Source organism: Oncorhynchus mykiss, chromosome 2 (genome assembly GCF_057628025.1).
Source record: "Oncorhynchus mykiss isolate SJ-2025 chromosome 2, ASM5762802v1, whole genome shotgun sequence".
Lineage (NCBI taxonomy): Eukaryota > Metazoa > Chordata > Actinopteri > Salmoniformes > Salmonidae > Oncorhynchus > Oncorhynchus mykiss.
Window position 1 is genome coordinate 91,676,868 of NC_143023.1, and position 72,089 is coordinate 91,748,956.

Below are 72,089 nucleotides of genomic sequence, written 5' to 3' on the forward strand. Positions count from 1 at the left end.
AAAATTAAAAATAAGTTATCTTGCAAATTCAGCAGGCTATGGTGAGAAACGGTCTTTATTTTATTATTGTTAATGCCGACTTTATCAAAGCACTTTCTCCCCCACTCCTATCAATAAAATAATTGTATTATGGTCATACAAAAGTGTTACGTCTGTGAAGTTTAAAATACATTATGTTATTTATATATGTGTAATTTAATATACACTGCTCAAAAAAATAAAGGGAACACTGAAATAACACATCCTAGATCTGAATGAATGAAATATTCTTATTAAATACTTTTTTCTTTAAATAGTTGAATGTGCTGAAAACAAAATCACACAAAAATTATGAATGGAAATCAAATGTATCAACCCATGGAGGTCTGGATTTGGAGTCACACTCAAAATCAAAGTGGAAAACCACACTACAGTCTGATCCAACTTTGATGTAATGTCCTTGAAACACGTCAAAATGAGGCTCAGTAGTGTGTGTGGCCTCCACATGCCTGTATGACCTCCCTACAACGCCTGGGCATGCTCCTGATGAGGTGGCGGATGGTCTCCTGAGGGATCTCCTCCCAGACCTGGACTAAAGCATCCGCCAACTCCTGGACAGTCTGTGGTGCAACAGATGGTTGGATGGAATGAGACATGATGTCCCAGATGTGCTCAATTGGATTCAGGTCTGGGGAACGGGCGGGCCAGTCCATAGCATCAATGCCTTCGTCTTGCAGGAACTGCTGACACACTCCCAGCCACATGAGGTCTAGCATTGTCTTGCAGTAGGAGGAACCCAGGGCCAACCACACCAGCATATGGTCTCACAAGGGGTCTGAGGATCTCCTCTCGGTACCTAATGGCAGTCAGGCAACCTCTGGCGAGCACATGGAGGGCTGTGCGGCCCCCCAAAGAAATCCCACCCCACACCATGACTGACCCACCGCCAAACCGGTCATGCTGGAGGATGTTGCAGGCAGCAGAACGTTCTCCATGGCATCTCCAGACTGTCACGTCTGTCACATGTGCTCAGTGTGAACCTGCTTTCATCTGTAAAGAGCACAGGGCGCCAGTGGCGAATTTGCCAATCCTGGTGTTCTCTGGCAAATGCCAAACGTCCTGCACGGTGTTGGGCTGTAAGCACAACCCCCACCTGTGGACATCGGACCCTCATACCACCCTCATGGAGTCTGTTTCTGACCGTTTGAGCAGACACATGCACATTTGTGGCCTGCTGGAGGTCATTTTGCAGGGCTCTGGCAGTGCTCCTCCTTGCACAAAGGCGGAGGTAGCGGTCCTGCTGCTGGGTTGTTGCCCTCCTACGGCCTCCTCCACGTCTCCTGATGTACTGGCCTGTCTCCTGGTAGCGCCTCCATGCTCTGGACACGCTGACAGACACAGCAAACCTTCTTGACACATCTCGCATTGATGTCCCATCCTGGATGAGCTGCACTACCTGAGCCACTTGTGTGGGTTGTAGACTCCGTCTCATGCTACCACTAGAGTGAAAGCACCGCCAGCATTTAAAAGTGACCAAAACATCAGCCAGGAAGCATAGGAACTGAGAAGTGGTCTGTGGTCCCCACCTGCAGAACCACTCCTTTATTGGGGGTGTCTTGCTAAATGCCTATAATTTCCACCTGTTGTCTATTCCATTTGCACAACAGCATGTGAAATCAGTGTTGCTTCCTAAGTGGACAGTTTGATTTCACAGAAGTGTGATTGACTTGGAGTTACATTGTGTTGTTTAAGTGTTCCCTTTATTTTTTTGAGCAGTGTATATTAACATTACTCTTTTTTAACACAAAAACATTTGTATTTATTATGGATCCCCATTAGCTGCTGCCTACTCTTCCTGGGGTCTGGCAGAATTAAGGCAGTTATACAATTTTAAATACATTACAATGCATTCATTATATAATTCACAACACACTAAGTGTGTGCCCTCAGGCCCATACTCCACTACCGCATATCTACAACACAAAATCCATGTGTAAGTGTGCGTATGTTACCATCTTTATTTATTTATTTTTATTTCACCTTTATTTAACCAGGTAGGCCAGTCGAGAACAAGTTCTCATTTACAACTGCAACCTGGACAAGATAAAGCAAAGCAGTGCAAATACAAACAATTTAGCAATTAAACACTGGAGTGATAGATGTGCAGAAGATGAATGTGCAAGTAGAGATACTGGGGTGCAAAGGATTTTTTTTTTTAACAATATGGGGATGAGGTAGTTGGATGGGCCATTTACAGATGGGCTATGTACAGGTGTGAGATGCTCTGACAGCTGATGCTTAAAGTTAGTGATGGAGATATGAGTCTCCAGCTTCAGTGATTTTTGCAATTCGTTCCAGTCATTGGCAGCAGAGAACTGGAAGGAAAGGCGGCCAAAGGAGGAATTGACTTTGGGGGTGACCAGTGAAATATACCTGCTGGAGCGCATGCTACGGGTGGGTGCTACTATGGTGACCAGTGAGCTGAGATAAGGCAGAGCTTTACCTAGCAAAGACTAATGACCCGGAGCCAGTGGGTTTGGTGACAAATATGAAGCGAGGGCCAGCCAACGAGAGCATACAGGTTGCAGTGGTGGGTAGTATATGGGGCTTTGGTGACAAAACGGATGGCACTGTGATAGACTGCATCCAATTTGCTGAGTAGAGTGTTGGAGGCTATTTTGTAAATGACATCGCCGAAGTCGAGGATCAGTCAGATAGTCAGTTTTACGGGGGTATGTTTGGCAGCATGAGTGAAGGATGCTTTGTTGTGAAATAGGAAGCCGATTCTAGATTTAATTTTGGATTGGAGATGCTTAATGTGAGTCTGGAAGGATAGTTTACAGTCTAGCCAGACACCTAGGTATTTGTAATTGTCCACATATTCTAAGTCAGAACCGTCCAGAGTAGTGATGCTGGATGGGCGGGCGGGTGTGGGCAGCGATCGGTGAAGAGCATGCATTTAGTTTTACTTGCATTTAAGAGCAGTTGGAGGCCACGGAAGGAGAGAAGTATGGAATTGAAGCTAGTCTGGAGGTTATTTAACACGGTGTCCAAAGAAGGGCCAGAAGAATACAGAATGTTGTCGTTTGCGTAGAGGTGGATCAGAGAATCACCAGCAGCAAGAGCGATCATTGATGTAAACAGAGAAAAGAGTCGGCCAGAGAATTGAACCCTGTGGCACCCCCATAGAGATTGCCAGAGGTCCGGACAACAGGCCCTCGATTTGACACGCTGAACTCTATCTGAGAAGTAGTTGGTGAACCAGGCGAGGCAGTCATTTGAGAAACCAAGACTGTTGAGTCTGCCGATAAGAATACGGTGATTGACAGAGTCGAAAGCCTTGGCCAGGTCGATGAATACGGCTGCACAGTATTGTCTTTTATCGATGGCAGTTATGATATCGTTTAGGACCTTGAGCATGGCTGAGGTGCACCCATGACCAGCTCGGAAACCAGATTGCATAGCGGAGAAGGTACGGTGGGATTCGAAATGGTCGGTGATTTGTTTGTTAACTTGGCGATCGAAGACCTTAGAAAGGCAGGGTAGGATAGATATAGGTCTGTAACAGTTTGGGTCTAGAGTGTCTCCACCTTTGAAGAGGGGGATGACTGTGGCAGCTTTCCAACCTTTGGGGGTCTTAGACAATATGAGAGAGGTTGAACAGGCTAGTAATAGGGGTTGCAACAACCTTTTAGAAAGAGAGGGTCCAGATTGTCTATCCCAGCTGATTTGTAGGGGTCCAGATTTTGCAGCTCTTTCAGAACATCAGCTATCTGTATTTGGGTGAAGGAGAGATGGGGAGGTTTGGGCAAGTTTCTGTGGGGGGTGCAGGGCTGTTGACCCGGGTAGGGGAAGCATGGCCAGCCGTAGAAAAATACATTTCGCGGGGGCTATTCGATGCTAATGCAGTACGCCACAGGATGTTTTTGTGCTGGTCAAGGGCAGTCAGGTCTGGAGTGAACCAAGGGCTATATCTGTTCCTAGTTCCTTTTTTTTTAATGGGGCATGCTTATTTAAGATGGTGATGAAAGCACTTTTAAAGAATAACCAGGCATCCTCTACTGACAGAATGAGGTCAATATCCTTCCAGGATACCCGGGCCAGGTCGATTAGAAAGGCCTGCTCGCTGAAGTAATTTAGGGAGCGTTTGACAGTGATGAAAGGTGGTAGTTTGACCGCAGACCCATTACGGACGCAGACAATGAGGCAGTGATCGCTGAAATCCTGGTTGAAGACAGCAGAGGTGTATTTAGAGGGCAGGTTGGTCAGGATGATATCTATGAGGGTGCCTGTGTTTACAGATTTGGGGTTGTACCTGGTAGGTTAATTGATCATTTGTGTGAGATTGAGGGCATCTAACTTAGATTGTAGGATGCCCGGGGTGTTAAGCATGTCCCAGTTTAGGTCACCTAACAGTACGAGCCCTGAAGATAGATGGGGGGCAATCATGTGTGTGTATGCATGTGTCTGTGCCTATGTTTGTGTTACTTCACAGTCCCCGCTGTTCCATAAGGTGTATTTTTACCTGCTTTTTAAATCTGATTCTACTGCTTGCATCATTTACCTGATGTGGAATAGAGTTCCATGTAGTCATAGCTCTATGTAGTACTGTACGCCTCCCATAATCTGTTCTGGACTTAGGGCCTGTGAAGAGACCTCTGGTGGCATGTCTTGTGGGGTATGCATGGGTGTCTGAGCTGTGTGCTATTATTTTAAACAGACATCTCAGTACCTTCAGCTTGTCAACACCTCTTATGAAAACAAGTAATGATGATGTCAATCTCTTTTCCACTTTGAGCCATGAGAGATTGACATGCATATTATTAATGTCAGCTCTCCGTGTACTTTTAAGGGCCAGCCTTGCTGCCCTGTTCTGAGCCAACTGCAATTTTCCCAAGTCCCTCTTTGCGGCACCTGACCACACTACTGAACGGTAGTCCAGATGCGGACAAAGCCAGGGCCTGTAGGACCTGCCTTGTTGATAGTGTTGTTAAGAATGCAGAACAATGCTTTATTATGGACAGACTTCTCCCCATTTTAGCTAGTTGTATCAATATTTTTTGACCATGACAGTTTACAATCCAGGATAACTCCAAGCAGTTTAGTCACCTCTACTTGCTCAATTTCCACATTATTCTTTACAAGATGTAGTTGAGGTTTAGGGTTTAGTGAATGATTTGTCCCAAATACAAGGCTTTTAGTTTAGGAAATATTTAAGACTAACTTATTCCTTGCTACCCATTCTGAAATCAAATAAAATACTTAATCAGTTATCTTCCTCAAATCAAGGGGATGCTGATGCAATCTTTGCAAGAGGGAGGGAATGTGGAGTTAACCGTGACATAGCATGCCCAGGAGCAGGATTCGTTTCCATAGAAATTTAACTGGCTAAAAGGTGGAGCCACTTTTGTATGACCTGTCATCCCGAGTTGAACTCAGAGTTGACCAAACTTACCTCACTAACTCCTCAAACCTGCTTTTCATCATGTCCCAGAATCTGTTCCAAAGTACAATTTCAACTGTCCCAAACTGAAGATGAACCATCCCAAATTAAATACTTAGTTTTGATATGCCAACATGGGTCTACTCTAGGACAGGTCAATCACAATTATTTAAAAGGCTAATAGGAGTACAACTGAAACTGAACAATGGGGCTGTCAACTGAGCCAGAAATTCACATTCAAACATGTGCCCCTAAAAAGGCCAACTGTTACACCCTGACCTTAGATTCTGTTTTTCTATATATTTTGGTTAGGTCAGGGTGTGACTAGGGTGGGTACTCTAGTTGTTGTATGTCTAGGGTTTTTGTCATCTAGGGTTTTAGTATGTCTATGTGTAGTTGCCTGTCAGCACTAATTTGTATAGCTTCATGTGTCGTTTTGTTATTTTGGTTAGTTTGTTCAGTGTTCATTCTTAATATAATAAAGAATGTATGCATACCATGCTCCGATTCATACGACGAACGTGACACCAACATTAGAATAATATTCTAATCTATTTAGCATAAATATACATGTAACTGAATAAAGGAAACACTTGAGTAAATGAGTGATATTAAGTATATTGAAAGGTGATGCATTCACACAGGTGTGGTTCCTGAGTTAATTAAGCAATTAACATCCCATCATGCTTAGGGTCATGCATAAAAATGCCCAGTTGCCCCTTATTTAGATTACCACAGCTAGAAGTGATTTAGATAGAGGGGAAGGATCTCACAGGATCATAGGGTGTGTGTGTGTGTCTTAGTCACCAGATCTCAACTCAATTGAACACATATGGGAGACTCTGGAGTGGAGCCTGAGACAGCATTTTCCACTACCATCAACAAAACATCTAATGGTGTTACATCCCTCCAATAGAGTTCCAGACACTTGTAGAATCTATGTGCATTGAAGCTGTTCTGGCTCTGGTGCCCAACACCCTATTAAGACACTTTATGTTGGTGTTTCCTTTATTGTGGCAGTTAACTGTAATAAATAATTAGCCTGCATCTCAAAGTGTAGCCTAGGTGATATGTGTTTACAGCCTCTCATGTCCACACTGATGCTGACATCAGGGAGGCGCCAGAAAATGTAGCTACACTTTTAATTACATAAATATATGCTAAACGCCAGTTATGTTTGACAATTATAATGTAGGATAATTAACATTAAAGTCTAAAGGCTTGATTCTGTTGACATACTCGAGGCACGGTTCGTTCAGACCAAATGGTCACAAGTGCAGAGAGCAAGGCCAGTTGCCTGGGGATTTTATGTCATTTTATGAGGGATGTCTTACCTTGTTTCAAAGTAGCCTAGCCAAAATCAGACCATAGACATGTTGAGGGAATTATTTTATAAACAATTCTTTATGCCATTGAAACCAGCATTCTCACATGTTCTATAAGTGCGCATTGCTGCACTTATAATGTGAAGAAATAATAGTTTAATCAATATTTTAGGCTAAACGTTCTGATATGTTGTATCAGCCTCATTGCTTTAGAATTTTGGGGGGGATGTACAATGGTTTTATGAATTTTGTATCTATCGTCCCAGAGTCTGTTTTGAACCGTCATTGTGGTGCAAAGCCACATAAAGCCAGAAGCTGCTTGGCGCTTTACAGTGGGGAATTTTTTCCCCCTCAATCAAATTCATCATAACCTTCATCCTCCCCGCAAGTTGCGCTACTGCAACACAACCCTGCCCATGCAGAGGCCAGTTATTTGGCTTCTATCTACTCTGCCTAGATCAGAGGAGAACGACTGCCCCTTCTCATTGACACCACGGGAGTTCATGACCGAAGACAATCATTGTACCAGTGCGCTATTGAGTCTTCATATAGGAATGAATGGTGTCACGTGAACAATGGTTTTGTCCACTCATACAGTCATTGGCATAGATAGACTAGAGAACAAGATAACAACAGTTTGATACCGGGCTCTTCTTCAGGCCTCCTCCTTTATCTGTTATACAAGCGTTTTTCATCATGAATCTTGTTCTGGAGGCTGCCCTGCAGAGTGCTCACTAGCTAGCACAGCCACAAAGTCTAAAATCTGATTTTAAACATAACCCTAACCTTAACCACACTGCTAACTCTATTGCCTAACCTAAACCTTAAATTAAGACCAAAAAGCCAATTTTTGATTTTATTCATTTTTACAATATAGCCAATTTCGACTTTGCAGCTGGCCTGATTAAGGGGAAATCTCTCAGTTCTGCCTCCAGGATAAAACTCATAACAATAAACATTAACCTACATATCTGGAACAGACAGACTCACATCATGATATCTTCTCTCTCTCAACCCTCTAATGTTCTTGTCTAAATGACTAATATATGACACACTTATTTTACCACAAATGTGAGCTTGGGGTGATTACGTATAATGAAATCTATTAGGCAAATAAACGGATACAGGACCTGAAGACATTGTGTGCAGCCAGGCGTTGAGGAGTGAATTCCTCCACTACTTTATAATGAAAGACAGCATACAGTCAGAATTGAACAACGTCCTGTTAAAGATAATAATGGGAGATAAACCAACTGGGACAGACACACCCAATCCTAGCAACACACGTAAGGGTATTTAGGTGAGTACATCCTGAGCATTATGAAAAGTCCTTCAAATGAGTGGCCTGAAAATGTATTGACGTATTAGTCGATGTTAATGTTAATTTAAGCAAAACAACAACTAACTTATGGGAAGACAGTGTTTGGTGGACAGTGTAAACAATAGAATCCTCACCATTCCAAATATTTGCTGATAACACCATGCTATGTGCCAAAAGAGAAAATAATCTCCAGGTAAAAGCCCCAGGCTTCTCCCGAGGGGGACAGGAGTTCAATCTCCCCCTGAAGGAGAACAGTGCTCTTGGGTTTCAAACCATAACAGTCCTAATGGGCTGGGCAGGACCACCACCAGCACAACTGGTACTAGTCATGATACAGCACTGGTCCTGTCTGTAGACTAAATTCCTGATGGGCTGAAGACAATCAAAACCCCACCAGAGACCAGAGAGAGAACTATGAAAGTGAAGGGAAGATAAAATAAATAGAGGGACAAGCATTTCCTGCCAGGGAGCCACTCTCCTCTCCAGCTCCATCTATTTGTTTTCACATTCATTAACAGATCATTTACAGCCAACAGACAAGCGATGAACCTTCAACCCCACAGGGTTAGCCGCTTTGGTAAGGCGATGTTTGTGGTTGGATGGAATCTGAAATCCAAATTCAAATACACAGAACAAGAACCATTGGTAATAAAAAATAAAAAACACAATTGTAACACCAATGTTTGCGCTTTACTCAAAGCTGCGGCTGCTCTGACACGCTGTCTGGCAACATCTCTGGATATCTGCAACTCCAGATTTAGTTCAAATCGGCAGACTCTACTGTGCACTGTATTTACACTGAGTGTACGGAATATTAGGAACACCTTCCCTTTTGCCCTCAGAACAGCCTCAATTTGTCAGGGCATGGACTCTACAAGGTGTCGAAAGCGTTCCACAGGGATGCTGGCCCATGTTGACTTCAATGCTTCCCACAGTTGTGTCAAGTTGGCTGGATGTCCTTTGGGTGATGGACCATTCATGATACACACGGGAAACTGTTGAGTGTGAAAAACCCAGCATCGTTGTAGTTCTTGACACACTCAAACCGGTGCGCATGGCACCTACTACCACCCCCCCCCCCCGTTCAAAGGTACTTCAATCTTTTGTCCTGCCCATTCACCCTCTGAATGTCACACATGCAAAATCCATGTCTCAATTGTCTCAAGGCTTAAAAAAGTATTCTCCTCCCTTTCATATATACTGATTGAAGTGGATTTAACAAGTGACATCAATAAGGGATCAAAGCCTTCACCTGTATTCACCTATGTCAGTTGTTCCTAATGTTTTGAACACTCAGTGTATATGATAGTAAAATCAAAAAAGAAACTTGAATTTAATCATTATTTTAGAATCTCAAATGTATTTACCTTGATTATTAACAGCTGAGTAAAAGGGCCACTTCATCAACTTCAGCAAGAAATAAGTAGCATTAAAAAATCATATTTTTTCTTAGACATGCAACATCTAAGATAAGACACCTTCTACACGTACATTTTAGTAGCTGCTCTTATCCAGAGCGACTTTATACATTTTCATACTTTCTTTTCATATTGGTCCTCCATGGGAATCAAACCCACAACCCTGGTGTTGCAAGTGCCATGCTCTACCAACTCAGACACACGGGACCCAATTCTAAATTCTATATTTTCATTTACCAAAGGCTACTATACCACAGTAGCAGAGACTGGTCTGGAAATCTTGTAAAATAAATCTAAATGAAATCAAAATACAAACATCCTAACAATTAGAATAGAAATGTTCTGTTTCTTATTTCGAACCATTGTCTGCATATTAAGCGTGTGATTTGTTGAGCGTTTGGGACTTTGCTCCATGCGTTCCGGTGTTGGCTGAGGTCGCATTAAGGCAGCGATATCCATGCATAATGACCAGCATGAAAACGCCTGCAGATATTTGGGCTGGGCTTCTCCCATTGCTTTTAATTAATTTTCAGAAGACCCACGGAGGCCAAGCCAGATCTGAGAGCGAAAAGGCAGCTGCAAGACATTTTAGTATAGGAGATTAATGACAATCAAAACTTTTGAGGGGAGAAAAGTTAAACGTTGCAGAATGAATGAAATGTCAACATAATGCACATACTGTATGGGGCTGTCAAAACGTTACTGTGAACAGAATAATGGTTGTCATGCTTACTGTTTTGGACATACGGTGAATAAAGCTAAACCAGTTTCTTGGTAATTAACAAATGTCTTGTTACTTGTGCAGTTTGTCCCTTTTTTTGCCCCCTCCCCAGCCACCACTCATCTGGACAGGGTTATCCCGGAAAGACATGCGCTCCTTTTTAGATGAGGCAGAGGTCACTCTTTGGGGAGAAGGTGCTTCTTTGTCTGCAGAAAAAGAGAAAGACACAAAAGAAACATCTAACAAAATTGCATGATATATTAGCATATCACATATCAACATTTCTCAGGATAAAGTATTTATGCCCTGATGCTCTTTGCCTGAAGAAAAATATATTGAAACATACCATTTACTGTAGTTTTATACAACGGGTAGGTCTAATACTGAATGCTGATTGGCTAAAACCGCATTCCAGTCGGTGGCTATTCCACAAGTTACCACCGGCTAAATCTATGACGTTAAAATGCCCATTTACTCTGTTCTATCTGACTGCCAAATCCACTATCTCATCAGCCCAGCCAAGCAATTAATAAACTTGATCTCCACTATAAAAATCATCTTGACATTATCTCACATTTCTTTTAGACTAACATTTAGTTTTCAACAGCGGAAATTTGTATAAACCTTGCTGTCTGTCTCTCCGACATTTACAACATGTCCAATAGTAATGAATGTGTCGGGAGTCGGATGAGACAGACAGACAGACAGGCAGCTTTTCTCAGGCAGTCGAAATCATTAATCAGCATAATTTTTTATGGATATATACAAAGAACTACCAATAGAAAACAGGTGAAATTAAATTAAGTGCAGCTATTTGGAAATCTTTCCAGCTTCAGTTTGAAGTGTATGTGGTAGCTGCGTTGTTGGTTAGCTGTCGAACAACAGTATCCTGACGAGAGCACATTTTCTATGCCAGGTCAAGTCGCTCATCATTAGCTTATTGTTATGGATGTAAAACAGTTTAAACAAATGCAAATGCGGCTACCTCATTGTTATTCTGGCTGCACTGTTTGACGTGACTGTAAATTAGCCATAGTTGGCCAGCTAGCAAGCAAGGGATAATAACGTTGGCTGCCAGTATGGCAATGGAACATTTAGAACGAACGATTGGATACAAAACAAAAAGGCTTAATGACTGGGTCACGTCTCTGGCAACGGAACCGATAGAACGAACTACCAGCCGGCTTGGGTAGCAACTCAAGATTTGCGTCGGGAATATATCTTGTGGAAAGATGAAATAGTATGAAGAAATTAATAAAAATAATGTTTTTAATGAAAATAATGTCAATCATTATTTGAATGTGTTGGTAACCTGTTGTATAAAAGTGATAATGCCCTCGGAGCTGGTGTTTGGAGGATATAATGGCATAGTTTGCCGGCCCTCGACGAAACAACACCTGTGCCAATATATCCTCCAAACACCAGCTTCTCGGGCATTATCACTTAAATATATTACACTAAAAAGTATGTGGACAGCTGCTTGTTCCAAAATCATTGGGGTTAATATGGAGTTGGTCCCCCCTTTGCTGCTATAACAGCCTCCACTCTTCTGGGAAGGCTTTCCACTAGATGTTGGAACATTGCTGCGGGGACTTCCGTTCATCCACAAGAGCATTATTGAGGTAGGGCACTGATGTTGGGCGATTAGGCCTGGTTCGCATTTGGCGTTCCGGTCAGGGCTTTGTGAAGGCCAGTCAAGTTCTTCCACACCAATCTCAACAAACATTATTTTTTTTTTTTTACCCCTTTTTTCTCCCCAATTTCATGATATCCAATTACAATCTTGTCTCATCGCTGCAACGGGCTCGGGAGAGGCGAAGGTCGAGTCATGACCAGCCAAACCACACTTCTTAACACCCGCCCGCTTAGCCGCACCAATGTGTTGGAGGCTACCGAAGTCAGCCTGCAGGCATCTGGCCACAAGAAATTGCTAGAGCGCAATGAGCCAAGTAAAGCCCCCCGGCCAAACCCTCCCCTAACCCGGACAATGCTGGGCCAGGATGTCCATGTCCCATCACTCTCTAGCAACTCCTTGTGGCAGGCATGCACACTGACTTCGGTCGCCAGTTGTACGGTGTTTCCTCTGACACATTGGTGCGACTGGCTTCCGGGTTAAGCGAGCAGTGTGTCAAGAGGCAGTGCGGCTTGGCAGGGTTGTGTTTCGGGGTACTCATGGCTCTCGACCTTCGCCTCTCCCGAGTCCGTACGGGAGTTGCAGCGATGGGTCAAGACTGGAACTACCAATTGGACATCACGAAATTGGGGAGAAAAAGCGGTAAAAAGTACAAAAATAAAATATTATAATAATAATATTTCCCTTCATTTGAACTAAGAGGCCTAGCCCGAACCATGAAACAGCCCCAGACCATTATTACTCCTCCACCAAACTTTACAGTTGGCACTATGCATTCGGGCAGGTAGCATTCTCCTGGTATCTGTCAGATTCATCCGTCAGAATGCAAGATGGTGAGGCGTGATTCTTCACTCCAGAAAATGCGTTTCCACTGCTCAGGAGTCCAATGATGGCGAGCTCTACACCACTCAAGCCGAGCTTGTGTGACCTACCACTTCACGGCCGAGCCGTTGTTGCTCCTAGATGTTTCCACTTCACAATAACATCAATTACAGTTGACCAGGGCAGCTAAAGCAGGGCAGAAATTTTACAAACAGACAGCCTATGATGGTGCCACAATAAAGTCACTGAGCTCTTCAGTAAGGCCATTCTATTGCCAATGTTTGTCTATGGAGATTGCATGGCAGGGTGCTGGATTTTATACACATGTCAGCAACAGGTGTGGCAGAAATAGCCGAATCCACTGATTTGATGGAGTGTCCACATACCTTTGTATATATAGTGTACATATAGCGTACATTATAGCAACTACTTTGTATAGCCTAGGCTACCACACTGAAATGCATGGACAGCTCCTCATGCAAAGTGTATTGTACTAAACTCTGTTAACGGGAGGCTGTAGGGGAGGCTGTTCCATTTCACCTGAGGATCAAAACTAAGCTCTTCAAACACAAGAACAAAGGGAGCGTGTCTGTGGGCATGATGTGTTCCACGTGTACTGGTCACAGTGAGCCAGACGAGCCCCACACAGGGAGCTCAGCAGTGGGGAGGATCACGAGGAGGTGGTGGGGGGCTGGAGCACAGCACACATTATAGGTACTGACCAGCTCCCAATATCTGCATGGCTGGTGTCCCATATAGTGTATCATAATCTGTATGTCTATTTTTTTATGATTCATTGTAGGGAAAATATAACTCCCTCACACACAATTTTATCTCTACACATTTATTGTCAGTCAAATACCTTTTTGAAGGTACCCTAGCGGATAAGAGCATTGGAACAGTAACCGATATATCGCTACTTCAAATCCCAGAGCCGACTAGGTGAAAAAAATCTGTCAATATACCCATGAGCAAGGCACTTAACCATCATTTCTCCAGTAAGTCGCTTTGGATAAGAGCTAAACTACTAAAATGTAAATGTTTTAAGACTCCCTTTTTATCATTAAACCATGCTAAATATAATATTGAGTATCTGTGGCCACAGCTTATTTCCATCTGAATGGTTTGATCCTTCAACGTTTTATTAAAAACACTCAGCCAGCCACAGGGGTCATTTTGTGCTTGTTTGGAGAAACTATTCAGAACTTATGTGTTGAAATGTTGGAAATAAAGTATTTATTTATTTGTTTGTTCCGAATCAAAAACAGAGGACAAAACAAATCTTGTCTTTATTAACACACATGTTGGTAATTTAGTTGCTATTTTCAAGGGTCATGCTATTAAAAAGTAGGTAAATAAATAAACAGTCGCACATTCCCTCGACCGCTGTGACCAAACAAATCGCTTTCAGTCATTTTACTCCCATTAGCTTTGAATGGGAACAGCATTGAGGCAGTAGATAGGTAAGTTAAGTGGTTTCTTCTGCACAACTAATGAAAATATTTAGTGGGGCTGAAAACACACTTCATGGCTCCGCCCCAGCGAGCGGTGGGTATCACATTGCAATAGGTTATAGAGTTTTTACATGGTCTTTACTGCCATGGCAAGCTAAGTGAACCCCTGACTTTAAAGCTGGATACTTTGATATAGTCTCTATACTCCTTCAGAGGCTAATTAAATATTTAAACTTTGTTTTCTGATGAGATATTTTTGCTGCTTTAAACTGGCATGGATTCTCCCTGCTTATGCTTTCAAAAGAGAACTTCCAGTCTATGGCACTACTGCTTTACTTTGGTGAGTTGCCAGCTAAGAGCTGTACCATTTATCCATGAAATAACTTTTTGATATTTGGCTAATTAAATGCAGTTTCCCAGTTTATGAAATATCAAATTGGCTTTTGAAAAATAAACCAGCCTTACACATACATACATATTTCAATTTACTAAGGGTTGTTTGATCACAGAGCCGCACAGAAAGTCTCTCTCTTCACCCTGCTCTAGGTCCTACAACAACGTGCCTTTATCCCGCAGAGAGTCACTGCCCTCGTGGATATCATTTAGTAATTATCATCGGAATCTAATTTAGCTCCGTTAGGAAGGAACAGTATTTGTCTTCTTTTTTAGATTCCTGCAGCTTGTTTAATCTGGTCATCTGTTTGTTTCCTGGCTGTGTCTGTCAGAAGCATCTTTGTCACTCAGACTCCTGAGCGGAAGGCTGTCTGACAGAAAGGCCAGTCATTCTTCTCTGAAAATGACTTTTTTGCCTGTTTCTTGTCGAGGAGCAGCGCTCTGTCCCCTTCCCGACCCCACCCCAAGCTCAAGATCGACCCGGGGCACTAAGCCGGACCCGTTATCCCTGCTCTGCCACACACACACATATACACACACACAACGCAACAGATGCATACACACACACACACACACAATGCACACACATTGCACATACACAGACAGAAATAACACACACACGTCATATTATCATAACCTACTATTCATCAGATTTATGACAGTAGTCTGTTTGGAACGTGTGCTGGCCAGGCAGCTCATCTCATCCTAAAGCTACAGTGATTACATTTAGATCATTGAAAAAGTGCTTTTCATTATACAAGACTTTTGTCTTTCTAGAATGGTCCCATGCTCACATGTGCCTGATATCATATCGCCTCTCACAGACACATATCTCGGCTCTTACTTTTCAGTGACTTTAAGTGACAGAGAATGTTCTGTCTTTAGTGACATTTAAATGGAGGGCCGAAAAAATATTCCTGCTAACTTACAACTAAAAACCAAATCATGGAATAAACATTGGAAAGGAACATTTTTGATTTGCTTGCAAAGGACAAATATTCCAATTAGGAAATCTTCAGAATATATTAACAAATTTACACATTTAATTATGTATGACACAGTGGTAAACACACACAAAACGTGTATGTTGAACTAAATGTTTAGTGGTGCGTAGATCCAGCAACAGGTAAAACAAGACAAAGAATTTGGGAAGGTAATAGGTGGGCTAAATAGTAGCTTGGTTGTGGTTAATAACATTTGGGAAGGTAATAGGTGGGCTAAATAGTAGCTTGGTTGTGGTTAATAACATTTGGGAAGGTAATAGGTGGGCTAAATAGTAGCTTGGTTGTGGTTAATAACATTTGGGAAGGTAATAGGTGGGCTAAATAGTAGCTTGGTTGGGGTTAATAACATTTGGGAAGGTAATAGGTGGGCTAAATAGTAGCTTGGTTGGGGTTAATAACATTTGGGAAGGTAATAGGTGGGCTAAATAGTAGCTTGGTTGGGGTTAATAACATTTAAACTCATTCAATTCAGGAAATAAACAGAAATTCCAATTCCAAATATTGCTCATTCATATGCATTAAGGAAAATGTGAATTGAAAGTTCAGTTTACTTCCTGAATTTAAATGGAATTGACCCAACTCTGCTAGATAGTGAGTCTGAAGAAGAAATGTAAAACTCACTTAGTTGCCCCAAAAAGTTTCTCCGAGCTTCATTGTGTTCTTTGTGAGGCGGGGAGTTTGACGTTCCGCTGGCCCGCGACATTGGGGCCTGGTCTGGACCTTCTCTGTACCCTGCTACAGCCTACAAACACACACACACACACTGTTCAAATAAGGTCAAACATAATTTTTCTCACGCAACTGGCCCCAACATTTTGAAAACATTCAACAGCTAACTACGCGCTCATGTGCTCAAAGCAGAAAGGCAGTGTGTAGCTGAGGAAAGGGAAAGGGGGTGGTTAATTCAAACTGCACAGGGAGACCTGCGGTTTTCAACTTCAAAGAGTTGACGAGCATCAATATCATTCTCTGTTTTACATAAACCACACTGCACTGACACTGGTATTTCTACAAATCAAATAAAAAAATTGCCACGAGTTGATCAAATTGAAAGTGTCGTTACACTGGAAATAAGCCTTTTGAAAAAGAAACGTCTTAAACTCTAGGCGGAGTGGGAAACTAACTATGGAGTGAAACTTAAATATGAACTTGAAATGTAAACAATGCATGCTTCCATAAACTTTCTCCACAACCAAGATACAGACAGAATGAGAGGCAATTACTCAGTGAAAGTGAATCAGTCGTTGCTGGAATGTAACAGCGAGTCAAAATAAATAGCTCACCACGAGCTGCACTCTGCCTCCTTTCAGTATGTCTGGGTCAATCTCTGGGAGGAAACCATCACTGGAGACAGACAGAAAGGTTTCAAAACTCTGCTATTAGTGGTCGCTCTCCAATAGCGTGGTGGTTTCACTCCAACACCTCAGATCTATCACAGCATAAACATCAGATCAGTGGCATTACTGGCTTCCATTTAACTGCTATCATAATCCCAATGTCTGATTTCATATGTTATAGCCCCCCCCCCTTGCATTTGTTACAGCTCCTAACAGTCCCCCCCCCCCCCCCCCGAAAATGCTAGATATTAAAAATGAAATAAAAACAGTCTGTATTCTTGTTTTGCATTTAAATATATTTCCTAAATTAGAATTTCTACATAAAGAAGTAATTTAATTGTTTTAAATGTTCTTGGGACGTAATGTTTGAAAACAATTTGATTCTAGAACATTAGCCTTTATAAATGGGCCAATACTTTCTGCCACTTCTGTTCATTTTTTATGTAATAAACATGTAATATCCCTTTCATCCCCATCACCTGCATATATATATATATATAAAATCTACAATAATGTAATCTAACCTACTGTCCATCATTGTTATTCTTCTGTATGTTGAACATGAGTTGCAGACATACAATATCATGTACTGGTGCATATCAGGTCTAGAGAACCTCACCTCTCAGGGCGTCTGCTGTCAGAGTGCACAGGCTGGGTGTGGAGCCACTGGTAAGTGCGTTCCTGGTTCACCAGTGTTTGGTCCACTCTCTCTGTTGCGTCCTGGTTCAACAGCATTTGGTCCACCCTCCCTGGTGCTTGCTGGTTTAACCGTGTTTGGTCCAATCTGCCTGTTCCCTCCAGGGCTAGTTCTGCCTGGTGAGCTGCACTTGACAGAAAATATATTTTGGTAAAACATCCCTGGTGATAACAGTTACAAGAAAATCACAGAGCTGCTTCCCTACACAGTCCTGCTGCTACAACGGCAACCAGGTGCAGAGACATCTTAACAAATGATGTGAGGCATAATTTATATAGGAGAGAGAGAGAGCGATTGTGTTAACACATGCACACCAACACCATATTCCCTATACAGTGCACTACTTTTGACCAGAGCCCTAAGGGCAATACACTACATAGGGAATAGGGTGCCATTTGGAACAGGACCAAGGATAAATAAACAGAGGGAGCCTGGACTGTGACAAAGATTGACAAGTCGAGCGCTAGGCTAGGTTTTCCTCCCGAGCTGTAAGAGACAGATCAGTGCTTAGCTAAAGCTCACAGCGTTTATGTTGGGGCTTAAGGTAGCCATTTGTTTGGAGGGCTCTGGGGGCATTACTATAATACACTCGGAGTTGCTGAATGACGCAACAGCCAGGAGAGGTTGGGGGTCCTTTCATGGTGTGTGTGTCTATGTGTGTATGTGTGTATGTGTGTGTGGTTGTGTGTTCTTGTAAAATTAAATTAATTTGAGCAACGTATCAAATAGAGAAAGCATTCAAAGATTTACGAACAACTCTGAAAATCCCATAATAAAGGCCGTAATTTAAAGTAAACATTTGCTCCCCGTTCACGGCCCGCCAACATACTGCCGACAGTAATGCTGCCTAAGATGGCCGTGAATTGATAAGGAATTTTGACAGCCCGGTGCTGGAACTAATGACGCATTTATTTAACTAATTTTCATGCTTTTGCCCAGCAGTAAAAAAGTAGAAAAGGTTTCATAACTGGCAGTCATCAAGGGTTAATTAAGAACCCAGTAAAAACGTCAAGTGATGGAAGCTCCCCCGGGGTAGTAAGGTCAGGAGATGTTGTTTTTGTGTTTCAAGTGTTCAAGTGTTTCACACTTCCTGGAGCAGAAAGTATAAGTGGCATGTTTTAGTAGAACATAAAAAATACAGTACTAATGTATGTTTTACATCGTTTTCAATACTGCATTGTCCTACTGTAAACAGTGCCTTCGGAAAGTATTCAGACCCCTTGACTTTTTCCACATTTTGTTACGTTACAGCCTTATTCTAAAATGTATTTAAAAAACAAAATCCTCATCAATGAGGATGACTTATGTACTGGGTTTGACCAGGCCACAGATAGCAACAGAGATGTATTTATCTTGGGGGATTTTAATATAAATTGGAAGGATCACAATAATTTGAATAGAACAAAATTGACAATTGAACAAAACCAGTTGATATTGCCAATCATTTTGCAGATTTTTTTTACAAAGAAAATTAAATTACTGAGCAACAATGTAAACATACATTCTTCCAAACAAGCTATTGTCCAATGGATTGATGATCATATTATGAGCATCAAGATCTGCTCTTTTAGTCTACAAACGGTGTCAGTGGAGGAGGTGTTAAACCTATTGAAGTCATTACCTGATGGTAAATCTACAGGTTATGGTCTTATGGACAATTTTTTTGCTTTGCTGTGCTGCTCCCCAGATTGCAGTTCCACTGAGATACACATTTAATTGGTCACTTGAAAAGGGAATGTTTGCAAATGTATGGAAGCATGCGAAACTGTGTCCTATTCCGAAAGACTGCAAAGAACCCATTACTCCTGCCAATAGTCGACCAATTAGTCTACTCCCTACACTCAGTAAGATATTGGAGGGTATTGTGAGTAGACAAATATGGGAGTACACGGAAAAGAATGATCTGATTACAGCCAATCAGCATGCTTATCGCAAAAAACATTCCACTACCACTGCATTGGTTGACATGACTGACCAGTGGCTCAATGCTATGGATAATGGCAAGTTTGTGGGTGTACTATTTTTAGATTTCAGTGCAGCATTTGATTTAGTGGATCATAAAATAATTTGGACAAAATTAATGCATTATGGTTTTAAGGAGGTAGCATTGAATTGGGTACAGTCATATCTAACTGACAGGAAACAGTCCACCTATATCAATGGTTCATTTTCTTCCCCTCATGTGTTAAACTGTGGAATACCGCAGGGCAGCTGCCTTTGGCCACTTCTTTATTTAATATATACCAACGATCTTCCCTATGCCTTAGCTGAAACTCAAGCTACTATATTTGCAGATGATACTACAATTTATGCAGCAAGACAATCGGTTCAACATGTACAGCAAGCTTTACAAGGAGATTTTGAGAATATCAGGGAGTGGGTTTGCCAAAACAAACTTGTTTTAAACACCAAGAAAACCAAAGTTATGTTGGTCTGTTCAACTAGGAAAAGGCCAAAACAGCATGGGATACAATTAAGTATGGGAGGAGTACAAATTGAAGAAGTGGCAGAAACCAAACTATTGGGAGTTCAGCTAGACAACTGCTTATCATGGTCGTCTCAAATAACTAATTTATGTAAAAAAAATATATGTATATTAAAACAGCATGCATAATCAGAAGGATAGCTAAATATTTACCAGGAAAAATTCTTCAGCAAATAACACAGGCATTGGTTGAGAGTCAGGTGAACTACTGTTCTGTGGTCTGGGGAAATGCATCATCAAGTAAAGTTAGGAGGCTGCAGAATGCACAGAATAAAGCAGCAAGGATTGTTTTAAGGTGGAGATATGGTTCTTCTGTTGCAGTCATGTGCAGTGTTCTTGGTTGGTCATCAATCGACAAGATAATTGAAAAAAAAACATGCTTATTTTATTTCATAATATACATAATTTAAAACGGCCAAGTTCTATTCACAACGGTATTCAGTTGGTAAGAGACAGACATTCCGTAAATACTAGGAATAGATTGTCCAACATCTATGCGTTATCCAGACAGAAAAGAGAAATAGGCAAAAGAACATTTCGATTTAGAGCAATAAAGAAATGGAATAAATTAACTGAGCAAACTAGAAACCTTTCAATATATACATTTAAACATTATTTTAAAACGATTTAAATATAATACATAGAAATGTTGTGGGACTATAGTAGATGAAGAATCAATATTTTTTAGATTGAGTATTTATTGGGTCATTATGTTAGTATATTATGTATGTTTGTAATAGTGTGTTATATGTGAAAATGTGTTCGTATTATAAATTGTATTTTAATATTTAAGGACTCTTGGAAGATTAGTCCAAATGGGGACTAAAAGAGATCCAAATCAAATCAAATCAATCTACACACAATACCCCATAATGACAAAGCAAAAACAGGTTGGCATTTTTGCAAATTTATTAAAAAACAAAAACAAATGGAATATCACATTTACATAAGTATTCAGATTGTCACGACTTCTCCCGAAGTCGATGCCTCTCCTTGTTCGGGCGGTGCTCGCCGGTCTTCTAGCCATCATTGATCTATGTTTCATTTTCCATTGGTTTTGTCTGGTCTTCTTACACACCTGGTTCCAATCCCATTCATTAAGTGTTGTATATTTAACCCTCTGTTTCCCCTCCTGTCCTTGTCAGAGATTGTTTATTGTTATGTTCATGTTTTATGGATTGGTGTGCGACGGGTTCTTGTACCCACATTTATTTTATTATGGACTTTGGTTTTGGAGTTTATGTTTTAAGTTATTCAAATACTCCAATTATACCAAGTTTGATTCTCCTGCTCTTGACTTCCCTGCCACCTACATACACGACGTGACACAGATCCTTTACTCAGTACATTGTTGAAGCATCTTTGGCAGCGATTACAGCCTAGAGTATTCTTGGGTATGATGCTACAAGCTTGGCACACCTGTATTTGGGGAATTTCTCCCATTCTTCTCTGTAGATCCACTCAAGCTCTGTCAGGTTGAATGGGGAGCATTGCTGCAAAGCTATTTACAGAGGCCTCTCCAGAGATGTTTGATCGGGTTCAAGTCCGGACTCTGGTTGGGCCACTAAAGGACATTCAGAGACTTGTCCCGAAGCCACTCCTGCGTTGTCTTGGCTGTGTGCTTAGGGTCATTGCCCTGTTGGAAGGTTTACATGAAGGATCTCTGTGTACTTTGCGCTGTTTATCTTTCCCTCGATCCTGACTAGTCTACCAGTCCCTGCCGCTGAAAAACATCCCTACAACATGATGCTTCCATCACCATGCTTCACCGTAGAGATGGTACCAGGTTTCCTCCAGACGTGACGCTTGGCATTCAGGCCAAAAAGTTACATATTGGATTCATCAGACCAGAGCATCTTCTTTCTCACTGGCTGATAGTCCTTTAGGTGCCTTTTGGCAATCTCCAAGTAGACTGTCATGTGCCTTTTACTGAGGAGTGGCTTCTGTCTGGCCACTCTACCATAAAGGCCTGATTGGTGGAGATGGTTGTCCTTCCAGAAAGTTCTCCCACCTCCACAGAGAAACTCTAGAGCTCTTGACCATTGGGTTCTTGGTCACCTCCAAGACCAAGGCCCTTCTCCCTCGATTGTTCAGTTTGGCCGGGCGGCCAGCCAAACTTCTTCCATTTAAGAATGATGGAGGCCACTGTGTACTTGGGGACCTTCAATGCTGCAGAAATTGTTTGGTACCCTTCCCCAGATCCGTGCCTCGACACAATCCTACCTCTACGGACAATTCCTTCGACCTCATGGTTTGGTTTTTGCTCTGACATGCACTGTGGGACCTTATATAGACTTTTATTTAATTTAACCTTTATTTAACTAAGCAAGACACGTGTGCCTTTCCAAATCATGTCTAATCAATTGAATTTACCACAAGTGGACTCCAATCAAGTTGTAGAAACATATCATTGATGATCAATGGAAACAGGATGCCCCTGAGCTCAATATCGAGTCATAACAAAGGGTCTGAATACTTATGCAAATAAGGTATTTCTGTTTTGAATTTGTATACATTTGCTGTGTAGATTGAAGAGGGCAAAACATAATATTATACATTTTAGAATAAGGCGTAACGTAACAAAATGTGGAAAAAGTGAAGGGGTCTGAATACTTTCCCTCACCCCAGGCCCATGTCAAAACATAGTGGTACTCCTTCCACCTTTCCCTCACCCCAGGCCCATGTCAAAACATAGTGGTACTCCTTCCACCTTCCCCTCACCCCAGGCCCATGTCAAAACATTCTAGTACTCCTTCCACCTTCCCCTCACCCATGTCAAAACATACTAGTACTCCTTCCACCTTCCATACTAGTACTCCTTCTACCTTCCCCTCACCCCCAGGCCCATATCAAAACATACTAATACTCTTTCCACCTTCCCCTCACCCCCAGGCCCATGTCAAAACATACTAGTACTCTTTCCACCTTCCCCTCACCCCCAGGCCCATGTCAAAACATACTAGTACTCTTTCCACCTTCCCCTCACCCCCAGGCCCATGTCAAACCATACTGGTACTCCTTCCGCCTTCCCCTCACCCCCAGGCCCATGCAGTTCCCTGTCCTGATCCAGACATAACCCTCCTTCCACTATCCCCCTCAACCCACCCTCACACCCTGTCCTGTTCCCCTGCTCCAGGACAGGAGGAGTCACGCCTGTTAAGTGGGGCTTTTAAGCACATTATCCAATCTCTTTCTATCGAGGCGAGGGGGGCAAAAGGGAGCCAGGGGGAGCCCTGTCTTAAATGATATCTGAGAGAGAATGTGCTCATTCAAGGGGGTGCAAGGGGGAGCCTGGGACAGTCTGGATGGGGAGGTGGGTGTGGTCAGGGTCACGTCCTGCAGCTACCAAGTCGTAAAGGAGAGGCATGTCGTAGGCACTTTAGAGTAATTCAGAACAAGTTGTGGACGCGGGTGGTGGATGACTGTAATCCCATGGCTCTGGATCCGAAGGTCACGTGTTCAAGCCCAGTTCAATCCTTTATTTTTTCACCTATCCCAAAGTTAACCCTTAACTTAAAAACATACCAACATTTGACATTTGGATACATGGAACGATACTGAGCAGAAGGAGCAACCCAGGGTGTCAAAAACCCTTCGAAATTTTACATTTAAAGCAACTTCGAAATTTGACGTTTGGAGAAACATGGCATCAGAATCTTTAGTCAAATTGGTAAAACCATGAGATCTTGTTGGTTAAACTAGCCTCATGGGATCTTCATAGATTTCACCAGAAGCCAATATGAGCTTCTCTCTCTCCCTCCCTTCCCCCCCTCTCTCTTTCTCCTTCCCTCTCTCTCTCCCTCCCTCTCGCTAGCGCTGCCTCCTGCCCTGCCCTGTCGTGGAGATGACCCTATGGGGATATGCCGTTGTGAGTTTCAGCGCCAGACTTAAAGCAGGAGTGGAGGAGAGGAGGAGGAGGTCAGCTTTTATCATAGTGCTTGTCTCCTACTTTCCTTCGCCCAGGGGTCAAGCCTTCACCTCAAGAGAGCAAACCACACACGGTCACCCAGCGGTCAACAGGCAGGCGGCGCAGGCCACAGACACACACACACACGCAGGCCACAGGCACTATGATAATAACAGTCTTTATTAAGGAAGGTGAGACGGTTGAGCTGGCTCCTGGCCTGCTCCAAGTCACGCACTAGCTACATGCTTGCACTATATCCAGTATAACTTTGCAAATGTAGTATTTTAGGTGTGACATTTTTTTTCATGTTTTCCCAATATAATACTATTTTGGATTTAACATTTAAACCCAAATTTGCATTCCCAAATCCCATAAAGTGAAAATGTAGGATGTTGTAGGATGTTGTTAGTTCAATAGCCGTTCAGAAGGAAGGATTCAGAAGGATTCTGGGTAAGTCAAGCATGTAGGAGCCGTTCACTTGTTTTGTTTGTTCAATTGTGTTGTTTATATATTCAGAATGATATTATTGTGATTTGTGAAACTAAAACAACAATCCTTATCACTTAAGTCTGTGTTATTTATCTATATGCAACAGTATCAAATCTACAAAGAAAACAAAGAGAGATACAAGTTCAAACTAATAGGTTACTTCCATCTAATTGTTCATTATGAGTGCTTGATGTGGGGACTTCAATCACTGAGGTAACAGTCAGGTACACACCCAATAAACAAGTTACTAAACGATTAGACATGGTTGAAGTAACGTTAAATATGACATTGTTATATCATCATTTCTGTATAGTTTGAAGTGCAGGTGAATTATTTCAAGATTCCTTCACCCCGATGCTAAATTCAGATGCTAAATTCCCTGTCAAGCGTGTCAGAACTTTGGATAAGCACCGAACCAACAGGCAGCTATAACCCACACCTCCAGGCCGTCCAAACCCTGACTGCCTATTGCATTGCAACCATATTTCCACTATCGTTCCCAGCATCTTTCCTCCTCCCTGGTCCTGATCATTCATCAAACAGGCTGTACCTTGCAGAGCGCAACACATCAGCTGATAAAGTACAGGGTCAATGACTTGGCGTGTGTCCAAAATGGCACCTTATTCACTATACCAGTGTTTCCGCTGCAGTCATTTATATGTGTGCGCTGTGCCACGGCAAAAAAAATATGGAACAGGAAAGAGCGCCTCTGACGAGGAGCACTTTGAAGACGCTAGAACAGTCCACATTTACATTTCCTCTGCTGAGGAGCACTTTGAAGACGCTAGAACAGTCCACATTTACGTTTCCTCTAACGAGGAGCACTTCGAAGACGCTAGAACAGTCCACATGTACGTTTCCTCTGACGAGGAGCACTTGAAAGACGCTAGAACAGTCCACATGTACGTTTCCTCTGCCGGGGAGCACTTTGAAGACGCTGACGAGGAGCACTTGGAAGACGCTAGAACAGTCCACATTTACGTTTCCTCTGACGAGGAGCACTTGGAAGACGCTAGAACAGTCCACATTTACGTTTCCTCTGACGAGGAGCACTTGGAAGACGCTAGAACAGTCCACATTTACATTTCCTCTGCCGAGGAGCACTTGGAAGACGCTAGAACAGTCCACATTTACATTTCCTCTGACGAGGAGCACTTGGAAGACGCTAGAACAGTCCACATTTACGTTTCCTCTGCAAACAAAACTAGTAATGAATAGAAACATATGACTACCCCAGAGTAGAATAGTTTATCTATTCATCTAGTCTGCTTATTGTTTGTTCTAGCCTATGTGAGAGAAATATTCCCTACGGCACTCAACATTCATGTAATTTTTTATTTATTTAACCTTTATTTAACTAAGCAAGTCAGTTAAGAACACATTTTTATTTACAATGACAGCCTATGAGCAGTGGGTTAACTGCCTTGTTCAGGTGCAGAACAACAGATTTTTACCTTGTCAGCTCGGGGATTCAATGTAGCAAACTTCCGGTTATAAGTCCAACGCTCTAACCACTAGGCTACCTGCTGCCTCATAGAGACATGCATTCTGACAAGCAGTCAATGCACAACATTCATGTTAGGAGTGGCATAGAGAAATGCATTCTGACAAGCAGTCAATGCACAACATTCATGTTAGGAGTGTCATAGAGAAATGCATTCTGACAAGCAGTCAATGCACAACATTCATGTTAGGAGTGCCATAGAGAAATGCATTCTGACAAGCAATCAATGCACAACATTCATGTTAGGAGTGTCATAGAGAAATGCATTCTGACAAGCAGTCAATGCACAACAATTCTTGTAATTGTGGGAAAAACAACAGTTTTAATGGCCTTTGTTAAAAAGAGGAGGATTCCAGCTTTCCATTCCTAATTTACTTTTTTCTCAACTCCTAAATATGTGTGAACTGCACCATTTTAATTCTTAAGAGTCTAAACTGAGTTGTCTAAGCTGACATATGGAATTGTTTTAAGATGGTCATACCATGAATCATTTAGCTATTTGATTTCAAATTTTAGGACCCCTTTAGGTATAAAAAAGATATATACAATATTGAATTTGGCCTTTACTACTATAGCCCATAGAAACGCATTGAATAACACATTCATAAATGGCAAAATAAATAATAAGGAATAAGGTTTTGAAATATCTGTCCTATATCTAGGAGGTATAAGAATGCTCAGGAAATATATATATATATTTATATATATTTTTTTTACACATATTTAACCCCTTTTTTGGGTAGGCACAAAACTACCACCATACTTCCATTCATTTTTTAAACGGGTGCCGGATGCCTTCAGACGAGTCCAGTGACACTTGTCGGGCAAAATGGTGAACACCATCATGTTCGTGAGAATCTCCCCTTTCCACAGTGGGGTCACATTAGTTTGTAGCCAAAACAGTTCGGAAGCTACAGGCAGAAGTTGGCACATTGACAGTACCGATTTCAGACGAGTCCCGTGGTGCTTGTGGGGAGTCGTAGAGCACCATCGTATTCGTGAGAGTCTCATCTTTCCATAGAGTGGTCATAGCTACAGACTGGTGGTCTGACAAACACCGCTGTAGCTCAGCCACTTTCCCCATCAGATGCGGGAAGCCGCCATAGGCGGATGTAGTGGATTGAGATGCAGTCCATGCAAAAAAACAGATATCTCTAGTTTAAACTCAGATTATTTTGTAGGGGTATGGTTAAGCACGTTGCTGCTCCGCAATTCACTGTGATTGCATAGGGGAGAGTGGTGCTAAATGTAACAAATCATTTTACCAATATGCTATTGGGCTTATTTATGGAGGTAAACTCAGCAAAAAAAGAAACGTCCTCTCACTGTCATCTGCGTTTATTTTCAGCAAACTTAACATGTGTAAATATATGTTTGAACATAACAAGATTCAACAACTGAGACATAAACTGAACAAGTTCCACAGACATGTGAATAACATAAATTGAATAATGTGTCCCTGAACAAAGAGGGGGTCAAAATCAAAAGTAACAGTCAGTATCTGGTGTGGCCAACAGCTGCATTAAGTACTGCAGTGCATCTCCTCCTCATGGACTGCACCAGATTTGCCAAATCTTGCTGTGAGATGCTAACCTCCATTCTTCCACCTAGGCACCTGCAAGTTCCCAGCCATTTCTGGGGGGAATGGCCCTAGCCCTCACCCTCCGATCCAACAGGTCCCAGACGTGCTTAATGGGATTGAGATCCAGGCTCTTCGCTTGCCATGGCAGAACACTGACATTCCTGTCTTGCAGGAAATCACACACAGAACGAGCAGTATGGCTGGTGGCATTGTCATGCTAGAGGGTCATGTCAGGATGAGCCTGCAGGAAGGGTACCACATGAGGGAGGAGGATGTCTTCCCTGTAACGCACAGCGTTGAGATTGCCTGCAATGACAACAAGCTCAGTCCGATGATGCTGTGACACACCGCCCCAGACTATGATGGACCCTCCACCTCCAAATCGATCCCGCTCCAGAGTACAGGCCTCGTGTAACGCTCATTCCTTCGACAATAAACGCAAATCTGACTATCACCCCTGGTGAGACAAAACCACAACTCGTCATGAAGAGCACTTTTTGCCAGTCCTGTCTGGTCCAGCGACGGTGGGTTTGTGTCCATAGGAGACGTTGTTGCCAGTGATGTCTGGTGAGGACCTGCCTTACAACAGGCCTACAAGCCCTCAGTCCAGCCTCTCTCAGCCTATTGTGCATAGTCTGAGAACTGATGGAGGGATTGTGCGTTCCTGGTGTAACTCGGGCAGTTGTTGTTGCCATCCTGTACCTGTCCCGCAGGTGTGATGTTCGGATGTACCGATCCTGTGCAGGTGTTGTTACACGTGGTCTGCCACTGCGAGGACAATCAGCTGTCCGTCCTGTCTCCCTGTAGTGCTGTCATAGGCTCTTCACAGTATGGACATTGCAATTTATTGCCCTGGCCACATCTGCAGTCCTCAAGCCTCCTTGCAGCATGCCTAAGGCACGTTCACGCAGATGAGCAGGGACCATGGGCATCTTTCTTTTGGTGTTTTTCAGAGTCAGTAGAAAGGCTTCTTTAGTGTCCTAAGTTTTCATAACTGTGACCTTAATTACCTACCGTATATAAGCTGTTAGTGGTTCTTTTATGACCGTTCCACAGGTGCATGTTCATTAATTGTTTATGGTTCATTGAACAAGCATGGGAAACTGTTTAAACCCTTTACAATGAAGATCTGTGAAGTTATTTAGATTTTTACGAATTATCTTTGAAGGACAGGGTCCCGAAGGACAGGGTTTAGACATATTTTAAATGGTGTCATCATCATTTATTTTCATACATTTGAGTAGAATGTCCTTTTAAAAACTCACCAGAACTGAAATTATCAGGCCATCTACAGTACACACACTGCTACAACATTTTCCAGGGCCCTGGTCAAAAGTCAAAAGTAGTGCACTATATAGGAAATAAAGGGCCATTTCAAACACAGCCTTGGATTTGGGAGTTGACTACCCCGTTCCAACCTCCTCCCCATGCCCCTCCTCACCCCATCTCCCCCTCCCCACCTCCTCATTGGGTTTCTGATCTGACTTAGGGGAACCCTGTAAAAAGCGTAACCCAAACCCACTGGGGTTCTGGACTGGAGCAGCTCCCGCTGCCTTTTTACGGGGGCCTGGGCTGGGCCGTTGTGCGGCTGGAGTACAGGCGTGCTGGCCGGGGTCTGGCTCTAGGTCAGTGGGATTTCTGAGTCTCTCTCCATCGGCTGGCTGGCCTGTGCTGGGTTGCCTCCCCTCTCCTCTGCCTCCCCTGGTGCTGACCTGTGGAAAGCACCCCCTCAGATCCATCCCAAGCTAGCGCCCCGGGCTCAGCCAGCCAGCCCAGCCGGAGCTCCCCGGCAGGGGCTTACGTTTCAGGCTTCGAGTCAAGCCCCTTCTGGAGGTGATTAGCCCCAAACCCATGACAGATTCTTTCCGAGATATCCGACGCGGCGTGTTTATTTTATCCAGGCTCTTTGTGTGGATGTGCTGGACATGAGTAACCCACTTGAAATGGGTATCGGCTTACATACCCGGAGAGAGGGGAGCAGGGCCGGGGAGCTGCCGCAAAGTGTTTCATGAAAGGAGGAGAAAATATTTCCCCTCTCTCTTTTTGGACCTATCTGTATTGTTAAACTGGTCTGTGTGGGCACTGGTCTGTGTGGTCAGATGGTGCATGGAGGGAGAGAGAAGTACATACAGAGTCTAAACAAACAAACCAACTCACCCACCTAGCCTCCCTTCCCCAACAAACCAACTCACCCATCTAGCCTCCCTTCCCAAACAAACCAACTCACCCATCTAGCCTCCCTTCCCCAACAAACCAACTCACCCATCTATCCTCACTTCCCCAACAAACCAACTCACCCATCTAGCCTCCCTTCCCAAACAAACCAACTCACCCACCTAGCCTCCCTTCCCCAACAAACCAACTCACCCATCTAGCCTCCCTTCCCCAACAAACCAACTCACCCATCTAGCCTCCCTTCCCAAACAAACCAACTCACCCATCTAGCCTCCCTTCCCCAACAAACCAACTCACCCATCTAGCCTCCCTTCCCAAACAAACCAACTCACCCACCTAGCCTCGCTACCTTAACAAACCAACTCACCCTCCTAGCCTCACTACCCCAACAAACCAACTCACCCTCCTAGCCTCACTACCCCAACAAACCAACCAACTCACCCTCCTAGCCTCACTACCCCAACAAACCCACCAACCAACCAACTCACCCAAACCAAGAGACTACTACTACCCCTCACAAAACGATTTATGTCTAAGACAAGAGGCCTTCAGTTTGTTCAGTCTGGAACCCCTCAGTGCCCTACCTCCCCAGTACTTAACTCAATTTCACACTTCAAGTCATCTACAAAGCCCTGCTGAAACACAATCATCTTGTTTATCATCTGTCATCCCAAACTACTTCATGTCCCACTATTTACCACCGTTCATGTGCCTTCAATTTGGTCACCGGTCCGTAATCTCTAAGCGTTTCTATTTAATACACGAAGCAGTCGTACTTACTTCCTCCAGATAGTAAAGTCTTATATTGAAAGCACTAAAACACGCACATACATAAGCATGGCTCTATGAGCTGCAGTATACATTTGTGTGGGATTGAAGTATGCTGCATCAAGTACATTTTGATCAAAAAAAAAATAGGTAAAAATTGTCACCATCTCATTTAAGGTTAATGAGGTAGCCTAAATGCATGGTAATACACAGTACAGTTGGCTGGGCTAGGTTTGCCTCAGCTCAGTAATGTGATAAGACTATATTATGGTTGTGTCTAGTGTTGTCTGAGTCCTACCTTTAATGTAGTCTTTCCTCTCTGGAGAGGGCTTCTTTGGTGCTTCCATAGGGGCATGCTGGTTGCTATGGTTCCTGAAAAGGGCCAGGCGTACAGTTGGGTCTAGAAGAAAGAAAGAGAGAGAGAGAGACATAGAGATAGAATGAGAGAGAGAGACAAAATGAGAGCGAAAGAGAGAGAATGAGAGAAAGAGAGAGAGAGAGAGAGTCTAACATTAAACCCACAGCATCCAGAAAATAACCTTTGGGTTCTGGATAAACTCACAGCAGAGACCCTTCATGACATGCAGAGAGCCTAACACTATGCATTCCCTATTTGGGCAGATGACAGTTGAAACAAGCCTGTGTGGCAGACAGAGAGAAAGATAACTGGATCTAGCGCTCTGGTACTGTACAGTCATGCTCTAACAATCCTGATCAACGACCAGCCTCACTCTGTCTGTCTACTCTACTTGGACGTGGCACTACTACCGACCCGACGACCGACCAGTGTTTGAGGTGAGGTCACATTTCGGTTTAGCCGCGGTAACCCATGCAGAGTAATGAAAATCGTCTCCGGGACGATGGCTCGGAGAGAGCGTCTGGTTGGTTGGAACTAAGGGAAGGGAAAGCCACCAGTTGGTTTGGTTAATTTCCTGTAAGGGCTCTCTGACTGGGGCCAATAGGAGATGACAGGGCCAGACCTCTGTTACCTCTGCTGTCTGTTACAGCTGATTAACATACACAAGCAGGAAAGGCTCACTGCTGCTAGCGTGGCAATATAGTTTAAAAAAATAGAGGAGAAAGGAGAGCCTAGACGAGGAAGGTTCTAGGGGGGTTTGGTTCAGTAATAGTTGCTCAAGCCAGTTGGACATCTTTAAATAGTAAATAGGTTCCAAATTTAAATAAACTTCAACAGATTTATGCAGACCCAATAGTTTTCTCTGCCTCTGCTTCTTAGACTTCATCTTCTGAGCTCTCTTCAGCATCATCAGAGCAGTGTGGCTGTCTCTGAACCCCCTGGGGAGACAATGACACACATGTCACACGCTGAATCTAAAACATCCTCACTACAACACTCACACACTGACAGTGACAAACAGCTTTTGTCCCATTAGGGTACAGCATACAGGACAGAGTTGGGGATTTTGTTCTAAATTTGGCAGAAATGTACCCAAAATATTCCCCCTCTTTGCAACTCTACTTACCACTCCTCCAGAATCTTCTCTGATCTCTCAGAAAGACCACCGAGCCCTGACACAGAAGCAGGAGATCTCTCAGAAAGACCACTGAGCCCTGACACAGAAGCAGGAGATCTCTCAGAAAGACCACTGAGCCCTGACGCAGAGACAGGAGATTTAGTTCTGAAATAAATTGGAGATAAAAACACTCTCAATCTTGATCCTATTTGGAAACAATAGTTTATGAAGGAACTTTCATTGGTGATTAGTAAGGAATCAAGCCTTCACTTGCGGCATCCATGTTGGCTTTGTGAGAACTACCTAGATTAAAATGTGTCAGCCATGATGGCTCAATCAGTTTCCTACCTGCTGATGCTGTCAAGGGAAACTCTATGCTCAGCAGGCTCTGCTCTCTCCCCACCCATCCAGGCCTGCTTGGGCTTCCACAGAAGAACAGGTGGGCTGGTCTGCTGGTTGGCATTTGGAAGATTCAGAGGACGCTGAAATACACAGTCAGAAGAGAGAAGGTTGTTATCATGTACTGTAGCATTATATCAAAGAAGAAATGTGTTAAGGTGTTCTTAATGTTTCGTAATGGTAAAAGGAGTGATCGTCAGCTAATCATGAAGAACAGACTATTATTGACCCTGGCACTATGGGAGCAAGCCCAGTGCTTCCCCTAATTAACAGGAAATGTGAGGGTCGAACACCTAAAACACAACCTTCCAGAAGTTTGCCCTTTTCTAAATAGTCTAAATGAGAATAGGAATTACAGAGGGTTCATTAAGATCCAGCGTTTCCATTCCCAGAAGACCCTAAAGTCAAAGTCACAACTTAAGTAGTCTTAAAAACATTTTAAAACCCTCTCCCTCCTCTCTGTCGAAGTGGTAAAGTGTTGAAATAGTTTATCCACCCCTTTGGAGATCACGTTAGCTAGTGTTAAAACATTAAGGCCTGGCTGGCGTGGAGGCAGCTGCCCCCCTTCAGCGAGCGCCAAGCAGAGCGGCTAGCTAAGGTGAGTCCTGCCTGCAACACTCATCCAAAGCAAAGAGCCAGGGAGAGATATCTAAGGAAAGAAAAAGGGCCCTGGCTCGTGTGAAAAATGACATCTGCTGATGATGCATAGGGTATTTCAGGCCTCCTAAAAGTAATTGTGTTTTTCAAGGTAATACATTTGAGGATTAATCAGTGAGCGCTGTGGTGGGTCCTGGAGGACTTTTTTCTTTTTTGGGGGTGGGGGTTCAGTGCTGTGTGTTACCTTTGGACCAAGCAGCTGGTCTGGGAACGGAGGAGGATGAAGGAGGGTTTTGGGAGGTGAATCGTCAGACAGCAGCGAAGTCATCATCCAGTCTCTCTCTAGTGCCATCTATTTACAAGCCAAAGGAGATGAGAATCACCTTTAGCGTGACACAACAACATTAACAGACTACCGCACTAGACATCAAGGTTTTTCTATTCCCTCCAAGGGTTTGGTGGTGAAGTGATTTTAAAGTAAACAGCAGATCATCATGTGATAGAGGTTTTGTTATGTTTAAATATTTGAGATGAGTGCTTCACGCATGCACGCACACACGCGAACAAACACACACACACACACACACACACACACACACACACACACACACACACACACACACTACATAGACACATTCTCAAGTGGATGGCATTTGAAGAGGACAGAGGGCAAGTGAACTTGTGGATGATGAAAGAAGAGCTAAAATGCCATTTATCATGTAGAATCTTCCAGTTTCCCCTGGCCTCAGTATAATGGGCAGTGTTCTTTAATAATCCTAATCCCCAGGGAATAGCCGAGTAGATGAGTGAGAGGACTAGGGGAAAGGGGAAACGTGCCGCTCTCCATTTTTCTGGGGGGCAAGGTCAACTTGATAGGGGGGTTGAGGTTCAGACCAGTCAACCCAGAGAGAGTCAGTCTGTAAAGTTTGTACCTACTGCTTACCTCATCAAAGACAAATTCATCCACGTTCACCTCCTCGAAGGCCTCGTGATCCCCGGGGTTGAAGCCCCGAGCCTGGGCCAGAGCAGCAGCCAGCCTCCTCCTCAGGGTGAAGCCTCTCCAAACCGCCTGGAGGAACGAAGGTACCAGAGGAAGAGCCATGAATCACAGAGAAAGTTAAATATTGTGTGTTATCCCATTAGGAAGATAAAACATGTTAACCTCTGTTTAATTGCTGAGTGATCTGCTGTTTGAACTCTATGTGACTTGGGCGCTAGGAGACAAATGGAGCGCCAGCGAGGGTTCTAAATCCTCAGAATTCCCAAAGGGATGACTTCACAAAGTGAGCGGTGCTGGAATCTGGAATCCTCACCGCTCCCACTACTGCAAATCTCTGGAATTTGATTAATCATTTTATCCCCCCACTGCCAAAGACTCCTCAAGGGCCCATCAAGTACAGAGGGAGAGAGAGAGAGAGAGAGGAGAGAGGGATGGGAGAGGAGGAAAAAAGGGGAGAGAGAGAGAGAGAGAGAGAGGGAGAGAGAGGGGAGAGAGGGATGGGAGAGGAGGAGAAAAGGGGAGAGAGAGAGAGAGAGAGAGGGAGAGGGGAGAGAGGGATGGGAGAGGAGGAGAAAAGGGGAGAGAGAGAGAGAGGGGAGAGGAGGAGAAAAGGGGAGAGAGAGGAGAGGGGACATTTCAAGAGAAGTGTCAGGTAGAATGTTTGATCTGTTGAATCATACGATAACCAAATTAAGCCTCAATATCATATAAGATCTGGACATATGATGTCTTTATTATTAATAAAAAATATATATTCTCAGAAACATGTTACTGGACCTCTATGACAAATGAGAAATTACATTTCTATAAAAACTGATCAACTCAAACTATCTATTTGTGGTATTGATCGAAGCAAGACAACGATTTCTGAGTAGACAGTCATGTATTTCCATAGAACCGTTTCAAAAACCTGTCAGCATGGCCAGTCTAATAGTTATGATAAAGAGTTCCAGGAAGTCACTAAAAGTTTCCTGTGACCCTGACTTACCTGGATGGCAGTGGCAGCGTAATCTGGTTCCAGACGGCTCTGCTCTGACCCAGTATGGCTGGGTCCTGTGTCTACTCTTCCCCTCTCTCTTCCTCTTCTTCCTCCTTGCTCCTCTCCTGGAGGTGGACGCAGCTGGATCCTCTGACGTCCTCTGTGTCCTCTCCAGTGGCACTGGATCACCACAGCTGCCATGCTGCTCCGAAAAAAGACACAAAAAGAGATACATAATGATATCATACCCTCAATCTCTTTGACCATGGGTGCGTCTGAAATAGCACCCTATTCCCTATGGTACATAGGTTGCCATTTAGGATGCAGAACACACATTTATTTCTGTCCAAACATCTGGCTTGCAGAGACTACAGAAGAGGAATCCAGCCTGTCTCGAACAAGCTTATATCAAAGATACAGCCTTCTTAATGATGACTGTGTGTCAGAGTGAATATGATGTTCAACATCGATCAACTGGAGGACACTCTAATGATGACAAATGCTCATTGGCAGAAACTAATAAAAGTAGAGAAACTATGAAAGAATTCATGAGTGAGGGAACACTTTACTTTTTGAGGTCCAGCTTGATGTGATCTTTGGGGAAGGGTGAACTGCTGGGCTTGGCAGTGGCATGGGACGTTTTTTCCTCGGAGAAGGTAGAGCTGGAACTTGTGTAACTAGCTGGCGTTGCTGGCTTCAACTCGGGCCTAGTGGACACAGTCCCTAGACTGCTGAATGATCTGTATGCTGGGGGGTGAGGCTGCTTTTCACTGTTGTCATTGGCTGGGCTGATGAGGGGAACCACATGTGGCCAGGTGTTTGTGTTTCCACTTCCAAAGGACTTATTTTCAGGTTGCTTCCTGTTCATGACACCACCATGTCTGTCCATACCCTCTACATCGAACTTTTCGGCAGGGATCCTGCTAACCCTGGCGGTGTCACTCCTGTGACTGTCATCTTGTTTGTCGGTGATGCTGGTGTCTCCATATTCGTGAGCGTATCTGTGCTCCTCAGCCAGCTGTACAGCTTCATCATGGAGCTGGAGGGAGAGCCTCAGAGCATCCAGGGGAGGGAGAGCACCGCTGCGCACACACAAACATATGCACACGTTCATATGAAGATCACATAACATTGGATGTTGTTCTAGGTTGTGTAACATACATTCCGTCCTCTCTCATACGAGGCCTACTAGATAAGCAATGGCTAACGTAGATACAAATGTCTGATGAATACCTACAAAAACAACAACACCTTTTTCATATTTGATCACCTTGTATCTGCATTGAAAAAATGGCTTACTTTTGGTCTGCAACAGGCTTGCCTTCACAGAGGGTCTATGGGTGTCAGTTCTGTAATCCCATATAATGTCTCTTTCATAGAGGGGATTAAGTTGGTACAAAGCCACCTCAATGGAAACTTAACGAGTCTATTAGCAACGCTTGGATCCGCTTCCCCCAATCTATCTAAGACCCTCAGGGCTCCTCATGGCTACTGGGTACACAGTATACGAACCTACACGGCCTGCCCACTAGCCTGAACAAGCCTTGCCTTCACAATGCCCCTGCTATTCAGCTAGAAGGGGGGTAAAGAGGGTGACCATATAGACAGTGACCTCGATTTCTCCTCCTCGTACCTGCCAGTTCACCACTGGGTCGAGCGGAAGGTGTATAACAGCAAAGGAAAACGGTGAATAGTCGGTAAGAAAATATACACTGTTTTCTATCTTAAAAGTTCAATTTAAGGTTGGATAAATAATAATTTATGCTATTAAACAATGAAGTTCATATTGTTTTGGCAGAGTGAAATGGGACGTGTGGAGGGCAGTTATATGAGGGGAAGTCAAATACCTGCTGTCCTGGGGCTACTAGCTACAGCAGTTCAAGCACATGATGGAACTGGAATGACACATTTTAATGGAAACTAACTGGGATTCATTCAGAAAGGTACTTCGACCCCATTTACACTATGTGAAATAAGGACGGCAATGTAACACTACAGATACACTGTCCATACACATAGAAACTTATAGAGAAAGTAAGGACATTTCAGATGAAATACCTTTAATTTCTCTCGGCAGTGTTGTAAAACTTTACACAGCAGGGTAAACCCCAGGATGTCTACATCATTTTACCAGCTTTACTAGACAGGCCTGAGCCACAGCCAGACTCTTCACCTCTCTAGACCTTGTCTGGCCCTGGGTCGAGACTTGAGCCAGGGGTTAACTGGCTGCGGTGGTCCCTGCCCTGCCCCCAGAAAGGCCCATTGTCCAACGCCCAGAGGGGGTGCATGGAGCATGGACAGGGGTGGAGAGGAGCGCACTGTGGTCCCCCCCGAGCCATGGGACTCCTTGGTCTCACCCATACTACTAGACACCACTGCGTTTCATCTTTTGTGAAACATAATTATGGTGAGGTCAGAAAGTTGAGCTGAGGGTTGACCACTGGTCTATATGTTGGTGGTCTGGTCTGTTTAGGGGTGTTAGTTAAGACTAGTGTCCTCAAACTACTTACAAAAACAGCTAAACATTGCCTTTCAGCTTTGGACACCCTGTGTATCAGTTATGCTAATAATACTAATATGCAGGTTAGAGTTTGTCTGTATGATGTTGCTATCCTACAGCATATGTGTAAGCTGAGCTGTCCAGCAGAAAAGCTGTCGAGAGTCTGTAGTAAGCTGCATGAACCTGAGTTGTGCCGTGTGGCTGTGCTGCAGTGTGTGGAGCTGCTGGAGCTGTGCCTGACAGAAGGCTAGAAAGCTGTTCTGAGGCAGCAGGGCCGTGACTAGACCAGGGCCAGGGAGCGCTGGAGAGGAGCCGACAGGCTGCCCGTCTATGGCCTGTAGACCCGGCACAGCCCTCTGCAGACTGGACCTGTGGAAGATAACATGGTGGGTTAATCAATAAAGATCATCGCTGGAGGCTATAGAATACCATACTAGGGTTCATGCTACTTGGTAGCATTTCAAAAAGTCAGGGCCTATACTCAGGGCCAATACTCAAAAAAGTCTACAACTATTTAGGGTGACAATTGCAGTCAGTAAATGTATTTTAAAAATCTCAACACAGTAACTATACCAGCATGTAACTCCAATGTAATAAACACATACGTTTTAGGCCCTGTCATGTAAAGTGCTCTCCATATAAAAAATGTAAAGGGTCAACCCATTTTCAGTTCAAATTGATTTGCCCCCAACTCGGATGTCTAAAGTGTACTATGATGTGCCAGTGGAGAGCCTCAGCTTGTTGTATCCAACAGTTTGTCAGAGAAGTCCTTAGGCAGAGTAGATACACCACCTTGAGAGAGCGAACAGGGATAAAATCCTAAAACGAGTTTGACATTTCAGGCCCAGCAGAATCAAAGTCATTTTCCTCCATGCGAAACAAGAAGTTTGGTTAGAGTCTTGATTTTCTCAAAGCAGAAGAATGTGATGACATGTTGAGCTGCAGATGAAAGACTTTGAGACTAAAGACTGGGCTTCAGGCTCTGGTTTTCTTTGTTTTTGTTGTTATTTTCCTTTTTTTCTCAACCACTAAAAGAGTGAGTGACTTAAGTTGTATCCAATGTATCCCAAATGGCACCCTATTCCCTATGTAGTGCACTGGTCAAAAGTAGTGCACTACATAGGGAATAGGGTGCCATTTGGGACACGGCCCTTAAGCTGAAGCAGCTGATGGTGGCCTGGCTGTGCTGTGAGGGGGATGGCTGCTGAGCTGTGTGTCTATGGGAGAGAGCGGTAACACCGGCCTGAGGCTAAGGATGTGCAAGCTGAGGAATCCCAAAAAATTTGCCAGCAGAGAAAATGGTCTCCAAAGCAAACTGCATGGCCAAATGTGGTCGATCGATGCCAATGTGAAAATGTAGAAAGAAACACATTAGGAAACGCATACAGTATTACTGAGCCGTGACAATTTACAAATAGAGTACATTTATACAGTATGAATGTTTTCTGTGATATGACAAATCTTTATCTGTAACTAATCTGTAATTATTAGTCTTTATGAAATGTTTAAATGTGAAAGTGTACTTATAAACAACAACTACTACTAACCTAAAGCAATTTATGTTCACAATAAATGTTTGGTTAGTATTTGCTTCTGGTCATTTTACCACAGGCGCTGTTGTTGTCAATATGAGCCTAAATCCAATACAAAATGTGCCAAAAGGATGAGAGCCTTTAGTTTAGTTTATCAACATCAGGCGCAAATCTGGCTTAAAAGATCCTTAAGAATGATGTTGGGGCAAGAACCCGCTGAACTACCTGTACTGTGCCACAAACATGACTCTAGGTCACAGGTTGTGCAGTACACTGTCAGAGTAATGGGGTTTTGATGAGCCCCACCTCACCCCTCTCTTTCTCTCACTCTCTCTCTCTCACACTCTCATATCTCTCTCTCACACACACACACACAAACAAGGATTAGATTCCAGCCCTACAGGCTTGTCGTCTGGCCGACCGGACCCTCTTGTAACAAAGCATAAACCATAATAAAGCCTTGATCCTCACATGAGCTCATTGACGTGAGGTGGGCATACACAATGCCTTTCATGGCTAAATGTTTTTGGGTGGAAAAAGACATGCTTTGCAATTACGTGCCATTGGTTATTTGTGTTTAACGTACAAGGTTCCAATGAAAGAACTCAGGAAATTAGCTTAAAATATGTCAGAATGCTGAACAATTTGACCTTCTTGGCTCATTTGAATAAATGTATTTACTAAGCGGAGCCCAGAGCCGTGGACATGCAGCTCCTTCTCTCTCTAACAATACAATGTTCCATCCTGGTCCTAGCTAGGCTCTCCAGCTGCGTCCTTCCCTCCATCCTATCCGTCTTTGTCCCTCTCCGTTTCGAACCTAAACCAACCTGGCTCTATATATTTCATTTAGTGAAGACTTCCTTGAAAACACAGGCTTTTAAAAGAGGTCTGATTAATCAGGCAGAGTGCTATCTTCTTCTCCTGGCTCAGGGCTGCTGGAAGTGTATTTCTTAGCAATCTCCATTTGGTGCTTTAGTTGAGTCGGTGTTATCGCTGGACTGCGATGAAAGGGCCAGGGGGAGAGTGGGGAAATACAGGGGGCTAATTCCACTGTTGGCATTGGAGGTTAGGTAAAGTTCATTGGGAATATTTATTCTCCATTGCGGCTAACGGTGGGGCACCCCAGGTAATAGAAACCCATATGTCTGGGTGGGTGCCGACTGCAAAAATGTATGTAGATAGAATGCATAATGTGGTGTACAGTACTACTACTGGTTGATTAGAATAACTATTCAGATATACAGTAGAGGTAGTGAAAAATAAAATTGTAGTTCTTTTAAGTGCTCAGTGGCACGTTTTTTACATGACTTGGGCGAGGTAAGGGTAGTAGGCTACTGGTATTATTAAATCCTGTCGTAACAGTTCTTGAGAGATCCAAGCATCATCTTTTAGGCTAATGCTATGACTAGACGGACCTTAACATTTAAAAAAATATATTTGTAATTTCACACTTCATAAAAGTTAAGCATGGTTTGTCGGTCATAAACTGTTAAGACCACTAATGACCACGTGTAATGCCGAAACGATGAAATCTAGCTAGACTACCGGTAATTGAAGTTAAGTGCTCTAGCTAGCACACATTTTTCATATCAACTCATTTGGACCCCCCACTTAAATGTACATGAGGAAAATGTTTTGGCACTGTAAGTGAATGAGCAAATTGATATTGAATACTTAATAGATTTTTCCGTTGAATAAATATTTTGGGAACTACTGACACTCAGTGCTACAGAGGTTGCGCGGTGCGGCGGTGCGGATATCGCTGGCTCGTTGGCTAATCCAATAGCATTCCCAGATTGCTAGGCTAATCCTGGGATGTGGACAGGAAGCACTTGTGTTCTGGTGGAATGTTTATTCTACCTTAGTCACCACAGCCAACATCCTCCTCCAGACTGGGCTCACGTTCTGCGACAGGAGGGATTATATGAAATGGCAGTGACTTGGTATTCCCGTTGGTATGTAACCTAACTTCTCACATCCGCCCCAGCAGGGATATTCCAGAACAAAGCTAGAGAAGTTAATTGTGTCTGTCTGTCTCTCTAAACATCCATTTTAAAACCATTTTAATTACATTTTTCAACTAATCGTTGCAATGTTGATGACTGGGAATGCATTATATGACCACAGGAGATTGGTGGAGCGTTAATTGGGGAGAACGGCTCGTGGTAATAACTGGAGCGGAATTAGTGGAATGGTATCAAATACATCAAACGCATGGTTTCCAGATGTTTGATGCCATTCCATTTGCTCCGTTACGGCCATTATTATGAGCCGTTCTCCCCTCAACAGCCTCCACTGTTATGTACCTGTTATGATGCAGCGTCCAAGTACAGTGTTACCGTATAAGGTGATGTGTGTATGACAACATTGCTTTCTTCCACTGGTGCATGCAACCCAGGGCTTGTCGCTCATACATATTCACATATTTTGTGTTTCTCATTGGGCTTGCCCTACCTCCACATGGACTCTTGCTGAAGGGGATTCCCAGTGAGATGGACCTCTCGGAGGAGTGGACATCCCTGCAGACTCTCACACAGGTTCTGCAGCTCTACAACAGTCAGGCAGAGCAGCAGAGGCCTGAGCTTATGGTTTTACATCGCACAGAGGCAGAGCAGCAGAGGCCTGAGCTTATGGTTTTACATCGCACAGAGGCAGAGCAGCAGAGGCCTGAGCTTATAGTTTTCCCTGTCTATATATCACTATCGCTGGTACCTGATCTTGTTATGGAGACTGTATCTTTATCTACTGCTGGATCCCCTGACATTTACTGGATGGAGGTGCATCGCATTCCCCAGATGTGTGACATTATGCATATCGTAGACATAGGTATTACCATAGATCCACACTTAAAATGCTCCCTCTCACTCACATAGAGAGGCACATAGCAGAATAATATGAATGGAATAGCATGAAACTACAGTATGTAAATGAAATAACAACATGACAACTGAAATATTTGGATCAAAAGTTTTTGGGACATCAAAAGTTACATTTAAAAAAATAATAAACCATTACCTAAGAGGCAGTTGTCTCTGATGTCCAGCTTCTCCAGTGACACAAAATGACACAGTGATGGCAGTTGTGTTATACTGCAAAACACAAATTAGAAAATACATGTAATACACTGTAATGGAATACTGTAATTTATACAGTCCTTTTAGGTATTATCAACAGTAAAAAAAATTACTTGTTACTTCAGCATACTGTATATTATAGTGCATTTTGGGAAAAGTGCTGTATTTCGAATGGTACTGTAATTCCATCCCACAGAAAACAGTATCTTTGGAGCGCCAAAAACCTTTTGACCATTAGTGGGTGAATGGTATTGCTGTTTCTGTCTCATTAACATGTTTTGAGGCGTGCCTTGTAAGAGCCTATATTTGTTGCACCCATGAGTGAGAATGCTGTACCAATTTAACTCATATGTGGTTATAGTGCCCCATGACATTTAAAATGTATAGGGGACAGATTTGAGTGGCATCAAGACCTAAAACTTAAATGGTTGAGCATTTTGCCATGTCCTTCAGGTCTGTGTTGCTCTGTAGTCGCTGCCAGTTTGGAAGCTTTTGTTAAGGCCTCTAGATGTGCAAATGATATAAAACACAAAATATTCATTAATGTACTGTAATGTGTAAACACTTTACCTAGCCCAATTACAGTAAAATACTGTGAAATACAAACCCCTCATCTCAATGAATTTCAATCATTCATCAATTAATTCATTCCGATTACGATAGCATTTACTTTTTTTTTTTACAGTATATTACAGTCAATTTTACAATATTGTACTGTGTATCATTACAGAGTACTTGCTTTGATACCGTATTTATATTATAGTGGGTGCACTGTAATATGAAATACCGAAATTTACTTGCCACCGAGCTGCCTGCAAGATACTGTTAAATTCATGGCAAGCCCTTTACAGTGTATTTACCAATCATTCAGCAACATTACATTGGTTTTCTTAAATCTTACAAATGTTATCACAAACACTGAATTACTTACATGTAGCTAGTACATTTTAAACTGGCCTAGTCATTGGCATTGGATGCACTGGATTTTTTAAAATCTTTTATTCAACCATAGAAGTCACATTGAGATTTACATAACCTTTTTTTTTCTTTTTTTTAAGTGAGCCCAGGCTAAGAGAGCAGCATACATATAGTTACACAACACAACATAAAACATAACAATGGCATCAGATGGAATGCCATGTGATGTTACCTGTTTTGGGCCCCAGAGAGGAGCTGCATCAGGGGGAGCCAGCAGGCTGTCAGGCCCTCCAGTGAGGAGATGCTGTTGTCCTCCAGATGGAGCTCCACCAGGAGGACTTGGTTCCTCAGACTGGGTAGCTGGGGGAAAGAGAAAGGGGCAGGAGGGAGGTAGAGAGACCGACAGCGAGAGAGATAAGGAGAGAGACACAGAGAGACAGAGAAAGATAAAGAAAGAATGAGAGACAGAAAAAGAGAAAGAGAGAGTGATAGAGTGAGTTTACCTACAGTGGCAAGAAAAAGTATGTGAACCCTTTGGAATTACCTGGATTTCTGCATAAATTAGTCATAACAATTGATCTGATCTTCATCTTAGTCACAACAATAGACAAACACAGTCTGCTTGAACTAATAACACACAAATTATTGTATTTTTCATGTCCATATTGAATACATCATTTAAACGTTCACTAATGACTTTTCCAACAGATAATTGGAGTCAGGAGTCAGCTAACCTGGAGTCCAATCAATGAGACGAGATTGGAGATGTTGGTTAGAGCTGCCCTGTCCTATAATAAACACTCACAAAATGTGAGTTTGCTATTCACAAGAAGCATTGCCTGATGTGAACCATGCCTCAAACAAAAGAGATCTCAGAAGACCTAAGATTAAGAATTTTAGATTTGCATAAAGCTGGAAAGGGTTACAAAAGTATCTCTAAAAGCCTTGATGTTCATCAGTCCATGGTAAGACAAATTGTCTATAAATGGAGAAAGTTCAGCACTGTTGCTACTTTCCCTAGGAATTGCTGTCCTGCAAAGATGACTGAAAGAGCACAGTGCAAAATGCTCAATGAGGTTAAAAAGAATCCTAGTGTCAGCTGAAGACTTACAGAAATCTCTGGAACATGGTAACATCTCTGTTGACGAGTCTACAGTACGTAAAACACTAAACAAGAATGGTGTTCATGGAAGGACACCACAGAAGAAGCCACTGCTGTCCAAAAAAAACATAGGCGCACGTCTGAAGTTCACAAAAGAGCACCTGGATGTTCTACAGCTCATCTGGCAAAATATTCTATGGACAGATTAAACTAAAGTTGAGTTGTTTGGAAGCAACACACAACACTATTTGTAGAGAAAAAAATGGCACAGCACACCGAACATCAAAACATCATCCCAACTGTAAAGTATGGTGGAGGGAGCATCATGGTTTGGGGCTGCTTTGCTGCCTAAGGGCCTGGACAGCTTGCTATCATCAACGGAAAAATGAATTCCCAAGTTTATCAAGACAATTTGCAGGAGAATGTAAGGCTATCTGTCCGCCAATTGAAGCTCAACAGAAGTTGGGTGATGCAACAGGACAACGACCCAAAACACAGAGATAAATCAACAACAGAATGGCCTCAACAGAAGAAAATACGCCTTCTGGAGTGGCCCAGTCCTGACCTCAACCCGATTTAAAATGCTGTGGCATGACCTCGAGAGCGGTTCACACCAGACATCGTAAGAATATTGCTGAACTGAAACAGTTTTGTAAAGATGAATGGTCCAAAATTCCTCCTGACCGTTGTGCAGGTATGATCCGCAACTACAGAAAACGTTTGGTTGAGGTTATTGCTGCCAAAGAAGGGTCAACCAGTTATTAAATCCAAGGGTTCACATACTTTTCCCACCAACACTGTGAATGTTTACATGGTGTGTTCAATAAAGACATGAAAACGTATACTTGTTTGTGTGTTATTAGTTTAAGCAGACCGTGTTTGTCTATTGTTGTGACTTAGATGAAGATCAAATCAAATTTTATGACTAATTTATGCAGAAATCCAGATAATTCCAAAGGGTTCACATACTTGTTTTTGCCACTGTAGCTACTGGTGCTGCTGACAGGTACTACTGGTGATGCTGACAGGTACTACTGGTTCTGCTGACAGGCACTACTGGTGCTGCTGACAGGTACTACTGGTGCTGCTGACAGGTACTACTGGTGCTGCTGACAGGTACTACTGGTTCTGCTGACAGGCACTACTGGCGCTGCTGACAGGTACTGCTGATGCTGCAGATAGATACTATTGGTGCTGCTGAAAGGTACTACTGGTGCTGCTGACAGGCACTACTGGTGCTGCTGATAGGTACAATTGGTGCTGCTGTCAGGCACTACTGGTGCTGCTGATAGATACCATTGGTGCTGCTGACAGGTACTACTGGTGATGCTGACAGGCACTACTGGTGCTTCTGACAGGTACAACTGGTGCTGCTAACAGGTACTACTGGTGCTGCTGACAGGTACTATTGGTGCTGCTGATAGATACCATTGGTGCTGCTGACAGGTACTACTGGTGATGCTGACAGGCACTACTGGTGCTTCTGACAGGTACAACTGGTGCTGCTAACAGGTACTACTGGTGCTGCTGACAGGTACTATTGGTGCTGCTGATAGATACCATTGGTGCTGCTGACAGGTACTACTGGTGATGCTGACAGGCACTACTGGTGCTTCTGACAGGTACAACTGGTGCTGCTGATAGATACTATTGGTGCTGCTGTCAGGCACCACTGGTGCTGCTGATATATACTATTGGTGCTGCTGTCAGGCACTACTGGTGCTGCTGACAGGCACTACTGGTGCTGCTATTAGATACTATTGGTGCTGCTGACAAGAACTACTGGTGCTGCTGATAGATACTACTGGTGCTGCTGACAGGCACTACTGGTGCTGCTAATAGATATTATTGGTGCTGCTAACAGGTACTACTGGTGCTGCTGACAGGAACTACTGGTGCTGCTGATAGATACTACTGGTGCTGCTGACAGGCACTACTGGTGCTGCTGATAGATACTATTGGTGCTGCTGACAGGCACTACTGGTGCTGCTGACAGGCACTACTGGTGCTGCTGATAGATACTACTGGTGCTGCTGACAGGCACTACTGGTGCTGCTGATAGATACTATTGGTGCTGCTAACAGGTACAACTGGTGCTGCTGACAGGAACTACTGGTGCTACTGATATATACTACTGGTGCTGCTGACAGGCACTACTGGTGCTGCTGACAGGCACTACTGGTGCTGCTGATAGATACTATTGGTGCTGCTAACAGGTACTACTGGTGCTGCTGACAGGTACTAGTGGTGCTGCTGATAGATACCATTGGTGCTGCTGGCAGGTACTACTGGTGATGCTGACAGGCACTACTGGTGCTTCTGACAGGTACTACTGGTGCTGCTGATAGATACTATTGGTGCTACTGACAGATACTATTGGTGCTACTGACAGATACTATTGGTGCTGTTGATAGATACCATTGGTGCTGCTGACACTACTGGTGATGCTGACAGGCACTACTGGTGCTTCTGGCAGGTACTACTGGTGCTGCTGATAGATACTATTGGTGCTGCTGACAGGTACTATTAGTGCTGCTGATAGATACTATTGTTGCTGCTGACAGGTATTACTGGTGCTGCTGACAGGTACTATTGGTGCTGCTAACATATACCATTGGTGCTGCTGACAGGCACTACTTGTGCTGCTGATATATACTATTGGTGCTGCTGATAGATACTATTGGTGCTGCTGTTGGATACTACTGGTGCTGCTGTTGGATACTATTGGTGCTGCTAACATATACCATTGGTGCTGCTGACAGGCACTACTTGTGCTGCTGATATATACTATTGGTGCTGCTGATAGATACTATTGGTGCTGCTGTTGGATACTATTGGTGCTGCTGTTGGATACTACTGGTGCTGCTGTTGGATACTATTGGTGCTGCTGTTGGATACTATTGGTGCTGCTGTTGGATACTATTGGTGCTGCTGTTGGATACTATTGGTGCTGCTGTTGGATACTACTGGTGCTGCTAACAGGTACTACTGTTGCTGCTGATAGATACTATTGGTGTTGCTGATAGATACTATTGGTGCTGCTTTTGGATACTACTGGTGCTGCTAACAGGTACTACTGGTGCTGCTGATAGATACTATTGGTGCTGGTGTTGGATACTACTGGTGCTGCTAACAGATACTATTTGTGCTGTTAACAGGTACTACAGGTGCTGCTGATATTTTTCCTTAAAATCCATCATGCAGGATTAATGTCGGTAGCACTTTAATTAGTTTATTCTATTACTTTCCTGGTAGTTAGGCCTACATGGTATACTGACTATGTATTTTACCTCAATGAGATTGTTTCCCGTCAGGTCCAGGGTGTTGAGCAGAGCACAGTTGTCCAGGCCCTCTACACTGGACAGATGGTTGTGAGACAAGTCCAGGTGTAGCAGCGTGTACACCTCTCTCAGTCCTCTAGTACTGATCAGCTGGTTGTGGTCCAACAATAACTTCTGCAGCCTCTTCAATGGCTCCAGACCACCTTTATAGGAGAAGAAGAAAAATAAAGACAAAGAATTTTCCTTACATTAGTATGTTTCAGTATGTAAAGTAGTAGATAATGGCATGCTTCATTTGCATACCCAAAGAGTTATGGGGCAGAACAAAATCAGATTGTGGAACTGTGAGGGGTTGAAGTAGGATTCAAATGAACCAAAGAAGATCTAATTTCAGTGTGTGGCCAAGGTTACCGTTTTAGTAACTTTCAAAGCTAAACTGCCAATATAAAAGCATTCACAATCTTCTCAGGCAGTTAATATCTATTCATGACTTGAGGCCTGGCTCCTGGTCTGTTATTCACAGTAACTAAGTCACATTTAAATATATACTGAGCAGGGGATCAAAAGAAGAGGTACACTGCTCCCTAGTGGATAGCAGTGGTTACAACTAGCCATGAAGTACACTGTAACTGTAGAGCAGGCAGGGGTGTGAGTCAAACCACACATCTGGAAGGCTGCACAGTCTATTGATTTCCATCCTTGCCTTTTAATCATTGTCTAATTTAGACCTGTATGGGGTGCTGATAAAAATTCAAAATTCACACTGAGTTTTCCACACTCTGTATAGGACATCTATGAGCTCAGTTTACTGATGCGATGGGGACCTGACCTCAGCTTACTGATGCAGTAAGCTCAGTTTACCGATGCGGTGGGGACCTGAGCTCAGCTTACTGATGTGATGGGGACCTGACCTCAGTTTACCGATGCAGTGGGGACCTGACCTCAGCTTACCGATAGAGTGGGGACCTGACCTCAGCTTACTGATGCAGTGGGGACCTGACCTCAGCTTACTGATGCAGTGGGGACCTGACCTCAGCTTACCGATAGAGTGGGGACCTGGCCTCAGCTTACTGATGCAGTGGGGACCTGACCTCAGCTTACTGATGCGATGGGGACCTGACCTCAGCTTACTGATGCGATGGGGACCTGACCTCAGCTTACTGATGCGGTGGGGACCTGACCTCAGCTTACCGATGCGGTGGGGACCTGACCTCAGCTTACCGATGCAGTGGGGACCTGACCTCAGCTTACCGATGCAGTGGGGACCTGACCTCAGCTTACTGATGCGGTGGGGACCTGACCTCAGCTTACCGATGCGGTGGGGACCTGACCTCAGCTTACCGATGCAGTGGGGACCTGAGCTCAGCTTACCGATGCAGTGGGGACCTGACCTCAGCTTACCGATGCGGTGGGGACCTGACCTCAGCTTACCGATGCAGTGGGGACCTGAGCTCAGCTTACCGATGGGGTGGGAACCTGACCTCAGCTAACCGATAGGGACCTGAGCTCAGCTTACCGATGCGGTGGGGACCTGACCTCAGCTTAACGATGCAGTGGGGACCTGACCTCAGCTTACCGATGCAGTGGGGACCTGAGCTCAGCTTACCGATACAGTGGGGACCTGAGCTCAGCTTACCGATGCGGTGGGGACCTGACCTCAGCTTACCGATGGGGTGGGAACCTGACCTCAGCTAACCGATAGGGACCTGAGCTCAGCTTACCGATGCGGTGGGGACCTGACCTCAGCTAACCGATAGGGACCTGAGCTCAGCTTACCGATGCGGTGGGGACCTGAGCTCAGCTTACTGATGCGATGGGGACCTGAGCTCTGCTTACGGATGCGATGGGGACCTGAGCTCAGCTTACGGATGCAGTGGGGCCCTGACTTCAGCTTACTGATGTGATGGGGACCTGACCTCAGCTTACTGATGCAGTGGGGACCTGAGCTCAGCTTACCGATGCAGTGGGGACCTGACCTCAGCTTACTGATGTGATGGGGACCTGACCTCAGCTTACCGATGCGGTGGGGACCTGACCTCAGCTTACCGATGCAGTGGGGACCTGAGCTCAGCTTACCGATAGAGTGGGGACCTGAGCTCAGCTTACCGATGCAATGGGGACCTGACCTCAGCTTACCGATGCGGTGGGGACCTCAGCTTACCGATGCGATGGGGACCTGACCTCAGCTTACCGATGCAGTGGGGACCTGAGATCAGCTTACCGATGCAGTGGGGACCTGACCTCAGCTTACCGATACAGTGGGGACCTGAGCTCAGCTTACCGATGCGGTGGGGACCTGACCTCAGCTTACCGATGGGGTGGGAACCTGACCTCAGCTAACCGATAGGGACCTGAGCTCAGCTTACCGATGCGGTGGGGACCTGACCTCAGCTAACCGATAGGGACCTGAGCTCAGCTTACCGATGCAGTGGGGACCTGAGCTCAGCTTACTGATGCGATGGGGACCTGAGCTCTGCTTACGGATGCGATGGGGACCTGAGCTCAGCTTACGGATGCAGTGGGGCCCTGACTTCAGCTTACTGATGTGATGGGGACCTGACCTCAGCTTACTGATGCAGTGGGGACCTGAGCTCAGCTTACCGATGCAGTGGGGACCTGACCTCAGCTTACTGATGTGATGGGGACCTGACCTCAGCTTACCGATGCGGTGGGGACCTGACCTCAGCTTACCGATGCAGTGGGGACCTGAGCTCAGCTTACCGATGCAGTGGGGACCTGAGCTCAGCTTACCGATGCAGTGGGGACCTGACCTCAGCTTACTGATGCAGTGGGGACCTGAGCTCAGCTTACCGATGCAGTGGGGACCTGACCTCAGCTTACCGATGCAGTGGGGACCTGAGCTCAGCTTACCGATACAGTGGGGACCTGACCTCAGCTTACCGATGCAGTGGGGACCTGAGCTCAGCTTACCGATACAGTGGGGACCTGACCTCAGCTTACCGATGCGGTGGGGACCTGACCTCAGCTTACTGATGCAGTGGGGACCTGACCTCAGCTTACCGATGCGGTGGGGACCTGACCTCAGCTTACCGATGCGGTGGGGACCTGACCTCAGCTTACTGATGCAGTGGGGACCTGACCTCAGCTTACCGATGCGGTGGGGACCTGACCTCAGCTTACTGATGCAGTGGGGACCTGAGCTCAGCTTACCGATGCAGTGGGGACCTGACCTCAGCTTACCGATGCGGTGGGGACCTGACCTCAGCTTATCGATGCAGTGGGGACCTGACCTCAGCTTACCGATGCGGGTGATGGAGTTGTGCGAGAGCTCCAGAACGTCCAGATCCACAGCACCAGCCAGACCATGGATGGATGTCAGACGGTTCCGGCCAAGTCGAAGAACTTGGAGGTTAGCCAGATTCTCACAGTCCACAAACGTGATTGAGTTGTCCTATACAGACATAACAATCAAAATATGTCTGAGTTTTCAAATACCAAGGATTTTATACTTTTACATGCTGATTTGATCACTGTGAGAGACAGTATGCAGTGTTGTGTGTATATAATACTATGTAGCTAAAATATACTATGTAACACATACGCTAAGTGTAGAAAACATTATGAACACCTGCTCTTTCAATGACCAGGTGAATCCAGGTAAAAGCAATGATTCCTTATTGATGTCACTTGTTAAATCCACTACAAATCAGTGTATATGCAGGGGAGGAGACAGGTTAAAGAAGGATTTTTAAGCCTTGAGTCCAATGAGACATAAATTGTGTATGTGTGCCATTCAGAGGGTGAATGGACAAGACAAAATATTTAAGTGACTTTGAACGGGGTATGGTAGTAGGTGCCAGGTGCACCGGTTTGTGTAAAGAACTGCAATGCTGCTGGGACTTTCACGCTCAACAGTTTCCCGTGTGTATCAAGAATGGTCTGCCACCCAAAGGACATCCAGCCAACTTGTCAGACATATACACTGCTCAAAAAAATAAAGGGAACACTTAAACAACACAATGTAACTCCAAGTCAATCACACTTCTGTGAAATCAAACTGTCCGCTTAGGAAGCAACACTGATTGACAATACATTTCACATGCTGTTGTGCAAATGGAATAGACAACAGGTTGAAATTATAGGCAATTAGCAAGACACCCCCAATAAAGGAGTGGTTTTACAGGTTTTACCACAGACCACTTCTCAGTTCCTATGCTTCCTGGCTGATGTTTTGGTCACTTTTGAATGCTGGCGGTGCTTTCACTCTAGTGGTAGCATGAGACAGAATCTACAACCCACACAAGTGGCTCAGGTAGTGCAGCTCATCCAGGATGGGACATCAATGCGAGCTGTGGCAAGAAGGTTTGCTGTGTCTGTCAGCGTAGTGTCCAGAGCATGGAGGCGCTACCAGGAGACAGACCAGTACATCAGGAGACGTGGAGGAGGCCGTAGGAGGGCAACAACCCAGCAGCAGGACCGCTACCTCTGCCTTTGTGCAAGGAGGAGCACTAACAGAGCCCTGCAAAATGACCTCCAGCAGGACACAAATGTGCATGTGTCTGCTCAAACGGTCAGAAACAGACTCCATGAGGGTGGTATGAGGGCCCGACGTCCACAGGTGGGGGTTGTGCTTACAGCCCAACACCGTGCAGGACGTTTGGTATTTGCCAGAGAACACCAAGATTGGCAAATTCGCAACTGGCGCCCTGTGCTCTTCACAGATGAAAGCAGGTTCACACTGAGCACGTGACAGATGTGACAGAGTCTGGAGACGCCGTGGAGAACGTCCTCCAGCATGACCGGTTTGGCGGTGGGTCAGTCATGGTGTGGGGTGGCATTTCTTTGGGGGGGCGCACAGCCCTCATGTGCTCGCCAGAGGTAGCCTGACTGCCATTAGGTACCGAGATGAGATCCTCAGACCCCTTGTGCTGGTGTGGTTGGCCCTGGGTTCCTCTGGGTTCCTCCTAATGCAATACAATGCTAGACCTCATGTGGCTGGAGTGTGTCAGCAGTTCCTGCAAGAGGAAGGCATTGATGCTATGGACTGGCCCACCCGTTCCCCAGACCTGAATCCAATTGAGCACATCTGGGACATCATGTCTCGCTCCATCCACCAACGCTGCCACGTTGCACCACAGACTGTCCAGGAGTTGGCGGATGCTTTAGTCCAGGTATGGGAGGAGATCCCTCAGGAGACCATCCACCACCTCATCAGGAGCATGCCCAGGCGTTGTAGGGAGGTCATACAGGCATGTGGAGGCCACACACACTACTGAGCCTCATTTTGACTTGTTTTAAGGACATTACATCAAAGTTGGATCAGCCTGTAGTGTGGTTTTCCACTTTAATTTTGAGTGTGACTCCAAATCCAGACCTCCAGATCCCATCCAGATGGGTTGATAAATTTGATTTCCATTGATAATTTTTGTGTGATTTTGTTGTCAGCACATTCAACTATGTAAAGAAAAAAGTATTTAATAAGAATATTTCATTCATTCAGATCTAGGATGTGTTATTTTAGTGTTCCCTTTATTTTTTTGAGCAGTGTAGATAGATATACAGTTAAAGTCGGAAGTTTACATATACCTTAGCCAAATACATTTAAACTCAGTTTTCACAATTCCTGATATTTAATCCTAGTAAAAATGCTCTGTTTTAGGTCATTACGATCACCACTATTTTAAGAATGTGAAATGTCAGAATAATTTATTTCAGCTTATATTTCTTTCATCATATTCCCAGTGGGTCAGAACTTACATATACTCAATTAGTATTTGTTAGCATTGCCTTTCAATTGTTTAACTTGGGTCAAACGTTTCAGGTTCCACAAGCTTCCCACAATAAGTTGGGTGAATTTTGGCCCATTTCTACTGACAGAGCTGGTGTACCTGAATCAGGTTCGTAGGCCTCCTTGCTCGCACACTCTTTTTCAGTTCTGCCAACAAATTTTCTATAGGATTGAGGTCAGGGCTTTGTGATGGCCACTCCAATACCTTGACTTTGTTGTCCTTAAGCCATTTTGCCACAACTTTGGAAGTATGCTTAGGGTCATTGTCCATTTGGGCGACCAAGTTTCAACTTCCTGACTGATGTCTTGAGATGTTGCTTCAATATATCCACATCATTTTCCTTCCTCATGCCATCTATTTTGTGAAGTGCACCAGTCCCTCCTGCAACAAAGCACCCCCACAACATGATGCTGCCACCCCTGTGTTTCACGGTTGGGATGGTGTTTTTTGGCTTGCAAGCCTCCCCCTTTTTCCTCCAAACACAACGATGGTCATTATGGCCAAACGGTTCTATTTTTGTTTCATCAGACTAGAGGACATTTCTCCAAAAAGTATGATCTTTGTCCCCATTAATCATTGTACCTAAACTGTATGTGTAAACATGCATACGCAGGGCCCAGCTGTAAAAGAGATCTTGGTTTCAGTCTGTGTTCCTTGTTGAAATAAAGGTATAATAATAATAATAATAATAATGTGCAGTTGCAAACCGTAGTCTGGCTTTTTTATGGCGGTTTTGGAGCAGTGGCTTCTTCCTTGCTGAGAGGCCTTTCAGGTTATGTCGATATAGGACTCGTTTTACTGTGGATATATATACTTTTGTACCCATTTCCTCCAGCATCTTCAGAAGGTCCTTTGATGTTGTTCTGGGATTGATTTGCACTTTTCGCACCGAGGTACGTTCATCTCTAGGAGACAGAACGCGTCTCCTTTATGAGTGGTATGACGGCTGAGTGGTCTCATGGTGTTTATACTTGCGTACTATTGTTTGAACAGATGAACGTGGCACCTTCAGGCGTTTGGAAATTGCTCCCAACGATGAACCAGACTTATGGAGGTCTACAATTTATTTTCTGAGGTCTTGGCTGATTTCTTTTGATTTTCCCATGATGTCAAGCAAAGAGGCACTGAGTTTGTAGGTAGGCCTTGAAATACATCCACAGGTACACCTCCAATTGACTCAAATGATGTCAATTAGCCTATCAGAAGCTTCTAAAGCCGTGACATCATTTTCGGGAATTTTCCATGCTTTCCAATTGTCTGGCTTTCAGTGTCATTACCATAGTACTATTTGTTCATTTGTTTATTTGTCAGGGACCATGTACAACATTCCATTGCACCAGATTTGGCTAGATAAACAATTTCTGTACAGCTTACCCCACATGTAAATGGTGGTTATTTACCTGTACATCGATGTAGCGAAGCTCTGTGCATTGACTGAGGCCCTCCAGGGATTTAAGGCCACAGCGTCTCATGGTGAGGGTCTGCAGTCTGGGGCATTGGGACAAAGTAGAGAGGCTACAGCCAGGGAGATCCTCCAGAACAACTGTGGTCACCTGCATTGGAAGGTAGAGCCCAGTCAGTGAAATATTGCTTTTGGTTTTGTTATGGTTGGTTTGTTGGTTATTTGAATGTGTCTGATTGACTGTTTTGCAGACATGGGTCAAATGCATCTAGGTTCAATACTTTCAAATATCCTACTTGTAGTCTAGTGTAATACCTTTAGTGTTAAAAGCTAAATCAAGCGCAACTTATAAATCACTTATTTTTCTGGAAAAACCTTTATGAAATAAAGCAGGGGTAGGCAACTAGATTGAACGAAATTCAAACCTTGATTACATTAAGACACGATCGCATATGTGACCGACCGGCTTGATTCTGTCTTATGTAGCAACATTTTTTATTGTGTTTTTTACATTGGATAAAGGTGGAGACTCAGAGCTAGAAAATGGTATATCATACACTACAGTTGAGGAACAAAGGGAAAGTAATTCTGCTTTGAAAGTTGATCAACTTGTAACCTCACTTTTGAGAAAATGTCCCTTGAATGTTTTGGTACACCTAAGCGAGAGCTCTTCTTTGTCTACATTCAGCATCGTTCCAAACCCTATTAAGCTTTAGCCCCACCCAGCTTTTTAAGGATTCACATGTGAGGCCATGTATTAAACAACCAAAGAATTCATGACTAAAGGCTAGTTTATACTACAGGTGTGTTCCTAAATTGTGTGCTCAGAGTGCGCTCTGGGCGTTCGTAAACTCAGAGCATTGTCAGACTGTCCATTTGTAAATTCAGAGTGTTTTTCACTCTCGGAGCTTTCAGAGTGCACCCTGGACGATCTGGCCCAGGAGTAGGGTTGATCCGAGCGTTCTGACCTAACAACAGCAGTCAAGCACCCAAGCTAACTGGCTAACGTTTGCTAGCATGCTAGCTACTTCCAGACACAAATGAGGGAATAGCTCATTCTGACCATTTTACTAGCCCTAGCAGAGCTGGTTAGGCTTTTTTATGCTATCCAGAGCGTTGGTGACTGCAACTGTACTGCTGGCAACAATTAATTATGCTTTTTTTTGCCAACGTTTACTGAGACCGGCCATATTCAACGGGCGTTGAGCGTTCGTAAATTTGTCAGTTATTCTGCTCTGGCACACTCAGACGAGAGTACTCTGAAACAGTTGTTTCAGTGACATTCTATTGAAATGGATACTTGCATACTGGAGTCTCTTGTTAAGTTTTAATACAAGCTAAAAAAAATGAAAAGCCTTGTTAGACAGGATTACTGACCAGCTCAAATAGACAGAAGCATGCTATATGGCAGACCAATCCAAACTCATCTCTCGGCATGTCCAGCCCACTCATTATCTCAGCCAATCATGGCTAACTAGGCTCGTAATTTAACAATTTCATTCATATTTACAAAAGTCATACAAGTTTGTTATTAAGGCACATGAAAGTTCACATGGTCGAGAAGGCATATCTGCCCCCCAAAAAACGTTTATGTTCAAATGGCTCTCCTGTGAAGTAGTGACCCACGCCATACGCCTAGTTTCCTGAAACGGGCCACATATATAATTTTTTTTATTCCTGGGCATAGTTTGGAACAGATTTCCTAATTTATACAAATGTTTTTCTTAATTCCTGGTGATTTTAGTCAACAACAAAAAAAATCACTCGCGGGACTGTTTTGCCCTGCAGGCTGCCTGTTACTGACCCCTGAAATAAAGAGTATCACATTGTAGATCGTATCATGCAGGTTACCTCCTGAGGGGAGTTCCAGGCCCCAGACTGAAGGAGTGTTTCTGGGCAGAGGAGGGGTAAACCGCTCCCCTCAGCGGCCCTCCTCGCCCCCCTCCTCCTCTGGGTCCTGACCCCCTGCTGCTGCTTCCTCTTATTCTGCAGGGAGAGTTTGGACCAGGAAGTGCAGTCCCTCATCCAGGCCAGTCTCCTCTGCTCCGTCTGCTCTGGTAGAGATACACTCATACGCTCAAAGGCAGACTGAGGGGCTGAGGTGCTGGGGTCAATGGGGGGAGAGCTGGCAGTGGGGGAACATTCAGTGGCGGATGATTTCTCCTCTCTGGCTTTTTCCTCACTCGGGTTTTGACTTTCCTCCTTCACTATTCCTGTCCCCAGCTTTTGCAGGCTCTTTGGTTTCCTCTCATCTGATTCCATCCTAATCTCTTCCTCCTCCTTGCTTTTCCTTTCATTCTCCTTTTCCTCCTCATCCTCCTGTCTTTTTCTCCGCTCCTCCTCCCTTTCTTGCTTGTCTTTCTCCTCCCTAATCTGCTCCTCCTTCTCTCTCCTCTCCTCCTTCTTTCTCTTCTCCTCTTCTTTCCTTCTCTTCTCCTCTTCTTTCTTTCTCTTCTCCTCTTCTTCATGCTTCTTTCTCTTCTCCTCCCCTTTTCTTCTCTCTCCCTCCTTTCTGTTCTCCTGATCCTCCCTCTTTCTTCTGTCCTCCTCATCCTGTCTCTCTCTCTCCATACGGACTCGATCCTCTTCTTTGGTTCTCTCATACTCTAAGCTCCTCCTCTTCAGCGCTTGCTCCTCCAACTCTCTCCTTCTGTTTTCCTTTTCCTGCTTCAGCCGCTGCTCCTCCTGTTCCCTCCTCCACCTCTCCTCCCTCCTGTTCCTCTCCTCCTCAGACCTTCTTTGTTCCTCTCTTCTGCGGTGGAGCTCAGCCCTGGTCCACCGGCGTGCCAGGACGCCTCTGAGGGCAGCCTGGATAGTGATGGCCGCCCTGCATCGAGACTGGTGGGTCTTCCTCCTCTTTTCCTCCTGCACCTTCTCAAAGGCCCTCCTCTCCTCCTCCATCTGTCTCTGGAGGCTGCTGATCAGCTCCTGGTTAGTGTGGGAGAGTGGAGGAGAGAAGTTAAACCAATAAAAACTGAAAAGAAAGATGAGCCCCTTCTGAAAACACTTCCAACCAAGCCCCTCTCCATTGCCAGTGTTTCAGTGTTTGCACATCTAAAAAAAATGTGATTGAATCTGGCCCACCTGCTGTTTGAAAAACTCTTGTTGAAGCTTCTCTTCTGCCTCTCTTTCTCTCATCTCCTCCATGCCTGTAGGGCGATGCTACAGACAGACAATGACTTCTTCAGTTGGTCACTCTTAGTTATGGAAAACATAGAAACGGGAAATGGGAGAAAGGGATGATATGAACTATCTCACCCTATTGTCCTCTTCTATCTGCCTCAGCTCCTCCTCAAAGTCTCTCTGTCTGCGTTTCCTCCCCTCCTCCTTTTCTCTCTGCTCATTCTGCTCCTTCTTTCGCTCCACCTCGTATTCCACAATTCTCCTCTCATCCTCCTCTTTCAACTTACGCTCCAAAGTTTTCAGTTCCAAACTGAGTTGCTTTTCAGACCTTAAATATGCATCACATTCAATATCATCTGTGTCAAACAGAAAGACACAGGTCACAGCTCCATTAGTTTGAAGAATATCACCTTTTTTATTTTTTAGGGCTGGACTAAATGAGGCAAGGGTGACATCTAGTGGGCATATATGGGCATATATATCACACACGCACACAGAAATCTACACATACCCTCACTGTTGTGTGGCACTCTGTCTGTAATGTCACTGTCGGATACAGTGTGAGGGCAGGCCTTGTTGGGGATAGTGTTCAACTTCTCATCCTCCATCTCTAACATGACCTAAATCAATCAAACATGTTTAGCCTACGTCCCAGCACAAATTACATAACACTAGTACTTTAGGGCACACAAGCCTTATTAAACTAGACTCACTTGTTCTTTTAACTTCACTGGGTCCTCGTGTAGGCCTAAGTCAGAGGCCAGTTCCATTAAAAGGTCTTCAGAACGACTTGAAATGATGGAATACACTTCAGCCGCTCTGGAATCTGAAAACAGACAATGTACAAAGACATTGAGTCACATATAAACAACAATAGTATGACATCATGTAGCCAGCAGCTAGCTTGACTGATGAATAAATGATCCATGCATTTTCTATATTTCTGTTGCCTATGCATTATCCAGAGGTCCTCATTCCTACCATCATCTTCATTGTCCTCAAGGATGAGCTTTTCAAACTGACTTGCTCTGTTCTCGGAGGCTTGAAAATATTTGAGCATTGATTCTGGGATTTTATCTGAAACCTGGGGGTATTGAAAGGTGAAAAGTTAGGTTTACATGCATTTGCAACCAGTAGACATTCATTGACAAGTCGTATAAAAACATTGTGCAAACAGGCTAACGTTAGACAATGGAGATTATTAGGCCTACACAAACTCTCTCTGACTAATAATAAATCAACTCACATCATCTTCATCGGCATGATCTTCATCAGCAGATGAGTAAAAATCTTCCTGATAAGAATGATCTAATTCAATATCCTCAGAGGAGTTGTTGATGCTCAGTTTGCTCAGGTCTTCTTGACTGACATCCATGGTCTACCTAGCAGCTTCAGGAAACAGAAAAAGAGCAGGAAACACTGCATGAAACTTAAACTTAAAACTTTTACATTTTATTCCCACGAAAAATAAGAGGTAATTTACCTGTGTTTGTCTGTGTTTTGTATACTTTGCTAACCCGTTTTCTAACCATGAACGTCAAATCATTCCATCCGCGTCTAAATGGAACTGTGGTCGCTATGGAAACTGAGGAGAATACTACGGAACACCACTCAGGACAAACGTAACCCTGTAGGGTGTTGACTTGCCATTTGGCAACATACCATTTCTATACATTTCATGTACAGATAAAATGGGAAACATTAGTTACCAGTATCTTTGTTTTATTGTTAGGCTACGTCAAATCATAGACTTGTAACTGGGCTCAAATGAAAAGAGTGCACACATAATTGCTTTATGCTGGAGGGGGGCCTCGGTAATTTACACGACAAACAACTATTTTCTGTGACTCTCTCTTCTATGTGCACGGCATAATGTCCAAACATTCCCTTTATGTTTCAAAGAACTTTAGCCTACTACTACAGTAAATTGTGTGGGGAAAGTACATTGCAATCATGCAAGATCACAGTAAATGTAATTCTTTGGAATTGAATAGCCTTGCATAAGCCTCAAGTGCTGTCTTTTCCCACTCTCTCTCTATCTCTCTCGCTCTCCAAAGTTGAAGGTACTGTTGTGGCCAACAACACAGACTGCAACCTACTGTACAACAATGACATTTCTGATGACAAAGGAACGGAACCTTTCCCACATGGAAAGTGCAGCGCTTGTAGTCCGTCTCTCTGAGGAGATTCCAGAGCAGCCCTCGCAGGTTTTCCCACACCCATTCCCAGGGGCTCTCAGAACTTCAGAACTTTACAACTTCCGCCACCTTGTTCAGTGTTTCACTGGAGAACATTGTGTCCTCACATTTTTGTGTTCGGACTCAGAAGTCATTGAGTCTTCTCTCATGACTTGCCAGAATTCAAGGGCAACATCAATGGCTAAATGGCGCCAGATGCACCTTATCATGTTACCTCGAAAAACCAACATCAAATTCCATAGATTCTCTCCAAAAACACAATGTGGTCTATACTCTGAGTCTACAAAACTTTAAGAACACCTTCCTAATATTGAGTTGCACCCCCCATTTTTGCCCTCAGAATAATCTCAATTCGTCAGGGCATGGACTCTACAAGGTATTGAAAGTGCTCCACAGAGATGTTGGCCCATGTTGACTCCAATGCTTCCCACAGTTGTGTCAAGTTGGCTGGATGTCCTTTGGGTAGTGGACCATTCTTGATACACACAGGAAACTGTTGAGTGTGAAAAAACCCAACAGCATTGCAGTTCTTGACACAAACCGGTGTGCCTGGCACCTACTACCATACCCCGTTCAAAGGCACTTAAATCTTTTGTCTTGCCCATTCACCCTCTGAATGGCACACATACACAATCCATGTCTCAATTGCCTCAAGGCTTAGAAATCCTTCTTTAACCTGTCTCTTCACCTTCATCTACACTGATCGAAGTGGATTTAACAAGTGACATCAATAAGGGATCATAGCTTTCACCTGGATTCACCTGGTCAGTCTAGGTCATGGAAAGAGCAGTTGTTCTTATTGTTTTATATGCTCAGTGTATGTATATGCAGTCTGAAAGGTCAACAAACAGTGACACTGCCAAACGTGTTTGTATGTGTGTGTGTGTATACGAGCATTACAAAGGTCATTACGGATCACGGTACCACTTCAGTCCCAGCATTTGACAGGGAGAGTTTTCAGCGGAGCCCTTGTTGTTGAAGTCAAACTGCCTGCCCCTCTGTTCCATCAGGTCCCCCTAAGAAGCATTGACAAAGTTAAATTGCTCAAAAAGGCCCCATCAGCAAGCCTTGTCCACTCTGATTAGGCCCCGGCGGCGTGTGGCCCTTTGTCAGTAGGCAAGGTGTCCTGACGCTTTTGTCCGGGAGCACAGAACCCAGACAGCAACCAGACAGGCCCAAGCTGCAGATTTACACAACAGATTACAGCAGTCAATGGCGGCTCCGGCCCAAATGGAGTGCTGGTTTGGATAGTTTGGATAGCCACCGTGTGTTTACTCTGTCAAGGGTTTTCTGTTACTGGACTGTAGCTATTATCTGGGCCTCTGGGTCCTGGCCGGGTGCTTCAAGCCTATCGCTTCTGTCTAGGGCTGTGAGGAGAGGGGGCTGCTGAAAGAAATTAAAATGTGACAACGAAGTTCCCATGTATCTCTGGTACTCCTCACACTGTAAATTAGATTAGACATAGTGTGCAACAAATAAAACATTTATTGTGTTCAATGTTGTCTCGTAATATCTAGGGATCTATTGTATTTGTTGTATAATAAATGAATTCAAAATCAAATACAATTTATTTATATAGCCCTTCGTACATCAGCTGATATCTCAAAGTGCTGTACAGAAACCCAGCCTAAAACCCCAAACAGCAAGCAATGCAGGTGTAGAAGCACGGTGGCTAGGAAAAACTCCCTAGAAAGGACAAAACCTAGGAAGAAACCTAGAGAGGAACAAGGCTATTAGGGGTGGCCAATCCTCTTCTGGCTGTGCCGGGTGGAGATTATAACAGAACATGGCCAAGATGTTCAAATGTTCATAAATGACCAGCATGGTCAAATAATAGGTCTGGGACAGGTAGCACGTCCGGTGAACAGGTCAGGATTCCATAGCCGCAGGCAGAACAGTTGAAACTGGAGAAGCAGCACGGCCAGGTGGACTGGGGACAGCAAGGAGTCATCATGCCAGGTAGTCCTGAGGCATGGTCCTACGGCTCAGGTCCTCCGAGAGAGAGAGAGATAGAGAGAACTAGAGAGAGCATACTTAAATTCACACTGGACACTGGATAAGACAGGAGAAGAACTCCAGATATAACAAACTGACCCTAGCCCCCCGACACATAAACTACTGCAGCATAAATACTGGAGGCTGAGACAGGAGGGGTCAGTAGACACTGTGGCCCCATCCGATGATACCCCCGGACAGGGCCAAACAGGGAGGATATAACCCCACCCACTTTGCCAAAGCACAGCCCCCACACCACTATGGTGTATAATAGGTAGGTGGCTTAGAGGTTAGAGAGGTAGACCTATACAGCCACTCTGTATAGAGTGTTGCCAGTTAGAACTCCAGTCAAGGCACTGCAACAATAGGACACAATGAGAGGATTCTGAAAGTTACTTGCTTGTTGGTTGTTCATAGATATTACACTCTTAGAAAAAAAGTGTTTGTAAAGGGTTCTTCGGTTGTCCCCGTAGCAGAAGCCTTTGAAGAACCATTTTTGGTTCCAGGTAGAACCCTTTTGGGTTCTGTGTAGAACCCTCTATGGAAAGGGTTCTACATGGAACCCAAAAGAGTTCTACCTGGAACCAAAAAGGGTTCTTCCATAGGTTGTCCTATGGGGACAGCCGAAGAACCTTTTGGGTTCTAAATAGCACATTTTTTCCTAAGCGTGTATACTCACGTGAGGGGGAAATTATTAACCAAGATAATCCTTGACGAAAGGCACTGACATAAATTTGAAGCATAATCACTTTAAGTTGCATTCTTTGGCTAAGCGGCAGTCACATTTGATTCACACCCAACAGAATACACTTCTGGTTCACCTCCCTCTAAGCCTCAAAATGAGCCCCACCCAAATTGCTAGGATTCACCTACTGTAAATCTTCAAGGCTGAAGATCAGATATGAGATTTTTGTTATTATCCATCGATAAAGTTATAGTAACAACTGTGGGTTGTAAGTGAGACATGCCTGCAAGGGGAGATTTGGATTGTCTTTCAAAGTTATGATTATGGTGCCAGTAAGACCTTACTATTTCAAAGCTGCTTCTGATTACTATGGGATTATATGTAATCGGAAATTCCCTACTAATGAGAGTGAGGTTGGAATGGGCCTCTTGGAAGCTGCATGGTTTCATTGAGGAAATACAATGTGTTGGTGGTCAGAACTACTGTATGTACACTGTTATGATGTAGGGCCTATCTTACAGTGTTACCAGATGTTTGCATGGCAATGCATTGGTGCCAACAGTAGATTTCAGACATTCAAATACAGTACATTTCAGTGGCAGTTGGTGGCTTTTGTGAGCATGGCCTTATTTCTATTACAGCATATTGGATGAGTGTCATTTATATTCCATTCACCCAGCTCAATGTAACATCGATAGGTTTAGGCCATTACATGATACTCAAATTTTACCTAAACCCATCATGAGGTTGCTACAACCTAGTCAATAAATGAACGTTTACAATGTAGGTGCACAGGTCGAGATCATTTTTAGTAATCAAGGTGACAGACACATTCAATACCACCTTGCACACTCTTGCCTGCATCCGTGCTTCTTCACCTGCATTGCTTGCTGTTTGGGGTTTTAGGCTGGGTTTCTGTACAGCACTTTGAGATATCAGCTGATGTACGAAGGGCTATATAAAATAAATTTGATTGATTGATTGATTGATCTAGCTAATCTATGGTCTAATCACTAGTCCAACAGTTGCAAACGAGAGTTTCTATTGAACAAATTCAGGTATGTTTATCCCCCGTTTCGTTCCGTTTGCTTCCATTTAAGAATTTTTTTTCAACAGAATCAGCAGAATGAATACATGATCACACGCAAACACAGTTCACTTTCATAGCAGCCACATACAAACAGTATGATCACTTTGTTCATTCCTTCTCACATCTACGCACTCTCCTCCTCTCTCACCTTTTCCCTTCGCTTGTGGACTTAAGTGCACAACACATCAGCTGTCTGTGACTAGGCAAAAAAGGCTTTCCAAGCCAAACCTTCATATTATAACCGCCAAGGGACAGGTCAACATTTACTGGGGGAGGTATGGTCCAAAATAGGAGAGGCTTGTCAAACTTTTTTTTTTTGATTTGGGGAGGGTTGTGTGGGTTTTTATTGGGCACAAGGGATGGTAGTCCTCCTCTTTCTCCTCTGAGGAGCCTCCACTGGTAGATTTCAGCCCTTCAATGTCAGTGAAGAAGGATTGAATGTCTTTGTCTGAATATTCATCCAATTTCACAGGTGCGGGGTACTGTAACTACTACAGTACATCTTTAAACAGTGTGGGCATCCTCTCCATTGCCAGTACTCCATTCAGCTGAAGCAGACTGGTCGGGCTCTCTGCTTCCAGGAGCTGTCTGAATCCCTCAAAGAATCGCAGGCAGGTTCCAAGTCTGTACACCCTGGATCCCATGACTTGGATGAGCCCTGTGACACAGGACAGTTCCCAGTGAAAGAAGGAAGGAAGGAAAGAAGTCCAACACTGTAATTAATCCTCTCTTTGTCAAAGCACCCCTCTAAAAGAACTTAAGATGACCAGCTAGACCATTCTTAAATCCCCCACATTAGTTCCATTATCATTTTTTAAATCAACTGTATAGGCCAGGGGTTAAGGGGATGGGTTTAAAGAAAATGGAGCCGTGTGTGAGAGAGAGGGAGAAAGATGTCCCTTTGTCCTGATGGTATGTGTTTGCTATGCCAGTGGCTGTCATTAATAGAGCCTCTATACTATAGTCACATGTAACTGAAGATCTTGAGCAGCTGGAATTTAAAGGCATGGGACTACTTTATACAGGGTTGACTCATTGACAACAATCCCATTTGCAAAGACCTGTTCAAGTCTGCCGTATATCAGAATGAGGATCTATACAGTTTGGATGCTATTTTACAGTTTCAGCTAGATAAAATAAAATGCTGAATCAACACAATGGCAGTCATTTTACGCACTCTGGCAATCCTATTGCACCAGGTGAATAAAACATAAATGTAAAATCACACCAATGTAGAACTTCAATACTTGTGTCTTAATGTTATCAGGCCATTGTACATACTGTACCATTTCTGACCGTTGGACAAGTGCTTGAAAGGCAAAAACCTGTCTATACACCTGTTGTTGGAAGTCGATCAGAATTGGTTCTAAAAGTTCAAATCAAAGTTTATTGCAGGCCTTCCCCAATGCCGAGTGCATGTCAGGTCCTGGCCAAGAGGGGCTGTGACTAAACTCAATTCAGTACGATAGATCCAACTACACCACCAAAAGCATTGGGAGCTCCAAATAACTCATAACAGGGGTTTGAGTGGAAATACATGACAGGAAAATCAGAAGCAGGTAACGGTTCACACATTCATTTATTTACTGTATATCCCAATTTCAGCTTCCATGAACCAAGTTAACTTTAGCTTAGCAAACAAAATGGAGGGAGGATATCACAAACAGACAATGAAATCCAAAAAACAGGTTTCAGTGGAGGGAAATCACTACACAACTCTAGTCATCATTCCATCAATGTAACACTTAGCGAAGCCAACGCTTCCAAAAGCACCTGCACCTGGGCAGCCACACCGCACGCAAAATATAGAAGGGTTATAAAGAGAGGGAAGCCAATCACATGTTTCAATTAATCAATCAGCTAACACACACTAAATTAGGAGCACCTGGCCCAAATCATGCACAGTAATTAGGGTATTCGTCACACCTGTGACACATACTGTACACCCAGGAAGATCTTAAGCCTTATTCACTGAACTTCCTAAAAACAACCCACTTTGATAAAGCTATACCTTTTTGTAGCAGGTTGAGAGAATTAACATAGCAGGTTAGGAGAATTAGATTGTTAGGAAAAGGGTTAGGGATTGCGAAAAAATGCTCTCCTAACCTGCTGCAAAAAGTAACTTGTATCGAGATAGCGTGTTTTTAGGGAGTCCCCCTTGTTCACACTGCAGGCCTTAATGCTTGTTTTGTCATGTGACAAGTGTATGTAGACGGGAGAAATATTGTTTTCCAGCTGAGGCTAAACGCTGCAATTGTGGTGGTGAGCATGCGCCCAAATTCCTGAAGTGCCCTGTTAGGGTGAAGGAGACAGAGCTGGCCAAAGTAAGGGCTGTCCAACATGTCTCCTACCCGTAGGCAATGAGAAGAGTGGAAGAAGGGAGTGACGCTGAAACAAAGGTATTAGGATCGGCGACGTCAGTGAATGTTCCATGCCAACAGAGGGATCCTGACATGTTGCATGTTAAGAAAGTGATCTTTGTATTGTTTATAACAGTGGTTATAAACTGCACAGCACAAACAGAGAGGAAATCTGAGAAAATAGGAATTGTGAGTGTGGCCGAGCATTTTTTGGGGCTCAGGGAATCTATAGCAGAGGCATTCCAATAAATTATTGCGATGAATGTGTGAGTGTAAAGTATTTAGTGCTTCTTTTCCATGTAAAAATGTAAAAATATATTTGTTTGATGGTCGAACTATGATTTATTTATGGATATCACATGCTTATTTTGGTACAGTAGTCCACATATTTTCCACTCTTTGGGATCAATTCAACCAATCACTTAATGTAAGAAAATGTACAGAGAAGACACATGATCAGAAGAGCAATGCAACAGATGTCCCAATGATCTGTCCTTCCTCCCAAAGTGTACACTTCTTCACTTAACTTCGCTGATTTGAAAGACAATGGCTAGTGTAAGACATTATGGCGGAAACTCCCACTAGCCGATGCCTCCACCAATCCAATGCTTTTTTCATGGCCTACAAAGGACTCTCTATCATCAGCTGAGGGTAGAAGGACCAGAGTCCTGGATGAACATTGTTATATCTAGCAAAAACACTGTGATGTAAGAAGCGAGACACAACATGATAATTGCAGACACACATAATATACTGTTTCGTGTTCCTCTGATTGCTGCCTTGACATTGCAGTCACTTAACTCTATTGTCAAGGCTGACCTGGCTAATGTCATTCTTGTCTAAATGTTAACACTGTTTTATCACAACACGTTTGAACTGCATGTGCCATAGGGAGGCTTGCAACCTGATTGGGCATGCAGAGGGTTAGTGTTCACTAAAGTACAGTAGATACTGGCCAACTCATGAACCAACTATATTGCTCTGGTGAAGAGCAGGGGAGGGAGAATTGCTTATGTGTAGGTCTTTTTCCATTCAGAATCCATGTCGTATTGAAAGTCACACTGTAAAGAATCAAGATTGTGCTTGATGACAGATGACAGATAAAATTGTACTGTCTAAGAATAACCCATTCACATGACTCATTCATCCTTGTGAGTTTTTTTCTCAATGAGAAGGTTACACCGGTCAACAAAAGAAGCATGTGGGTTACGACAATGCCATTGTGAAAGCCAATGCCTCAACTTTCCAATGGCTTTCGGGTATTCACACTCTTGATGGCCTCACGGCATCAGGTTCTCAGAGTCGGGGTTATCCCATGAAGAATTCAACAGGAAGGCTCACAGCAAACCACCAACTGTGACCCATGCTGTGTTTACCATCACAAGATCTCAACAGATCCGGTCAGAGAAAGGTGGAATGGTGATGTTATAAAGTCATCAGATAAATTAGTAACATTTTACTTAAAGACAACAGGTATGATCCTTCGTGATCTTTTATTATGCACTGTAAGACTTGTTAGACCCCTTTTTGATCCATCAACTCTACAAGGTCTACGTTTGAACACCATGTATTGATACTGCTTATCTGCAGATTGCTACCTCACATCATTTTAAAACAGGAAACAGAAGATCAAGCACTATTGAAATTGTTGAAAGAACTGGAAAAATTTAGGAAACAATGAATTGGGTGAATGAAATAAAGATGTTTGAAAAAGATAAAACTATAATTCCCCCAAAAATGTCACACAAACTAAACTAAACAAAAATGCCATCAATTTCCCCTTGCTCTAATGGTGAAACATCCATCATTGTATACAGACAGTCACCCCCTCATCCCCTATCCTCAGATTACCCTATGTGACCATTTATTCCTTACCTTACCCTTTTGTCATATTATTATTATAAAACGTTTTAATCTTTATTTTTTCAGGCGAATCAACTAAGAACAAATTATTGTTTACATGACGGCCTGGCCAGTGACGACTTGGAATTTCTGTGTAAAAAATTAAATAGCTAAAAAATACATTGAAATCACAGGACAAGACAGACATCATGACACAGAATGACAGGGACATATGACAAACACAAAAGTCAATGCGGAACAGTTAGAGCACAAGGAGAACAGATATCACAACACAGTGGGACAGAAATACATGGCAACAACACAACATTTATTAAAAACAGTCAGCATAGATAGTAAACAGTCAGCAATACATTTTGATAGAATATCAGGCGGGCCTACAGTATCTATAAGAACAACGTAAAGCGTACATGGGAATGTTCATAATTTAATTGTATTTGTTAGAATAACACGTTAGTGTCCATGAATGACGTGATTCGGCAGAGTTACAAGTTAATATCAGTGAGGATGACTATGAATGACATCATTAGATAGGGTAACAAGTACAGGTGTCAGAGAACATTTCTGTGAGGGATTTCTTTTTCATTTCTCAAGTTTGAACCTTTCTTGCAGCTTGTGCAGTCAATGGCTGCATCAAACTGGAAAGGATGGGAGAGTTTGAAGAATCTTTAACTGAATGTGACAGGAAGATCCGGTGTTGTAAGTAGAGGAGGAGCAATGTACCAGAAATTGAAGGCAGTTAACAGATGAGTGAGTATTTCATCGTTACCTTAGTTGTGCTCGAATGACCCTTGGGGCACTGACGTCTTTTTACCTACTAGATGAAATCACAGTGATTCTGGGATTGTTTCATGAGTGGACTTACCATCATGTTCCAAGAACATTACGGTCAGTCTATAACATCACAATCTGTATGCCTGAAGCACACTCACATGCACGCACGTGCACACATACACAAACACATACACAAATCTTAAAATGTTTCTGACATAACTTGTGTCTGTTTGTGTCGATGTGTGGTTATCAAATTTCACTGTTATGAAAAGAATGACCCTCAGAATGGCATTCTTCTCATACAGACAGACAGCTGACATTGCACTGACTCCAGACAGACAGACAGACAGACAGACAGACAGACAGACAGACAGACAGACAGACAGACAAATGGCACCCTAATTCCTTTATAGTGCACCACTTGTGTTTAAAAGTAGTACACTAAATAGTGTAATTTGGGTTGCACACTAAATCTCTAAAGTGCTAAACACTAACAAATAGTGGAGAAGATAGAGAGTAACAGGCTATGGGGTTGAGTTGGTCAATTGAGAAGATTAATTGAAATATAATTTATAAATATTTAAATCCATGAGCTTCCTGAATCGACAAAGTTCAAATTGAAGTCAGACCGGCAAGTCGAGCTGTGGCAGAGGGGGATAGAGGCTAAATGCACTGAGTATGAGTCTCTCTCCCTAGCTCTCTCTCTCCCTAGCTCACTCTCTCTACCGTTCTCTCTCTCTACTGCTCTACCCTTGTCACTCTCTTTCTCACACACATATAGACACACACACACACACAAACACACACACACAGAGATACAGCGCCGTGTCTGTTTCAGAGGGCACATGATTGCCACTGTGAGAGAGAGAGAGAGAGAGAGAGAGAGAGAGAGAGAGAGAGAGAGAGAGAGAGAGAGAGCTATTGTATGTCCTTGAGACACCTGACAGTGCATGGTCATCAGAGCAGGTGCTGAGGCTACATGGGGACAAGGAGGGAGGGAGGGAGGGAGGTAAGGGAGGGAAGGAGTGAGGCAGGGAGGGAGGCAGAGAGGGAAGCCTTGGGTCTTCCTACCAGGCTCCAACAGACATTGATACCAATGTCTAGGTCTACCTCTCAATGGTCGGGAGAGGTCACAGTGACTCAGCTTTCATTAAAAGGTTAGATAGGGGATTAGGGGGTTCAGAACATGAAGTGAAGTTAAGCAAAAAGTGCAACCTATAATTCAGTGGAAAGATCAAATTAGTGTCACACAGCAATGCTACAATAGGCCTACAGTAGGATGTACAGTGCCTTGCAAAAGTATTCGGCCCCCTTGAACTTTGCGACCTTTTGCCACATTTCAGGCTTCAAACATAAAGATATAAAACTGTATTTTTTTGTGAAGAATCAACAACAAGTGGGACACAATCATGAAGTGGAACGACATTTATTGGATATTTCAAACTTTTTTAACAAATCAAAAACGGAAAAATTGGGCGTGCAAAATTATTCAGCCCCCTTAAGTTAATACCACCTTTTGCTGCGATTACAGCTGTAAGTCCCTTGGGGTATGTCTCTATCAGTTTTGAACATCGAGAGACTGAAATTTTTTCCCATTCCTCCTTGCAAAACAGCTCGAGCACAGTGAGGTTGGATAGAGAGCATTTGTGAACAGCAGTTTTCAGTTCTTTCCACAGATTCTCGATTGGATTCAGGTCTGGACTTTGACTTGGCCATTCTAACACCTGGATATGTTTATTTTTGAACCATTCCATTGTAGATTTTGCTTTGTGTTTTGGATCATTGTCTTGTTGGAAGACAAATCTCCGTCCCAGTCTCAGGTCTTTTGCAGACTCCATCAGGTTTTCTTCCAGAATGGTCCTGTATTTGGCTCCATCCATCTTCCCATCAATTTTAACCATCTTCCCTGTCCCTGCTGAAGAAAAGCAGGCCCAAACCATGATGCTGCCACCACCATGTTTGACAGTGGGGATGGTGTGTTCAGCTGTGTTGCTTTTACGCCAAACATACGTTTTGCATTGTTGCCAAAAAGATCAATTTTGGTTTCATCTGACCAGAGCACCTTCTTCCACATGTTTGGTGTGTCTCCCAGGTGGCTTGTGGCAAACTTTAAACAACACTTTTTATGGATATCTTTAAGAAATGGCTTTCTTCTTGCCACTCTTCCATAAAGGCCAGATTTGTACGATATACGACTGATTGTTGTCCTATGGACAGAGTCTCCCACCTCAGCTGTAGATCTCTGCAGTTCATCCAGAGTGATCATGGGCCTCTTGGCTGCATCTCTGATCAGTCTTCTCCTTGTATGAGCTGAAAGTTTAGAGGGACGGCCAGGTCTTGGTAGATTTGCAGTGGTCTGATACTCCTTCCATTTCAATATTATCGCTTGCGCAGTGCTTCTTGGGATGTTTAAAGCTTGGGAAATCTTTTTGTATCCAAATCCGGCTTTAAACTTCTTCACAACAGTATCTCGGACCTGCCTGGTGTGTTCCTTGTTCTTCATGATGCTCTCTGCGCTTTTAACGGACCTCTGAGACTATCACAGTGCAGGTGCATTTATACGGAGACTTGATTACACACAGGTGGATTGTATTTATCATCATTAGTCATTTAGGTCAACATTGGATCATTCAGAGATCCTCACTGAACTTCTGGAGAGAGTTCGCTGCACTGAAAGTAAAGGGGCTGAATAATTTTGCACGCCCAATTTTTCAGTTTTTGATTTGTTAAAAAAGTTTGATATATCCAATAAATGTCGTTCCACTTCATGATTGTGTCCCACTTGTTGTTGATTCTTCACAAAAAAATACAGTTTTATATCTTTATGTTTGAAGCCTGAAATGTGGCAAAAGGTCGCAAAGTTCATGGGGGCCGAATACTTTCGCAAGGCACTGTATCTGTATTACAAAAGTAAATACAAATGTTAAAGAGCTATAGCCTATAGCCTAATGCCTAGGCTACCTACTATCATGACTGTCATAGGCCTACAAAGCAATAATGGCATCATTGAAACAGCTTGCCCAAGTCAAATAGCCTTCCATAATTAACTATGTGTGGAACTTATTTAGGCAGACCATATAGACCTACACTCGGTGGCCAGTTTATTAGGTACATCACCCCGTTCACTAAAATGGTTCGTTCCTACAGATAATGGTGCAGTACAACAGTGGTGTGAAGGAACGACATCTCAGAACGGACATCTCGTCAGTCCATGTCACAGATGAGCTATTGAAGCAGACGACCACACCGATCAGCTAAAAACAAGAAGAAGCGGCTCCAGTGGGCACGCGATTACCAACACTGGACAATTGTGGTGTGGAAAAATATTGGCTGGTTCGACGTTGCGTCATGCTGATGGCAGAGTCAGGATTTGGCGTAAGCAGCATAAGTCCATGCCCATCCTACCTGCTGTCAACGGTACAGCTGGTGGCGGTGGTGTAATCGTGAGGGAATGTTTTCCTGGCACACATTAGATCTCCTGATACCAATTGAGCAACGTTTGAATGCCATAGCGTATCTGAACATTGTCGTTGAGCAG

At 43.8% G+C, this 72,089-nt stretch overlaps 1 protein-coding gene across 1 annotated transcript; it reads right to left on the bottom strand.

The window, feature by feature from the left end:
• Window positions 1–9,408: 9,408 nt before the first annotated feature.
• lrriq1 (leucine-rich repeats and IQ motif containing 1) lies at window positions 9,409–59,176 on the bottom strand. Its single transcript, XM_021580318.3, has 27 exons — window positions 59,073–59,176; window positions 58,836–58,978; window positions 58,571–58,673; window positions 58,303–58,415; window positions 58,101–58,209; window positions 57,725–57,945; window positions 57,551–57,628; window positions 56,318–57,394; window positions 54,465–54,617; window positions 50,576–50,726; window positions 47,324–47,517; window positions 43,164–43,291; window positions 41,955–42,028; window positions 41,394–41,487; window positions 37,591–37,776; window positions 35,477–35,989; window positions 34,917–35,109; window positions 33,872–33,997; window positions 33,173–33,280; window positions 32,281–32,414; window positions 31,942–32,097; window positions 31,665–31,753; window positions 30,756–30,857; window positions 17,470–17,671; window positions 16,797–16,857; window positions 16,135–16,255; window positions 9,409–10,413 (listed from the first exon to the last, which is right to left on the bottom strand). Exons 2-27 carry the CDS (start codon window positions 58,962–58,964, stop codon window positions 10,280–10,282), a joined length of 4,749 nt encoding a protein of 1,582 aa, XP_021435993.3. The 5' UTR covers window positions 58,965–58,978; window positions 59,073–59,176; the 3' UTR covers window positions 9,409–10,279.
• Window positions 59,177–72,089: the final 12,913 nt, after the last annotated feature.

Coding starts and splice junctions, on each gene's coding strand:
- lrriq1 (XM_021580318.3), bottom strand. CDS start 58,964: ATGGATGTCAGTCAAGAAGACCTGAGCAAACTGAGCATCAACAACTCC. Junction 35,110..35,476: donor ATCAAGCTGGACCTCAAAAA/GTAAAGTGTTCC, acceptor TTTTCGGAGCAG/CATGGCAGCTGTGGTGATCC. Junction 10,414..16,134: donor AAACTTTTTGGGGCAACTAA/GTGAGTTTTACA, acceptor CTTTTTCTGCAG/ACAAAGAAGCACCTTCTCCC.